The 72089-nt window shown below is 48.2% G+C and overlaps 3 protein-coding genes across 3 annotated transcripts; 2 read left to right on the top strand and 1 right to left on the bottom strand.

Annotated features, from left to right (window-relative positions):
- Nucleotides 1-23571: 23571 nt before the first annotated feature.
- Nucleotides 23572-29020, bottom strand: polr1g (RNA polymerase I subunit G). Its single transcript, XM_072459896.1, has 3 exons — nucleotides 28802-29020; nucleotides 26091-26226; nucleotides 23572-24807 (listed from the first exon to the last, which is right to left on the bottom strand). The coding sequence occupies exons 1-3, from the start codon at nucleotides 28881-28883 to the stop codon at nucleotides 24312-24314; spliced, it is 714 nt and encodes a 237-aa protein (XP_072315997.1). The 5' UTR covers nucleotides 28884-29020; the 3' UTR covers nucleotides 23572-24311.
- Nucleotides 29021-29124: 104 nt separating this feature from the next.
- On the top strand, nucleotides 29125-38912 carry LOC140373362 (interferon regulatory factor 2-binding protein 1-like). The gene is made up of 3 exons (XM_072459895.1): nucleotides 29125-30377; nucleotides 32025-32306; nucleotides 35548-38912. The coding sequence occupies exons 1-2, from the start codon at nucleotides 29380-29382 to the stop codon at nucleotides 32299-32301; spliced, it is 1275 nt and encodes a 424-aa protein (XP_072315996.1). The 5' UTR covers nucleotides 29125-29379; the 3' UTR covers nucleotides 32302-32306; nucleotides 35548-38912.
- Nucleotides 38913-61648: 22736 nt separating this feature from the next.
- Nucleotides 61649-64416, top strand: foxa3 (forkhead box A3). The gene is made up of 2 exons (XM_072459894.1): nucleotides 61649-61757; nucleotides 62808-64416. Exons 1-2 carry the CDS (start codon nucleotides 61686-61688, stop codon nucleotides 64020-64022), a joined length of 1287 nt encoding a protein of 428 aa, XP_072315995.1. The 5' UTR covers nucleotides 61649-61685; the 3' UTR covers nucleotides 64023-64416.
- Nucleotides 64417-72089: the final 7673 nt, after the last annotated feature.

Below are 72089 nucleotides of genomic sequence, written 5' to 3'. Positions count from 1 at the left end.
ATAGGAGGCGCCACTGTTCTGTGTTGCAGCTTGTCCTGCTTGTGTGAATAAAGAGTAATACATGAGTTATTACATCATCATGTCATGAATATGTCGTGAATATGTCATGAATATGTCGTGAATATGTCGTGAATATGTCATGAATATGTCATGAATATGTCATGAATATGTCATGAATATGTCGTGAATATGTCATGAATATGTCATGAATATGTCGTGAATATGTCATGAATATGTCATGAATATGTCATGAATATGTCATGAATATGTCATGAATATGTCGTGAATATGTCATGAATATGTCATGAATATGTCGTGAATATGTCATGAATATGTCATGAATATGTCATGAATATGTCATGAATATGTCATGAATATGTCGTGAATATGTCATGAATATGTCATGAATATGTCGTGAATATGTCATGAATATGTCATGAATATGTCATGAATATGTCATGAATATGTCATGAATAAGTCGATTCCAGTTTGGTCCAGTCCTGGACTCCAGGGGCATTTTCCCTCATCCATTTCTAATGCTTCCTCCAGCAGCCACATGGGGTAAAGTCCCACATGGTACACATGGTACACGTGGTACACATGGTACACATGGTAATGGTACACATGGTACACATGGTACACATGGTACATGTGGTACACATGGTACACGTGCTACACATGGTACTCATGGTGATGGTACACGTGGTACACATGGTACACATGGCACACATGGTAATGGTACACATGATACACATGGTACACATGGTAATGGTACACATGATACACATGGTACACGCGGTACACATGGTACACATGGTACACATGGTAATGGTGCACATGGTACACATGCTACACATGCTACACATGCTACACATGCTAATGGTACACATGGTACACATGGTAATGGTACACGTGGCACACATGGTAATGGTACACGTGGCACACATGGTACACATGGTAGTGGTACACATGGTACACATGGTACACGTGGTACACATGGTACACATGGTAATGGTACACATGGTACACATGGTAATGGTACACATGCTACACATGGTAATGGTACACATGCTACACATGGTACACATGGTACACATGCTAATGGTACACATGGTACACATGCTAATGGTACACATGGTAATGGTACACATGGTGCACATGGTAATGGTACACATGGTACACACATGGTACACATGGTACACATGGTAATGGTACACATGGTACACACATGGTAATGTTGCACATAGTACACACATGGCACACATGGTACACATGGTAATGGTACACATGGTAATGGTACACGTGGCACACATGGTAATGGTACACGTGGCACAGATGGTACACATGGTACACACATGGTAGTCATGGTAATGGTACACATGGTACACACATGGTAATGGTACACATAGTACACACATGGCACACATGGTATACATGGTAATGGTACACATGGTGCACATGGTAATGGTACACATGGTACACTCATGGTACACGTGGTAATGGTACACATGGTACACACATGGTACACACATGGTACACATGGTAATGGTATACATGGTACACACATGGTACACACATGGTACACACATGGTACACATGGTAATGGTATACATGGTACACACATGGTACACATGGTAATGGTACACATGGTAATGGTACACCTGGTACACATGGCAATGGTACACATGGTAATGGTACACATAGTACACACATGGCAAACATGGTACACATGGTAATGGTACACATGGTACATTTGGTAATGGTACACACATGGTACACATTGTACACACATGGTACACATGGTACCCATGGTAATGGTACACATGGTAATGGTACACCTGGTACACATGGTAATGGTACACACGGTACACATGGTAATGGTACACATGGTACACATGGTAATGGTACACATGGTAATGGTACACATGGTACACACATAGTAATGGTACACATAGTACACACATGGTACACATGGTAATGGTACACATGGTACACATGGTAATGGTACACACACGGTACACATGGTACACATGGTACACATGGTAATGGTACACATGGTACACACATGGTACCCATGGTAATGGTACACATGGTAATGGTACACCTGGTACACATGGTAATGGTACACATGGTACACATGGTAATGGTACACATGGTAATGGTACACCTGGTACACATGGTAATGGTACACATGGTACACATGGTAATGGTACACATGGTAATGGTACACCTGGTACACATGGCAATGGTACACATGGCAATGGTACACATGGTAATGGTACACATGGTAATGGTACACATAGTACACACATGGCAAACATGGTACACATGGTAATGGTATACATGGTACATATGGTAATGGTACACACATGGTACACATGGTACACATGGTAATGGTATACATGGTACACACATGGTACACATGGTAATGGTACACATGGTACACATGGCAATGGTACACATGGTAATGGTACACATGGCAATGGTATACATGGTAATGGTACACATAGTACACACATGGCAAACATGGTACACATGGTAATGGTACACATGGTACATTTGGTAATGGTACACACATGGTACACATTGTACACACATGGTACACATGGTACCCATGGTAATGGTACACATGGTAATGGTACACATGGTAATGGTACACCTGGTACATATGGTAATGGTACACATGCTACACATGGTAATGGTACACATGCTACACATGGTACACATGCTACACATGGTAATGGTATACATGGTACACACATGGTACACATGGTAATGGTACACATGGTAATGGTACACCTGGTACACATGGCAATGGTACACATGGTAATGGTACACATGGTAATGGTACACATGGTAATGGTACACCTGGTACACATGGCAATGGTACACATGGTAATGGTACACATAGTACACACATGGCAAACATGGTACACATGGTAATGGTACACATGGTACATTTGGTAATGGTACACACATGGTACACATTGTACACACATGGTACACATGGTAATGGTACACATGGTAATGGTACACATGGTAATGGTACACCTGGTACATATGGTAATGGTACACATGCTACACATGGTAATGGTACACATGCTACACATGCTAATGGTACACATGGTACACATGGTAATGGTACACATGGTAATGGTACACATGGTGCACATGGTAATGGTACACATGGTACACACATGGTACACATGGTACACATGGTAATGGTACACATGGTACACACATGGTAATGTTGCACATAGTACACACATGGCACACATGGTACACATGGTAATGGTACACATGGTAATGGTACACGTGGCACACATGGTAATGGTACACGTGGCACAGATGGTACACATGGTACACACATGGTAATGGTACACATAGTACACACATGGCACACATGGTATACATGGTAATGGTACACATGGTGCACATGGTAATGGTACACATGGTACACACATGGTACACGTGGTAATGGTACACATGGTACACACATGGTACACACATGGTACACATGGTAATGGTATACATGGTACACACATGGTACACATGGTAATGGTATACATGGTACACACATGGTACACATGGTAATGGTACACATGGTAATGGTACACCTGGTACACATGGCAATGGTATACATGGTACACACATGGTACACACATGGTACACACATGGTACACATGGTAATGGTATACATGGTACACACATGGTACACATGGTAATGGTACACATGGTAATGGTACACCTGGTACACATGGCAATGGAACACATGGTAATGGTACACATGGTAATGGTACACATGGTAATGGTACACCTGGTACACATGGCAATGGTACACATGGTAATGGTACACATGGTAATGGTACACATGGTAATGGTACACATAGTACACACATGGCAAACATGGTACACATGGTAATGGTTAACATGGTACATATGGTAATGGTACACACATGGTACACATTGTACACACATGGTACACATGGTACCCATGGTAATGGTACACATGGTAATGGTACACATGGTAATGGTAAACCTGGTACACATGGTAATGGTACACATGGTACACATGGTAATGGTACACATGGTACACATGGCAATGGTACACATGGTAATGGTACACATGGTAATGGTACACATGGTACACATGGTAATGGTACACACACGGTACACATGGTACACATGGTACACATGGTAATGGTACACATGGTACACACATGGTACCCATGGTAATGGTACACATGGTAATGGTACACCTGGTACACATGGTAATGGTACACATGGTACACATGGTAATGGTACACATGGTAATGGTACACATGGTAATGGTACACATGGTAATGGTACACCTGGTACACATGGCAATGGTACACATGGCAATGGTACACATGGTAATGGTACACATGGTAATGGTACACATAGTACACACATGGCAAACATGGTACACATGGTAATGGTACACATGGTACATATGGTAATGGTACACACATGGTACACATGGTACACATGGTAATGGTATACATGGTACACACATGGTACACATGGTAATGGTAAACATGGTAATGGTACACCTGGTACTTATGGCAATGGTATACATGGTACACACATGGTACACACATGGTACACACATGGTACACATGGTAATGGTATACATGGTACACACATGGTACACATGGTAATGGTACACATGGTAATGGTACACATGGTAATGGTACACCTGGTACACATGGTAATGGTACACCTGGTACACATGGCAATGGTATACATGGTACACACATGGTACACACATGGTACACACATGGTACACATGGTAATGGTATACATGGTACACACATGGTACACATGGTAATGGTACACATGGTAATGGTACACCTGGTACACATGGCAATGGTACACATGGTAATGGTACACATGGTAATGGTACACATGGTAATGGTACACCTGGTACACATGGTAATGGTACACATAGTACACACATGGTAAACATGGTACACATGGTAATGGTACACATGGTACATTTGGTAATGGTACACACATGGTACACATTGTACACACATGGTACACATGGTACACATGGTAATGGTACACATGGTAATGGTAAACATGGTAACGGTACACCTGGTACACATGGTAATGGTACACATGGTACACATGGTAATGGTACACATGGTACACATGGTAATGGTACACATGGTAATGGTACACATGGTACACACATAGTAATGGTACACATAGTACACACATGGTACACATGGTAATGGTACACATGGTACACATGGTAATGGTACACATGGTACACACATGGTACCCATGGTAATGGTACACATGGTAATGGTACACCTGGTACACATGGTAATGGTACAAATGGTACACATGGTAATGGTACAAATGGTAATGGTACACATGGTAATGGTACACATGGTACACATGGTAATGGTACACATGGTAATGGTACACCTGGTACACATGGCAATGGTACACATGGCAATGGTACACATGGTAATGGTACACATGGTAATGGTACACATAGTACACACATGGCAAACATGGTACACATGGTAATGGTACACATGGTACATATGGTAATGGTACACACATGGTACACATGGTACACATGGTAATGGTATACATGGTACACACATGGTACACATGGTAATGGTACACATGGTAATTGTACACCTGGTACACATGGCAATGGTACACATGGTAATGATACACATGGTAATGGTACACATGGTAATGGTACACCTGGTACACATGGCAATGGTACACATGGTAATGGTACACATAGTACACACATGGCAAACATGGTACACATGGTAATGGTACACATGGTACATATGGTAATGGTACACACATGGTACACATTGTACACACATGGTACACATGGTACCCATGGTAATGGTACACATGGTAATGGTACACATGGTAATGGTAAACCTGGTACACATGGTAATGGTACACATGGTACACATGGTAATGGTACACATGGTACACATGGTAATGGTACACATAGTACACACATGGTAGACATGGTAATGGTACACATGGTACACATGGTAATGGTACACACACGGTACAAATGGTACACATGGTACACACATGGTACACATGGTAATGGTACACATGGTGCACACATGGTACACATGGTAATGGTACACATGTAATGGTACACCTGGTACACATGGTAATGGTACACATGGTACACATGGTAATGGTACACATGGTAATGGTACACATGGTACTCATGGCAATGGTACACATGGTAATGGTACACATGGTAATGGTACACATGATAATGGTACACATAGTACACACATGGCAAACATGGTACGCATGGTAATGGTACACATGGTACATATGGTAATGGTACACACATGGTACACATGGTACACACATGGTACACATGGTAATGGTATACATGGTACACACATGGTACACATGGTAATGGTACACATGGTAATGGTACACCTGGTACACATGGCAATGGTACACATGGTAATGGTACACATGGTAATGGTACACATGGTACACATGGTAATGGTACACATGGTAATGGTACACAGGGTAATGGTACACAGGGTACACATGGTAATGGTACACATGGTAATGGTACACATGGTAATGGTACACAGGGTACACATGGTAATGGTGCACATGTCTTACTAAACTTTTCAGCCGGTTATAAAGGTTATTATTGGCCTAATTTCTTGATTATAATAACTTTATAAATACCAATAAAAGTCCAGTTTCTCCAAGTCAAACGATTCCTTCAACATATCAAAGATTTTCATTTAATTTTCTTTTACAATTTGGTCAAATACTTTTCTTATCCTTGTCTTTGGTGCTGCATTTGGTGTTAAGTTTTAATCATAAGCCAAGTGTGATCATCTTTGATTAGTTTGTATATTTTGATCAGCAGGAAATCTCCCCAAGGATTCTCATGATCTCACATATGATCCACTGGTTCGTCCTCTGCAGTACACGACCTCATGATCTCACTTATGATCCACTGGTTCGTCCTCTGCAGTACACGACCTCGTGATCTCACTTATGATCCACTGGCTCGTCCTCTGCAGTACACGACCTCGTGATCTCACATATGATCCACTGGTTCGTCCTCTGCAGTACACGACCTCGTGATCTCACATATGATCCACTGGCTCGTCCTCTGCAGTACACGACCTCGTGATCTCACATATGATCCACTGGCTCGTCCTCTGCAGTACACGACCTCGTGATCTCACATATGATCCACTGGCTCGTCCTCTGCAGTACACGACCTCGTGATCTCACATATGATCCACTGGTTCGTCCTCTGCAGTACACGACCTCGTGATCTCACATATGATCCACTGGCTCGTCCTCTGCAGTACACGACCTCGTGATCTCACATATGATCCACTGGTTCGTCCTCTGCAGTACACGACCTCGTGATCTCACATATGATCCACTGGCTCGTCCTCTGCAGTACACGACCTCGTGATCTCACATATGATCCACTGGCTCGTCCTCTGCAGTACACGACCTCGTGATCTCACATATGATCCACTGGTTCGTCCTCTGCAGTACACGACCTCGTGATCTCACATATGATCCACTGGCTCGTCCTCTGCAGTACACGACCTCGTGATCCCACATATGATCCACTGGCTCGTCCTCTGCAGTACACGACCTCGTGATCTCACATATGATCCACTGGCTCGTCCTCTGCAGTACACGACCTCGTGATCTCACATATGATCCACTGGCTCGTCCTCTGCAGTACACGACCTCGTGATCTCACATATGATCCACTGGCTCGTCCTCTATAGTACACGACCTCGTGATCTCACATATGATCCACTGGCTCGTCCTCTGCAGTACACGACCTCGTGATCTCACATATGATCCACTGGTTCGTCCTCTGCAGTACACGACCTCGTGATCTCACATATGATCCACTGGCTCGTCCTCTGCAGTACACGACCTCGTGATCTCACATATGATCCACTGGTTCGTCCTCTGCAGTACACGACCTCGTGATCTCACATATGATCCACTGGCTCGTCGTCTGCAGTACACGACCTCGTGATCTCACATTTGATCCACTGGCTCGTCCTCTGCAGTACACGACCTCGTGATCCCACATATGATCCACTGGCTCGTCCTCTGCAGTACACGACCTCATGATCTCACATATGATCCACTGGCTCGTCCTCTGCAGTACACGACCTCATGATCTCACATATGATCCACTGGTTCGTCCTCTGCAGTACACGACCTCATGATCTCACATATGATCCACTGGCTCGTCCTCTGCAGTACACGACCTCATGATCTCACATATGATCCACTGGTTCGTCCTCTGCAGTACACGACCTCATGATCTCACATATGATCCACTGGCTCGTCCTCTGCAGTACACGACCTCATGATCTCACATATGATCCACTGGCTCTTCCTCTGCAGTACACGACCTCATGATCTCACATATGATCCACTGGCTCGTCCTCTGCAGTACACGACCTCATGATCTCACATATGATCCACTGGCTCGTCCTCTGCAGTACACGACCTCATGATCTCACATATGATCCACTGGTTCGTCCTCTGCAGTACACGACCTCGTGATCTCACATATGATCCACTGGCTCGTCCTCTGCAGTTCACGACCTCGTGATCTCACATATGATCCACTGGTTCGTCCTCTGCAGTACACGACCTCGTGATCTCACATATGATCCACTGGTTCGTCCTCTGCAGTACACGACCTCATGATCTCACATATGATCCACTGGCTCGTCCTCTGCAGTACACGACCTCATGATCTCACATATGATCCACTGGTTCGTCCTCTGCAGTACACGACCTCATGATCTCACATATGATCCACTGGCTCGTCCTCTGCAGTACACGACCTCATGATCTCACATATGATCCACTGGCTCTTCCTCTGCAGTACACGACCTCATGATCTCACATATGATCCACTGGCTCGTCCTCTGCAGTACACGACCTCATGATCTCACATATGATCCACTGGCTCGTCCTCTGCAGTACACGACCTCGTGATCTCACATATGATCCACTGGTTCGTCCTCTGCAGTACACGACCTCGTGATCTCACATATGATCCACTGGCTCGTCCTCTGCAGTTCACGACCTCGTGATCTCACATATGATCCACTGGTTCGTCCTCTGCAGTACACGACCTCGTGATCTCACATATGATCCACTGGTTCGTCCTCTGCAGTACACGACCTCGTGATCTCACATATGATCCACTGGCTCGTCCTCTGCAGTACACGACCTCGTGATCTCACATATGATCCACTGGCTCGTCCTCTGCAGTACACGACCTCGTGATCTCACATATGATCCACTGGTTCGTCCTATGCAGTACACGACCTCGTGATCTCACATATGATCCACTGGCTCGTCCTCTGCAGTACACGACCTCGTGATCTCACATATGATCCACTGGTTCGTCCTCTGCAGTACACGACCTCATGATCTCACATATGATCCACTGGCTCGTCCTCTGCAGTACACGACCTCATGATCTCACATATGATCCACTGGTTCGTCCTCTGCAGTACACGACCTCATGATCTCACATATGATCCACTGGCTCGTCCTCTGCAGTACACGACCTCATGATCTCACATATGATCCACTGGCTCGTCCTCTGCAGTACACGACCTCATGATCTCACATATGATCCACTGGCTCGTCCTCTGCAGTACACGACCTCGTGATCTCACATATGATCCTCTGGCTCGTCCTCTGCAGTACACGACCTCATGATCTCACATATGATCCTCTGGCTCGTCCTCTGCAGTACACGACCTCATGATCTCACATATGATCCACTGGCTCGTCCTCTGCAGTTCACGACCTCGTGATCTCACATATGATCCACTGGCTCGTCCTCTGCAGTTCACGACCTCGTGATCTCACATATGATCCACTGGTTCGTCCTCTGCAGTACACGACCTCGTGATCTCACATATGATCCACTGGTTCGTCCTCTGCAGTACACGACCTCGTGATCTCACATATGATCCACTGGTTCGTCCTCTGCAGTACACGACCTCGTGATCTCACATATGATCCACTGGCTCGTCGTCTGCAGTACACGACCTCGTGATCTCACATTTGATCCACTGGCTCGTCCTCTGCAGTACACGACCTCGTGATCTCACATATGATCCACTGGTTTGTCCTCTGCAGTACACGACCTCGTGATCTCACATATGATCCACTGGCTCGTCCTCTGCAGTACACGACCTCGTGATCTCACATATGATCCACTGGCTCGTCGTCTGCAGTACACGACCTCGTGATCTCACATTTGATCCACTGGCTCGTCCTCTGCAGTACACGACCTCGTGATCTCACATATGATCCACTGGTTCGTCCTCTGCAGTACACGACCTCGTGATCTCACATATGATCCACTGGCTCGTCCTCTGCAGTACACGACCTCGTGATCTCACATATGATCCACTGGCTCGTCCTCTGCAGTTCACGACCTCGTGATCTCACATATGATCCACTGGCTCGTCCTCTGCAGTACACGACCTCGTGATCTCACATATGATCCACTGGTTCGTCCTCTGCAGTACACGACCTCGTGATCTCACATATGATCCACTGGCTCGTCCTCTGCAGTACACGACCTCGTGATCTCACATATGATCCACTGGCTCGTCCTCTGCAGTACACGACCTCGTGATCTCACATATGATCCACTGGTTCGTCCTCTGCAGTACACGACCTCGTGATCTCACATATGATCCACTGGCTCGTCCTCTGCAGTACACGACCTCGTGATCTCACATATGATCCACTGGCTCGTCCTCTGCAGTACACGACCTCATGATCTCACATATGATCCACTGGCTCGTCCTCTGCAGTACACGCCCTCATGATCTCACATATGATCCACTGGCTCGTCCTCTGCAGTACACGACCTCATGATCTCACATATGATCCACTGGCTCGTCCTCTGCAGTACACGACCTCATGATCTCACATATGATCCACTGGCTCGTCCTCTATAGTACACGACCTCATGATCTCACATATGATCCACTGGCTCGTCCTCTGCAGTACACGACCTCGTGATCTCACATATGATCCACTGACTCGTCCTCTGCAGGTCACGACCTCGTGATCTCACATATGATCCACTGGTTCGTCCTCTGCAGTACACGACCTCGTGATCTCACATATGATCCACTGGCTCGTCCTCTGCAGTACACGACCTCGTGATCTCACATATGATCCACTGGCTCGTCGTCTGCAGTACACGACCTCGTGATCTCACATTTGATCCACTGGCTCGTCCTCTGCAGTACACGACCTCGTGATCCCACATATGATCCACTGGCTCGTCCTCTGCAGTACACGACCTCATGATCTCACATATGATCCACTGGCTCGTCCTCTGCAGTACACGACCTCATGATCTCACATATGATCCACTGGCTCGTCCTCTGCAGTACACGACCTCATGATCTCACATATGATCCACTGGCTCGTCCTCTGCAGTACACGACCTCATGATCTCACATATGATCCACTGGCTCGTCCTCTGCAGTACACGACCTCATGATCTCACATATGATCCACTGGCTCGTCCTCTGCAGTACACGACCTCATGATCTCACATATGATCCACTGGTTCGTCCTCTGCAGTACACGACCTCATGATCTCACATATGATCCACTGGCTCGTCCTCTGCAGTACACGACCTCATGATCTCACATATGATCCACTGGTTCGTCCTCTGCAGTACACGACCTCATGATCTCACATATGATCCACTGGTTCGTCCTCTGCAGTACACGACCTCATGATCTCACATATGATCCACTGGCTCGTCCTCTGCAGTACACGACCTCATGATCTCACATATGATCCACTGGCTCGTCCTCTGCAGTACACGACCTCATGATCTCACATATGATCCACTGGCTCGTCCTCTGCAGTACACGACCTCATGATCTCACATATGATCCACTGGCTCGTCCTCTGCAGTACACGACCTCATGATCTCACATATGATCCACTGGCTCGTCCTCTGCAGTACACGACCTCATGATCTCACATATGATCCACTGGTTCGTCCTCTGCAGTACACGACCTCATGATCTCACATATGATCCACTGGCTCGTCCTCTGCAGTACACGACCTCATGATCTCACATATGATCCACTGGCTCGTCCTCTGCAGTACACGACCTCATGATCTCACATATGATCCACTGGCTCGTTCTCTGCAGTACACGACCTCATGATCTCACATATGATCCACTGGTTCGTCCTCTGCAGTACACGACCTCATGATCTCACTTATGATCCACTGGTTCGTCCTCTGCAGTACACGACCTCATGATCTCACTTATGATCCACTGGTTCGTCCTCTGCAGTACACGACCTCGTGATCTCACTTATGATCCACTGGCTCGTCCTCTGCAGTACACGACCTCGTGATCTCACATATGATCCACTGGCTCGTCCTCTGCAGTACACGACCTCGTGATCTCACATATGATCCACTGGTTCGTCCTCTGCAGTACACGACCTCATGATCTCACATATGATCCACTGGCTCGTCCTCTGCAGTACACGACCTCGTGATCTCACATATGATCCACTGGTTCGTCCTCTGCAGTACACGACCTCGTGATCTCACATATGATCCACTGGCTCGTCCTCTGCAGTACACGACCTCGTGATCTCACATATGATCCACTGGTTCGTCCTCTGCAGTACACGACCTCATGATCTCACATATGATCCACTGGTTCGTCCTCTGCAGTACACGACCTCATGATCTCACATATGATCCACTGGCTCGTCCTCTGCAGTACACGACCTCATGATCTCACATATGATCCACTGGCTCGTCCTCTGCAGTACACGACCTCATGATCTCACATATGATCCACTGGCTCGTCCTCTGCAGTACACGACCTCATGATCTCACTTATGATCCACTGGTTCGTCCTCTGCAGTACACGACCTCATGATCTCACATATGATCCACTGGTTCGTCCTCTGCAGTACACGACCTCATGATCTCACATGTGATCCACTGGTTCGTCCTCTGCAGTACACGACCTCATGATCTCACATGTGATCCACTGGCTTGTCCTCTGCAGTACACGACCTCATGATCCCACATATGATCCACTGGCTTGTCCTCTGCAGTACACGACCTCATGATCTCACTTATGATCCACTGGTTCGTCCTCTGCAGTACACGACCTCATGATCTCACTTATGATCCACTGGCTTGTCCTCTGCAGTACACGACCTCATGATCTCACTTATGATCCACTGGCTTGTCCTCTGCAGTACACGACCTGATGATCTCACTTATGATCCACTGGTTCGTCCTCTGCAGTACACGACCTCATGATCTCACTTATGATCCACTGGCTCGTCCTCTGCAGTACACAACCTCGTGATCTCACATATGATCCACTGGCTCGTCCTCTGCAGTACACGACCTCGTGATCTCACATATGATCCACTGGCTCGTCCTCTGCAGTACACGACCTCATGATCTCACATATGATCCACTGGCTCGTCCTCTGCAGTACACGACCTCATGATCTCACATATGATCCACTGGCTCGTCCTCTGCAGTACACGACCTCATGATCTCACATATGATCCACTGGCTCGTCCTCTGCAGTACACGACCTCATGATCTCACATATGATCCACTGGCTCGTCCTCTATAGTACACGACCTCATGATCTCACATATGATCCACTGGCTCGTCCTCTGCAGTACACGACCTCGTGATCTCACATATGATCCACTGACTCGTCCTCTGCAGGTCACGACCTCGTGATCTCACATATGATCCACTGGTTCGTCCTCTGCAGTACACGACCTCGTGATCTCACATATGATCCACTGGCTCGTCCTCTGCAGTACACGACCTCGTGATCTCACATATGATCCGCTGGCTCGTCGTCTGCAGTACACGACCTCGTGATCTCACATTTGATCCACTGGCTCGTCCTCTGCAGTACACGACCTCGTGATCCCACATATGATCCACTGGCTCGTCCTCTGCAGTACACGACCTCATGATCTCACATATGATCCACTGGCTCGTCCTCTGCAGTACACGACCTCATGATCTCACATATGATCCACTGGCTCGTCCTCTGCAGTACACGACCTCATGATCTCACATATGATCCACTGGCTCGTCCTCTGCAGTACACGACCTCATGATCTCACATATGATCCACTGGCTCGTCCTCTGCAGTACACGACCTCATGATCTCACATATGATCCACTGGCTCGTCCTCTGCAGTACACGACCTCATGATCTCACATATGATCCACTGGTTCGTCCTCTGCAGTACACGACCTCATGATCTCACATATGATCCACTGGCTCGTCCTCTGCAGTACACGACCTCATGATCTCACATATGATCCACTGGTTCGTCCTCTGCAGTACACGACCTCATGATCTCACATATGATCCACTGGTTCGTCCTCTGCAGTACACGACCTCATGATCTCACATATGATCCACTGGCTCGTCCTCTGCAGTACACGACCTCATGATCTCACATATGATCCACTGGCTCGTCCTCTGCAGTACACGACCTCGTGATCTCACATATGATCCACTGGCTCGTCCTCTGCAGTACACGACCTCATGATCTCACATATGATCCACTGGCCCGTCCTCTGCAGTACACGACCTCATGATCTCACATATGATCCACTGGCTCGTCCTCTGCAGTACACGACCTCATGATCTCACATATGATCCACTGGTTCGTCCTCTGCAGTACACGACCTCATGATCTCACATATGATCCACTGGCTCGTCCTCTGCAGTACACGACCTCATGATCTCACATATGATCCACTGGCTCGTCCTCTGCAGTACACGACCACATGATCTCACATATGATCCACTGGCTCGTCCTCTGCAGTACACGACCTCATGATCTCACATATGATCCACTGGCTCGTTCTCTGCAGTACACGACCTCATGATCTCACATATGATCCACTGGTTCGTCCTCTGCAGTACACGACCTCATGATCTCACTTATGATCCACTGGTTCGTCCTCTGCAGTACACGACCTCATGATCTCACTTATGATCCACTGGTTCGTCCTCTGCAGTACACGACCTCATGATCTCACTTATGATCCACTGGCTCGTCCTCTGCAGTACACGACCTCGTGATCTCACATATGATCCACTGGTTCGTCCTCTGCAGTACACGACCTCGTGATCTCACATATGATCCACTGGTTCGTCCTCTGCAGTACACGACCTCGTGATCTCACATATGATCCACTGGCTCGTCCTCTGCAGTACACGACCTCGTGATCTCACATATGATCCACTGGTTCGTCCTCTGCAGTACACGACCTCATGATCTCACATATGATCCACTGGCTCGTCCTCTGCAGTACACGACCTCATGATCTCACATATGATCCACTGGCTCGTCCTCTGCAGTACACGACCTCATGATCTCACATATGATCCACTGGCTCGTCCTCTGCAGTACACGACCTCATGATCTCACATATGATCCACTGGCTCGTCCTCTGCAGTACACGACCTCATGATCTCACTTATGATCCACTGGTTCGTCCTCTGCAGTACACGACCTCATGATCTCACATATGATCCACTGGCTCGTCCTCTGCAGTACACGACCTCATGATCTCACATATGATCCACTGGTTCGTCCTCTGCAGTACACGACCTCATGATCTCACATGTGATCCACTGGTTCGTCCTCTGCAGTACACGACCTCATGATCTCACATGTGATCCACTGGCTTGTCCTCTGCAGTACACGACCTCATGATCCCACATATGATCCACTGGCTTGTCCTCTGCAGTACACGACCTCATGATCTCACTTATGATCCACTGGTTCGTCCTCTGCAGTACACGACCTCATGATCTCACTTATGATCCACTGGCTTGTCCTCTGCAGTACACGACCTCATGATCTCACTTATGATCCACTGGCTCGTCCTCTGCAGTACACGACCTGATGATCTCACTTATGATCCACTGGTTCGTCCTCTGCAGTACACGACCTCATGATCTCACTTATGATCCACTGGCTCGTCCTCTGCAGTACACAACCTCATGATCTCACATATGATCCACTGGCTCGTCCTCTGCAGTACACGACCTCATGATCTCACATATGATCCACTGGCTCGTCCTCTGCAGTACACGACCTCATGATCTCACATATGATCCACTGGCTCGTTCTCTGCAGTACACAACCTCATGATCTCACATATGATCCACTGGCTCGTTCTCTGCAGTACACGACCTCATGATCTCACTTATGATCCACTGGTTCGTCCTCTGCAGTACACGACCTCATGATCTCACTTATGATCCACTGGTTCGTCCTCTGCAGTACACGACCTCATGATCTCACATATGATCCACTGGCTCGTCCTCTGCAGTACACGACCTCATGATCTCACTTATGATCCACTGGTTCGTCCTCTGCAGTACACGACCTCGTGATCTCACATATGATCCACTGGTTCGTCCTCTGCAGTACACGACCTGCACAGGATCCTCCAGCATCACGACCGTCACACTCTGGACCAGCTCAGCCACGCTCTGATCTGAGCTGAAGTAAACACCTTTTCCTTTGACAGTTGCAGAGTTTGGAATTGGAAACAGGGTTATTTGTCTTGCCACATAAATATAGATCTTGTTTTATCCCACTACAGCCGCTCGGGATGGATCGTAGACAGATGGGAGGAGTCTGGAATAGGGCTGAGCGATATGGAAAAAAACATTGACATTGTGGCCATAGGCTGTGAACTCTATGGCCGGCTGCATGTGTGCTGTGGCTTTAACCACTCGGCCACTGGGCAGCACTCATTAATGATTTCATGAATATAAACTCTACAGACAAATGAAGTCAGACCTCTGCTCAAAAGCACATGTTCTTACTGACAGACTGTGGACAACTTGATTCAAAAACCTCTCCCAAAGACATGATGATTTGACTCGATCTCAATCTGTGGATCTTTTCTTCCATTGCTCAGCCCTCGTCTGGATACAGAACATCATCTTTCTCCAGTAATGTTGACAAATCTATATCGAGAACTGTCCTGGGAACGCCGCAGGATCCCCCGAGGAGAGGGGGGATCCCGCGACCCCGCGACCCCGCGACCCTGCAACCCCGCCCGGAGAAGCGAAGATTCAGTTTGCCATTTAACTGGTCAGTTCTTTCTTTTTCTATATTTCATTTTTTATCGAGACATAAGACCAATATTAAGGAGGAAATACATGACATTGGGCACTTAAGTTTTCGATTAAAGAATAAAAATGATTGATTTCACCTCTTTTCTTCTCTTGGACTTCCTGTAGGACTTGAAGCTTGTTCCTGGCACGTTCCGCCTCCAACACTTTGAGTTTTTCCTGCAGATCATTAAGTATTTTCTTTGTTTTTACCTGTCAAAACTGAATTAAGTTTGAATGTCATTTCTTCTATTTGCCTGATGTCTGTCCCTGTCAGTCCAGTCCTTGATCATAGGTGAGGTTTGTGTCATCCACTTCTTTGGCCTTTTTTCCTGCCGCCTAAAGTAGGTTCTAAAGGTATCTGTTTATTGTGTCCATGGCAGGGGTTTTGAGGCCCAGAGACATTCAGAAACAGTCATTATTATCTTCTCTTTTCCATTTGTTTGGGATGTGTTTTGCAAAGTAGAGGTTCAGTTTAGGCTTAAAAGTTCTGATTTAGAAACCTTGATCCAAATTTCAGTCAGAGGGTCATTACTTTGTTTAATTTCTTGATTATAATAACTATTTGTAAAAACTTATAAATGTCCTGTTTCTCTGAGCCAAATTCTTTCATCATATCAAAGCTTTTCATGTCATTTTATTTTACGAGGTAAAGGTGAGTTAACCCCAACCTCCTTTCTATTCTTTCTTTTTAAATACAATTGTTGAGTTTTGAAATTAAGATGTTATCTCAAGTTCTGGAGCAGGACCACGCCCCTGTCACGCCCCTGTCATGCCCCTTCCTGCAGCTACACCGCTTAAGCATCCAGGTCCCACACATCAGTGTCCAGTCAGGTAGCTCACTCTCCGGGCAGGTAGCTCACTCTCCGGTCAGGTAGCTCACTCTCCGGTCAGGTAGCTCACTCTCCGGGCAGGAAGCTCACTCTCCGGTCAGGTAGCTCACTCTCCGGGCAGGTAGCTCACTCTCTGGTCAGGTAGCTCACTCTCCGGTCAGGTAGCTCACTCTCCGGGCAGGTAGCTCACTCTCTGGTCAGGTAGCTCACTCTCCGGGCAGGTAACTCACTCTCCGGGCAGGTAGCTCACTCTCCGGTCAGGTAGCTCACTCTCCGGGCAGGTAGCTCACTCTATGGTCAGGTAGCTCACTCTCCGGGCAGGTAGCTCACTCTCCGGGCAGGTAGCTCACTCTCCAGGCAGGTAGCTCACTCTCCGGGCAGGTAGCTCACTCTCCAGGCAGGTAGCTCACTCTCCAGGCAGGTAGCTCACTCTCCAGGCAGGTAGCTCACTCTCCAGGCAGGTAGCTCACTCTCCAGGCAGGTAGCTCACTCTCCGGGCAGGTAGCTCACTCTCCGGGCAGGTAGCTCACTCTCTGGTCAGGTAGCTCACTCTCCAGGCAGGTAGCTCACTCTATGGTCAGGTAGCTCACTCTCCAGGCAGGTAGCTCACTCTCCAGGCAGGTAGCTCACTCTCCAGGCAGGTAGCTCACTCTCCAGGCAGGTAGCTCACTCTCCAGGCAGGTAGCTCACTCTCCAGGCAGGTAGCTCACTCTCCAGGCAGTATTCTATTGGTGTCAGGATCAAAACAGAAAGTCCTGCTGCTACAGTGTAAATGGATTCACTAAGATCTGATTGTAGGTGGAACGCTCTGTGTGGCACTGAACTTAGAGATGCAACACTGGCACGCACCAGGACTTGAGCAGGTGTAGGCCTGTCCTCAAGCAATGGAAAACATCCCTCAAACCAAATGACTGACAATAGCAGCAACGCACAGCAGCAGAAGTGTGCTTGTTCTAGCACAAAAAGGGCTTATTAACTGGGTTTTTCAAAATGTGGTGTGAGGACAAGACTCTTAAGTCACTAGATACAGAGAACACGCCGAGCTCTGCGATTGTGGAGAAGAGATGAGATCGCCAAAGACATGATGACCAAACCTAAACTAACGTGTTACTCTGAGCGTTAGCCCCAACTCAGCCCGTCCTGCAGAGAAACTCAAGCAGAAACTCTCCACAAACAGAAAAATCCTGTCGAATAATGGCTCCAAAGTCAAATGTAACGTGATCTATTCAGGTCTTTTGATTGAAATAGCTTTCGATTTCAGTAAATATGACCTGCTAATGCTTTTAACTGAACAAATGACCATTTTAAGATCTTTACAACAATAACATGGTTGTGCATAATCATTTGGAGTTTATTAGCATTCTAGCATTAGCATTATTTAGCAGTGTATTTTATGTTTTTATCTTAGAAAAAATACTGTTGTCATTGGGAAGTTTGAATTTGAATTGTTTAATCTAAAGGTTGATGAATTGTGCTCTACAAATAAACCTGGCTTGGCTGTTGTCATGACGAGCATGAAGACACCAGGATGACACATTTACACGAGCTTGCTCAGACTTCAGTGATAAATACACAGCCAAAGAGGGGCCCATCAGCAGAGGCCCTGTATGTCCTCTCTTTAATATGGTGACAGCGCCATCTACTGGTCACTTACCAGTATTATCTTGACATAATGGATGTGTTGTGAGCGTTTTCAAGGTTAACCCAGGTAGAGTAATGAACAAAGCGGTGCTACAAGTTTTCAGCATTTCGAGCAAAACGAGCGGCGCAACCAAGGCAAAGGTCAAAGTGTCAACAATGTGAACGCTAGGCAAGGTGTTTAGCACGGTGGAAACTCAGAGCGATCAATGTGAACAAAGCGTTCGACATGCGACTGGCAGTTCAAGTCTGAGTCCATTATCACCCCCAGAGCGAGACTCTGGAGGTGACCGCGAACACTTTCTCTTTGTTTCTGTGGCCAAAGACAGAGTGAATCCACTGGTCCAGATTCACCTGCGACAGTGAAACATAGATCTGACTCGTCTGCATCATTGTGACACATTTTCACTGCGTATCAGCTGACCTAACGGCAGTATGTAGAGGTTGAACAGAAGGGGACCCAGGACTGACCCTTGGGGCACCCCACAGGTCAGAAGAATATAAATGCTGTTGCTCAAACCATCTCTATCAGATTGAAAATAACATGCAAATGGAACATCTAATTCAATTCATTTCTGGTAACGGCCAAAATTACAACTGCAGTTGTCTCGAAGGGCGACAGTGAAAAACAATTAGCAAATGGATAATGTCCCAGAATCCCATGTCCTTTTTGGCCAGGAAACCCCCTTTGGGAAAAAGTAGAAACCTCTGGGAGAACTACAGTGATGGAGAGTTCCTACTTCCACAGACAGACAGGCAGCAGACGGTCCAGGAGAGAGGCTGGTTCATCTTGAGCAGACCTGGGCAAACTACGGCCCACGGGCCACATACGGCCCGTTTGTCTTTAGAATCCGGCCCGCCAAACATGTCAAGTTAAAAAAAAAAAAAAAAAAAAATCATTATTTAAAAAAAATATTGGCTCTAGGGGCAAGATGTGGCCCTCGCCATGTTTTAATCTGGACGCCAGAGAGATCTTAGTTTATATTTTTTAACTCTCTGCAACATCTGCACTTGTATCCTTAATAAAGATGACATGAAATGAATTAAATAATAGATTCAATAGCCTATATTTGACAGAAAAGTGATATTTTATTTTATATTTAATATATATATATATATATATATATATATATATATATATATATATATATATATATATATATGTATATATGAAATTTTCACACCATTGATGGCCCTCCGCTACTTGCCTGGATTCGAATATGGCCCTTGGAGGAAAATAATTGCCCAGTAACACAGTATATATAATACATTAAGTAACATAGTTTCTTAATGTATTTATACTCACTCAGTGTGAACCCTGGGCCTGTTTAGATGAATACAAAGCTGATATTCTGGCAGTAATGGAAGAAATTGTTGTTTAACAGTGCTTTTGTTGTATAAAACCCAAATCCGTAGTTTTACAGTGCTTACCTGTGGTGGACTCCAGACGCCTCATGCTGTACAAGGCTGAGCAGAGGGAGAAAGTCATGTTGGAATTTAACATCATAAATTCAGCCCACGTGAACACAATTGTCGGGGAGCGATGGAGGAGGCTCTCGCCGGAGGAACAAGCCCCCTACTTTGAACGGTCGTGGGCTGCCAAGAGGGAGCATAACGCCAAGTTACTTGGGTTGTGTACGTGACATAACGTTGGAAAATGAAAGAAAACCACCAACTAACCAACTAACTCTTAACAATCAATCCACCGACCAATCAGGCAGCACATTGTCCAACTGAGACATTTTGACTTCATCCAGAAGAACAAATTGGAGCAGCTTCAGGTCGAAACTCCTTCCATGGAACAAGACTAATCAAGCTCAGGGCAGTGTAAATACTAGAGATTCAGATCAGCACCTTCAGTTTTAATATGTTATTTTATATTTTTTACTATTGATCACTTAAATAAATTAAATGATCTTGATTCATCATTGTCAGAGTGTTGTTCATTGTGAGGAAATAAACAATATCTATTACTGCTGATTAGGGCTGACTTAAATGGCAAAAGGATTTATACAAAAATAAATTGATTTGATTTGATTTGATGCTGGGAAATTGGCTAAAGCGCTAGATTTTTTTTACACCAACTACGGCCCGCGGGTATTGGTCTGCACTTGTATCCTTAATAAATATTATGTGAAATAAATTAAATCATATATTCAATAGCCTATATTTGACCGAAAAGTGTTTTTTAAAAACAATTTTCACACCATTGATGGCCCTCCGCTACTTGCCTGGATTCGAATATGGCCCTCAGAGGAAAATAATTGCCCACCCCTGATCTAGAGACAGTTCATCCAGAGCTACAGTGTATGAAACTCCTCAGGACACGTGAGGTATTACATTGACTTAATAAACATTTATAGTTAAATGCTCATACAGGAGAACTGCTGCATGGTTTGGTGCACAGCAGGTGGAGTAGAGTGAAGCTGCGCCCCCTGGTGGTCAGTCCTGATGCAGGTGAGGTCTGATGCTTCGTACATAGTGGGAAAAATGTATCTAGACCTATTAAATAAAGACCTCAACAGTTTTCCTACTCAATGTATTTATTTTTATTTTTTGAAACACCCAAAATCACACATTTCTACATTTGTGAGATCTGGAGGCCAGAACAAGGAAGAAGACTGAAAACGATACATAACGAGTCATTTGTTCAGTGGAGCTGGAAACAAACTCACAGGTCTCACTACTGCAGGGGGCGCCACTCTGCTGCCCCCTGCAGGTCTCACTGTGAAAGAGCTACTGCAGGGGGCGCCACTCTGCTGCCCCCTGCAGGTCTCACTGTGAAAGAGCTACTGCAGGGGGCGCCACTCTGCTGCCCCCTGCAGGTCTCACTGTGAAAGAGCTACTGCAGGGGGCGCCACTCTGCTGCCCCCTGCAGGTCTCACTGTGAAAGAGCTACTGCAGGGGGCGCCACTCTGCTGCCCCCTGCAGGTCTCACTGTGAAAGAGCTACTGCAGGGGGCGCCACTCTGCTGCCCCCTGCAGGTCTCACTGTGAAAGAGCTACTGCAGGGGGCGCCACTCTGCTGCCCCCTGCAGGTCTCACTGTGAAAGAGCTACTGCAGGGGGCGCCACTCTGCTGCCCCCTGCAGGTCTCACTGTGAAAGAGCTACTGCAGGGGGCGCCACTCTGCTGCCCCCTGCAGGTCTCACTGTGAAAGAGCTACTGCAGGGGGCGCCACTCTGCTGCCCCCTGCAGGTCTCACTGTGAAAGAGCTACTGCAGGGGGCGCCACTCTGCTGCCCCCTGCAGGTCTCACTGTGAAAGAGCTACTGCAGGGGGCGCCACTCTGCTGCCCCCTGCAGGTCTCACTGTGAAAGAGCTACTGCAGGGGGCGCCACTCTGCTGCCCCCTGCAGGTCTCACTGTGACAGAGCTACTGCAGGGGGCGCCACTCTGCTGCCCCCTGCAGGTCTCACTGTGAAAGAGCTACTGCAGGGGGCGCCACTCTGCTGCCCCCTGCAGGTCTCACTGTGAAAGAGCTACTGCAGGGGGCGCCACTCTGCTGCCCCCTGCAGGTCTCACTGTGAAAGAGCTACTGCAGGGGGCGCCACTCTGCTGCCCCCTGCAGGTCTCACTGTGAAAGAGCTACTGCAGGGGGCGCCACTCTGCTGCCCCCTGCAGGTCTCACTGTGAAAGAGCTACTGCAGGGGGCGCCACTCTGCTGCCCCCTGCAGGTCTCACTGTGACAGAACTACTTGATTCATTCACTAGATTTTCTGGGACGTTAAATAAAATAGTTCCCATAAGAGTTCAAGACACATCCCAGTTGTTTCCAATCCAAAGTGATTGATGATTTCATATTATAATTTAATAAATGATGAGACTGTAGTACATGTAATTTTTTTTAATTGAAAATGGGTCAGACGACAAAATAAACAGCTAAAATATATATATATAAAGACACGTATTAAGAAACGTATGCATTTCATTTTACTGTGGGGGTCACACGTCACATGGTTATTTTGTTGCCTGACAGTCCCAACACTTTTGACCGACTACTTTCATGATGTTGGAGGTACTGGCTGGTTTTGGGGGCCCCTGCCTGAAAATCATCTGATCTGACATGGTGGAGACAACATGGAGAACTGATCACTTTGCCTGGAAAGTTCCTCATTATAAATGTTACATTTGGCACACGGAGGCTTCACGTGACATCAAGTGGATCCAATCGCCTCGTCAACCACAGGTCACGAGCGGCGGCGGCATGTTCACGCTGGGACCCCCTGCTCTCTAAGTGAAAAGTCCTTTACATCAGCCTGACTGACCACACTGGGAAAATGACCTCAGATTGAAAGATTTCATTTAAGAACAGAACTGTGTGTGGTCCCAAAGCTGCAGTGTTGTTTATGTGCTTTTCTGCTCAGGGGCCCACGTGGGGCCCACATGGTCCTGCAAAACCTGGGAAATAATGGCCCTTTTCCCCAGACGTGGTTAACACAAAGAAAATGAGAAAACGGCCAAATATACTGTATATTTTGTCCTTGAAAATAACTTCATCACAGTAATAAAGAACATCCCCTCCCCCACAAACCCTCTTCCTCCGTCGACCTTAAGGCGCTTAATCGTCACTTTTGGACTTCTTCTTCTTCTTCCTCCTCTGCTCCTCAGCTTTGACTTCAGTCTCAGTTTTGATCTTTATGCAGCTCCTCAATTCGTCCGGCTCACACGCCTCCTCCGCCTCCTCCGGCTCCATTTTGATCTTCTTCTCCCTCCTCCTCTTCCTCCGTTCTTCTCCCTGTGCCGGCGATGGTGCGGCGCTCTTGAAGGCCGTGTGCTGAAACCTCTGTCTGAGTCCGGGCATCAGGGAGGGTGGTGGGACAGCAGGGACCACGTGGAGAGCCGGGTGTGTGCCGTGGTCACTGTAGCTCTGGCTTAAGCTCATGAGTCCGGCGAAGGGCGAGGCGAGCGAGGCGGCGTTCTTGGGGGAAGTGAGGAGGCGGAACTCTGGGCTGCGGTGGGAGGAGCCCAGGACGCTGTAGGTGTGCTCCTCCCCCTCTCCGGACGGGACCCTCAGCGTCTGCAGGCCACTGAGAGGCAGCTGGACCCCGCTGAAACTAAAACCAGCACAGTGTAAACGACCACTATCTTAGTAATCAGTCAAACAATGTTATAAACCAGACTTTTTAACCAAATAAAAGTTGAATTATGCCAACTGATGGTTTCTAGATTGAAAATGAATAAGTGTATTATTGAATTGTGTCTTCTTTTTGACATTTTGATTGAATGTGTGGGTGTCACATTCGGGTGCAACGCGGCTGTGTCAGTTCTTTATTAAATGCAGAGTTACACTGACACGCTACACGTCCTCCGCCCGCTACACGTCCTTCGCCCGCTACACGTCCTCCGCCCGCTACACGTCCTTCGCCCGCTACACGTCCTTCGCCCGCTACACGTCCTCCGCCCGCTACACGTCCTCCGCCAGCTACACGTCCTTCGCCCGCTACACGTCCTCCGCCAGCTACACGTCCTTCGCCCGCTACACGTCCTCCGCCCGCTACACGTCCTCCGCCCGCTACACGTCCTTCGCTCCGTCTCCGCCCGCTACACGTCCTCCGCCCGCTACACGTCCTCCGCCCGCTACACGTCCTCCGCCCGCTACACGTCCTTCGCTCCGTCTCCGCCCGCTACACGTCCTCCGCCCGCTACACGTCCTCCGCCCGCTACACGTCCTTCGCTCCGTCTCCGCCCGCTACACGTCCTCCGCCCGCTACACGTCCTTCGCCCGCTACACGTCCTCCGCCAGCTACACGTCCTTCGCCCGCTACACGTCCTCCGCCAGCTACACGTCCTCCGCCAGCTACACGTCCTCCGCCAGCTACACGTCCTCCGCCAGCTACACGTCCTCCGCCAGCTACACGTCCTCCGCCAGCTACACGTCCTCCGCCCGCTACACGTCCTTCGCCCGCTACACGTCCTCCGCCAGCTACACGTCCTTCGCCCCGTCTCCACAACAAAAGGACTGTACTTCTGGGATACACTTGCTGCAGTTTTTTTTGGTGTTTTTAAGTTGAAAACTAGAATTGGAAAATGGTCCTTGGCGCATTTGGTTCAAACCTTGATGCAAAATGAGTCAGAGACATTTAATTTACAGACTAAAAATGAGTTTTCCCAATTACAGTTGGTCAAATTTGGGGCAATGTTTACTGACCCCTTCGAGGAAACTGCAGCTGGAAATTTGGGTGTAACAAAATAAATTGAATTTTCAGACATGGACAAAGACAACGTTCATAATGATTACCATTTACCCAAAGGTAAAACTAATCCTTAAGTCTTTGCCTCAGAAGAATGACCGCTCATGACAACACGGAAATGAAGAAGCAGATAAACCTAGACTGACCTTTGAGGGTCGAAGCTGGCAGGAGCCTTGATGAGCCACAGCTCTGAGCTGCTGCTGGTCTTCATGGTGGAGCTGCAGGCTTTGTAGGAGAAGGACACGAAGTCTTCAGGGCACTGGAACCTGGTCCTTCTGGACACTGCAGCACAGAGAGCATCAAAAGCACTGATCACATGTCACAAACATGTCACAAACACGCCACAAACACGTCACAAACACGCCACAAACACGCCACAAACACGTCACAAACACGCCACAAACACGCCACAAACACGCCACAAACACGTCACAAACACGCCACAAACACGTCACAAACACGTCACAAACACGTCACAAACACGTCACAAACACGCCACAAACACGCCACAAACACGCCACAAACACGCCACAAACACGTCACAAACACGCCACAAACACGCCACAAACACGCCACAGACACGTCACAGACACGTCACAAACACGTCACAAACACGCCACAAACACGCCACAAACACGTCACAAACACGCCACAAACACGTCACAAACACGCCACAAACACGCCACAAACACGCCACAAACACGCCACAAACACGCCACAAACACGCCACAAACACGTCACAAACACGTCACAAACACGCCACAAACACGCCACAAACACGCCACAAACACGTCACAAACACGTCACAAACACGTCACAAACACGTCACAAACACGCCACAAACACGTCACAAACACGCCACAAACACGTCACAAACACGTCACAAACACGCCACAAACACGTCACAAACACGTCACAAACACGTCACAAACATGCCACAAACACGCCACAAACACGTCACAAACACGCCACAAACACGCCACAAACACGCCACAAACACGTCACAAACACGCCACAAACACGCCACAAACACGCCACAAACACGCCACAAACACGCCACAAACACGCCACAGTTCCCTCAAGACATGTGATGCTGCTCACATGTGCTTGTGGGGCAGTGTGGATGGGACAGCCCCGCCCTGTGGACAGAGGACATACTGCAGACACGTCACAACCCTTGTCACTGACTCCATGAGCTTCACGTACGTGACGTTTGCAGGCGGCGAGAAGACGGAGCGCACAGTTACAACAGGTGGCCTCACCTCCTGAAGCTTCTGTCTCCTGGGCCAGGCTGGGGCTCCTGACTTTTCATTGGTTAAACAGCGTCATGTGATCTCTTGCTGACCAAAACAGAGAGGTGCAGCGCGAGGCTAGCTGTGATGCTAACTCACTCAGGAGGCTCTGAAAGTGGTTTATTTATCAGAGGAAAACCTGTGTCCAACAGAGGAGGAGGTGAGACAGATGAGGAGGTCAGACAGAGGAGTTCAGACAGAGGAGGTCAGACAGATGAGGAGGTCAGACAGAGGAGGAGGTCAGACAGAGGAGGAGGTCAGACAGAGGAGGTCAGACAGAGGAGGAGGTCAGACAGAGGAGGAGGTCAGACAGAGGAGGTCAGACAGATGAGGAGGTCAGACAGATGAGGAGGTCAGACAGATGAGGAGGTCAGACAGATGAGGAGGTCAGACAGAGGAGGAGGTCAGACAGAGGAGGAGGTCAGACAGAGGAGGAGGTCAGACAGAGGAGGAGGTCAGACAGATGAGGAGGTCAGACAGAGGAGGAGGTCAGACAGATGAGAAGGTCAGACAGAGGAGGAGGTCAGACAGATGAGGAGGTCAGACAGATGAGGAGGTCAGACAGATGAGGAGGTCAGACAGATGAGGAGGTCAGACAGATGAGGAGGTCAGACAGAGGAGGAGGTCAGACAGAGGAGGAGGTCAGACAGAGGAGGAGGTCAGACAGAGGAGGAGGTGGAGGAGGGAGGAGAAGGAGGGAGGAAGAGGACGAAAGGAGGAGGGAGGAAGAGCAGGAGGAGGAGGAGGAGGGAGGAAGAGAGGAGGGAGGAAGAGAGGAGGACGAGAGGAGGAGAGGGAAGAGAAGGAGGAGGAGGAGGAGGGCTGACACTCTGAGGGCATCACTTATGTGTCATGAGCTTTATGCCTCATACATTTGTGTCGAGGCAGAAATGACTCGGTGGTTCACTGTTTGTCCATCTCTCGTCTTCTCGTCTTCTCAAAAGATGCGACAGAAGGTTTTAGCTCAGAGGCTGCGTCCAGTGCGTCTTCTGTTCATTTTCATTGGCCGCAGGGCTTGAGAATGTGTCAGTGGACAGTCTGCTGCACTGGTCATTTCCTCTGGGCACACTGAGGGTCAGCAGTGGTGGTCCAGAAGAGAGGACCGGGCACACTGACAATCAGAGGAAAATCAAGTTCAAAATGTGTCCTGGGTTCTGAACGGGGGAAATAGAAGACAACGTGATGTGAGTCTGAACAACAGAGTCTGACCCTGTGCTCTGGTCAGACACTTTTCTCCTGTAGTTCACTTACACTTCACTATATGTTGTATTCCATATTATTTGAAGTTCATCTTTGCCTTCAAACAGTCAAACGTCCACTACGTCACAACTCCGGTCGTTCCGTTTCCAGAATTCCCATTTCTCTGACCAGTGCAGACGACTGCGTGCGGTGTTCATGCGCAACTTCCGGTCAGAAACTCGTATTTACGCCACACGCCACGTGAAAGCACAAATACAATCTCACAAAAGCATGTTCGTTTCCTGCTCCAAAAACACGACCCAGTATTTGACCCTGCGCTGCTCCCGTGAGGCGCGGAGCACTTACTGTGGGGTCAAAGTTCATACCTGTCGGCTCCAGGTCCGCGTGCGTCTCAGGACCGGGCTCCTCATCTTCACCGGAGGAGGAAGATGATATGTCCCGGGGCATTTTATCACGAACGTCTTACACTCGCGTGCGGAGCTTAAGCGCGTGGCTGTGGGCGCACGTTTCTGCTGATGACCTCTGACCCTGGGCGACTGACTTCCGCTTGACTGTGCTGTAGTTTGTCTGTGAGCCATGAGGCCCGTGGGCAGCACGAGCCACCGCGGCTCCAGGACTCAAACTCCCACAATGCACTCCCGCGGTGTTACGTAACGTTCCTTCGCCTGACGGGAAAACAGTTGACAGCAGCAGAGACACGGCTCAAGTGGTAAACAAACAACAACACGAGCCGCCGCGCCGCGCACACCGTGTCCACTCTGTCCGTGATGTGCGCGCGAGGCCGCGGAGCTACGGGACTCTGAGGCTTCCGTACAGCACGGGTGAAAACAGCACGGGAGTGTAGCCTGCTAACGTGTAGCCTCCGTTAGCAGGCTAGCAGCGGGCTCGTGTGTGTGTGTGTGTGTGTGTGTTTGTTGGCGCTAGCATTAGCATTAGCAGCGCCATGTCGTCCCCGTCCTCGTCGCGGCGCCAGTGGTGTTACCTGTGCGACCTGCCCAAGATGCCCTGGACCGTGGTGTGGGACTTCACGGAGGTCGTGTGCCGCGGCTGCGTCAACTACGAAGGCGCCAATCAGATCGAGTTCCTGATCGCGAACGCCCGCCAGCTCAAACGGACTCATGGCATGCAGGACGGTACCGTGCGGTCCCCGGGGCCCTCCCCAAACAAACACAGCACCTCAGGGAGAGACGCGCCGGCGGACACGGCCAGGACGCACAGTGACCGCTTTGAGCGCACAGGCAGAGGGGACAGTGTGGCCTCTTCTGCCAGGGTGCCCCCCAACGGCCTACACAGAGAGGGACACCCTCACCCACAGGAACTGAACCGCCAGAGCCCCAGCGGCAGCAGGAGGCCGATGCTCGGTGCCGCCATCCCTCCCAGTCTGGTGTCCCAGAGTATCGCAGGAATCCCCCCTGGTCTTCTGCCTGCGGGCTTAGCTGCCAGACCGACCCCCATAAATAACCCCATGATCTTCCCTGCACCCGTGCTGGCCGAGATGAGCCGCAGACAGCTGGGGATCGGCATGGGCATAGGGCCTTTCATCTCCCAGGAGCTGGAGCGAGAGCTGAGCGCATCACAAGGCCAGTCCAAGTCCCAGACCCCGGTCCACTCGTCTGTGGCCAGCGGCGGTGGCGGTAAAACTACAGGTCTCCCACTGACGGCCTCTGCCATGGCCGGCGTGAACCAGACCAGCCCCAAGCCTGCGTCTTCTCCCGCTCGACAGCCTCGTCCTCTGGCCACTCGGCCCGGAGAACTCCTGAGCTCCAGCACGTCTGTGGAGGCGGCCAACACGGCTCCAGCCCTGCCCCACGGAGGAGCCTCCGAGCTGGGCTCGGCATCAGGCAGCAGCCACTCTGCTGGAAACACGCTGTCCTGCACACTGTGCCACGAGCGACTGGAGGACACACACTTTGTGCAGTGTCCTTCAGTGCAAGGACACAGGTTGGTCTTTTGCTTTATCTCAAAAGCTCATTTGTCCTTTTTATAATCAGAAAGTCTCACTTTGGTCACCTAAGTATAATAAACATACCTCATGCACCATGTGTCTGAAGCCTCTGGCGTGCACCATGTGTCTGAAGCCTCTGGCGTGCACCATGTGTCTGAAGCCTCTGGTGTGCACCATGTGTCTGTGCACCATGTGTCTGAAGCCTCTGGTGTGCACCATGTGTCTGTGCACCATGTGTCTGAAGCCTCTGGTGTTCACCATGTGTCTGTGCACCATTTGTCTGAAGCCTCTGGTGTGCACCATGTGTCTGAAGCCTCTGGCGTGCACCATGTGTCTGAAGCCTCTGGCGTGCACCATGTGTCTGAAGCCTCTGGCGTGCACCATGTGTCTGAAGCCTCTGGTGTGCACCATGTGTCTGAAGCCTCTGGTGTGCACCATGTGTCTGAAGCCTCTGGCGTGCACCATGTGTCTGTGCACCATGTGTCTGAAGCCTCTGGCGTGCACCATGTGTCTGAAGCCTCTGGCGTGCACCATGTGTCTGAAGCCTCTGGTGTGCACCATTTGTCTGAAGCCTCTGGTGTGCACCATGTGTCTGAAGCCTCTGGTGTGCACCATGTGTCTGAAGCCTCTGGCGTGCACCATGTGTCTGTGCACCATGTGTCTGAAGCCTCTGGCGTGCACCATGTGTCTGAAGCCTCTGGCGTGCACCATGTGTCTGAAGCCTCTGGTGTGCACCATTTGTCTGAAGCCTCTGGTGTGCACCATGTGTCTGAAGCCTCTGGCGTGCACCATGTGTCTGAAGCCTCTGGCGTGCACCATGTGTCTGAAGCCTCTGGCGTGCACCATGTGTCTGAAGCCTCTGGCGTGCACCATGTGTCTGTGCACCATGTGTCTGAAGCCTCTCGTGTTCACCATGTGTCTGTGCACCATGTGTCTGAAGCCTCTGGTGTGCACCATGTGTCTGTGCACCATGTGTCTGAAGCCTCTGGTGTGCACCATGTGTCTATGCACCATGTGTCTGAAGCCTCTGGTGTGCACCATGTGTCTGTGCACCATGTGTCTGAAGCCTCTGGTGTGCACCATGTGTCTGTGCACCATGTGTCTGAAGCCTCTGGTGTGCACCATGTGTCTGTGCACCATGTGTCTGAAGCCTCTGGTGTGCACCATGTGTCTATGCACCATGTGTCTGAAGCCTCTGGTGTGCACCATGTGTCTGTGCACCATGTGTCTGAAGCCTCTGCTGTGCACCATGTGTCTGTGCACCATGTGTCTGAAGCCTCTGGTGTGCACCATGTGTCTGAAGCCTCTGGTGTGCACCATGTGTCTGTGCACCATGTGTCTGAAGCCTCTGGTGTGCACCATGTGTCTGTGCACCATGTGTCTGAAGCCTCTGGTGTGCACCATGTGTCTGAAGCCTCTGGTGTGCACCATGTGTCTGTGCACCATGTGTCTGAAGCCTCTGGTGTGCACCATGTGTCTGTGCACCATGTGTCTGAAGCCTCTGGTGTGCACCATGTGTCTGTGCACCATGTGTCTGAAGCCTCTGGTGTGCACCATGTGTCTGTGCACCATGTGTCTGAAGCCTCTGGTGTGCACCATGTGTCTGTGCACCATGTGTCTGAAGCCTCTGGTGTGCACCACAGGTTCTGCTTCCCCTGCACTCGCGTGTACATCCAGAGCCGCCGGGCAGACGGGGAGGTGTACTGCCCCAGTGGAGAGCGCTGCCCTCTGGATAACACTCCCAACAGCCCCCCCTGGGCGTTCATGCAGGGAGAGGTCACCACCATCCTGGGCTCGGCCGGTGCGGGAGCTGCATCCGCCCCTGCTGCTGCCCCGCCCCAGGGCCCCAGTCCCGCTCCCGAAGCAGGGCCCGGGGCCGGCACTGGAGATGTCACTGTTAAAAAGGAGCGAGAGACGTGAGACAGGTGTGTAAACCCTCAGCCTTCATCAGAAACCTGAACTCTTTCTCATCTGGCCTGGTGGTTTGGTTGCTAAATGTGAAATGAAATATATCAGTTCAAAACTGAAATGTATTTCATATTTGAGCCCCTTCATAGCACAACAAAATGCTCTGGTTCATGAGGGTTCAGGGTCCGGCTCCACATGGGGGGCAGAGCTGACGACACCTAAACATTAACGGTGTTTTCTGAAAAAAGTCTAATCTAAATTGTACCTGAAAACTCAACATTTCACAAAAATACGTTTAGTAATTCCACGTTATGCCTTGTCCACACCGCCGCGGCGCGATTTCTTCGTTTTTGCGTTTTTTTGGTGCGTTTTTTTTACGCTCTCGCCGCTTTGGGCGCGTATGAGGCGACAAAAGCGGCTTACGCGACGTGTTCAGATATGTTGAGGTCTCTGGCAGCTGAAGCGTAGCAGCAGCCGCCGCAGCCAATCAGAGCTGACGCTCCAGTGACGTACGTACGTATTGCCCCTCGCATTTCCGGTATTCCCCATGGAATTCCACAAGAAGAGCCACTTTTTCCTTGCTCGTCAACATTGGCAGATGAAAGACTGATTGTGGCCGTGTGTGGGAGAAAGGAGCTGTACCATGTATTCACGGTGCAACAGAGACAGAAACAAGCCCGGCGCCTCCGTGTGAGGGTTTTGAAAACCAAAAACGCTCTCGATATCCGCCATTTTACACAATGCCAACTCCACTGCTCATGCGACAACACCTGTACTGCGCATGTGCGCAGACAGCTCGAGCGCCGCACTGTGTACAGTGGCCGGGGCGTCGATAGCGCGCGTCCACTGCGTAAACCTTTCAAATGTACACGTGCTCAAATTTTGCGTCGGGCGCGATTAGGCCGCGGCGGTCTGTACGTAGCTTTAGTGTGTCTGAGACTTGGCTGGAGCTACAGTAAACAGGAAATGACTTTCTCAGTTTTTCTGCATTTATTCCACTTCTCTGCACTTCTCCGCTTTAAGTAGCTTCATTTAGATGGATTATGCACTGGAAATATAGGTTTAAGTCTTGGCGCAAGTGCTGTTTGTCGATAATCTGGAAACGACTGATGCTAACATGTGCTAGCTAGCTCTGTTTTGCTAAGCATAAGATAAGAAAATATATTCCTTTATTGTCCCACATGGAGAAATTTCATTGTTGCCACGCAGGTAGATACAGAGGTAGATACAGAAGAACAGAACACATCACTTATAGGAAGTCTGAAAAACACTTTCAGTAGAAGATCTCCTATAAACAAAAACTCCAATTTCCCAACAAGGGATGGAGGGGAAAATAATAAAGATAAATTACATAAATACCATTGCATGTGATCACGACAGTAATTGCACATGAATATGTGTCACGACGGCACATGGATTGCATGTGGGGTAAACATGGAATTATGTCAGTTTATCACAAGATCAGAATCAGAAAAGATTTATTGCCATTGAAAATGAACAGAATTCACAAACTGAGGAACTTTCTTTGGTGATTCAGTGAAACATAAAACAATGAACAATGATAAAACAACATTTATCAGTCAAAAAGAAAAACAGTTTAAATCTGCTATAGGATAAAAAATCTAAATAGTCTAAGATCAAAACTAGAAATAGGCTTACTAAGTACACTAATTTACAGTGGATCAAGTCTGCGTTGGTGAGAAATGATTATTTTGTCTTGATGTCTGACTTTGGCTGTCTGTGTTCTCTGATCCAATCATCTCGCTCAAACGCTCTGTTGATTGTCTGTTGTATGGAGTTCAGAAATAGACCTCACAGTCTGCTTTGGATCTCTGAGACCAGCCACTGTCACTTAAGACAAGGGCCTCATTTTGAAACTTCTACAGGGCAGAGGGCCACAAACAACGTGACAATGTCGAATTTGTTGAATGACAAAGTGAATCATTCGAAATTTTGCATTTGACGTAATTGCGATGAGCCTCCACACCTTTTAATTAGACCTAATTAAAGGTGTAATTAAAGGTGTGGTATAACATCAATATGCCTTAGTTTTCTCAACTTAGTAAAAAGTACTACTTTTTGTTTGGGCAAATTTTCACTTGTAAACTGTAATGGCGGACTATTGTCAAATGCTTCCCGGCCCAATTTAATGATAATATTCCCTTTTTTTCTTAGATTTATTAATAAAATGGCCGTCCCTGCACTCGAAAATGCCCATCCACATTTTAAAATACCCCGTCGGAAATACGGGAAGACGGGTCTGTATCTAAAAGCCTGGATCAGTCACTCCTGCCATTCATAGTCAAAAACCATCTGCGTTACATTGACGGTAACTATTACAGCCTTATGGCAGAGGGAAGAGTAATAAGTCACTGCTTAACAGGCTTTTAGATAGGATTATAAAGCACCCCGTCCAAATACATTTGTCCGCAAAATATACTTAAAAAATTCTGACCGAATACACTATTTTAACTAAGTAAAGTGGCGCTTTTAGCGCTGTCTAACGTTATGCCGTGCGTGCAGTGAAAGGGATTCCTTGGGTCCTTCTTTCGTTTCATTCCGTCAACTTGAGTTGAAGTGTGTCAATTGACAGATTAAAATAACCTTCCCAAATCCAGCGCGCTTTACCTTGATCTTCGTCAATTTAATGCGCTGCCGATGAAATTCTGTCAAAGTGCGCGAAAAAAACGTGGAGCTTCGGGAAACGCGGAGCTTCAGAAATCTCCGGAATAGGGCTCGACAGCCAATCAAAGCCAAGCACACAAATGTCGTCGACCAATCACCGCGCAGCATGCAAATTTTCACTTGTAAACAGTAAACTGTCATGGCGCGGACCATCGCCAAACGCTTCCCGGCCCGATTGAATGATAATCCCTTTTTTTCTAAGATTTATTAATATAAAATGACCCCGTCCTTGCACTCGAAAATGCCCGTCCACATTTCAAAATACGGGATGACGGGCCCCTGGCTAAAAGCCTGCTGCTTAAGACAGTGGAGACACCGCTCCAAAGTGAACCAGTGGAAATGTGGCTGTAAGCGCTCGGCCTGAGGTTTGGCGGTTGGTGCCTCCCTCTTGTTGGTGCCTCCCTCTTGTTGGTGCCTCCCTCTTGTTGGTGCCTCCCTCTTGTTGGTGCCTCCCTCTTGTTGGTGCCTCCCTCTTGTTGGTGCCTCCCTCTTGTTGGTGCCTCCCTCAGCTTGTTGGACCTGGGAGTGTCTGTATGCTAACACAGTGCTTATGTGTATGTGTCTTCCTCACAGCGGCGCAGGAGCGGTCAGAAGAACCCGAACAGGACATAGCCACTCTGCGCCACGGCCTGCGCCTCGGCCTGCGCCTCGGCCTGCGCCTCGGCCTGCGCCTCGGCCTGCGCCTCGGCCTGCTCCTCTTCTCCAGAACATCACACCTACACATGTCCGACCTCTTTACAGTTCTTACACAAGAGCAAAACGTGTGCCATCCTCAGCCTTGTAGAACGCACAACACTACTGCTTAGAGAGAAGCGCAGGGCCACATCACAGAGGGTTTCTATGGAGCCACATTCTGCTCCTCCTGAGGCTCTAATCCAGGGCCACGCCTCCTTTGTGGGGGAAATGAACCAATAACTGTGATTTGGAAAATGTTATTGTAGTGTTTTGGAAATTAAAGAGTCAGGAATGACTGACTTTGATCTTGGGTTTTTGTATGGATTCCCTCTGTGATGCTCCAATACATTTACCAAGGACTTATGAAATGTACTTAACGTTTTTGTAAATTAAATTGAAACCTGAATCAAAACTACAACAGAAACAGGGCAGATCTTAGAGCTTCTCGTTTTGCTTTTGTGTCATGGTTACACATACACAGATATTTTTGGAATTGTTCCTTGTTAGGTGTTTGGGGATTTTTGTCACAAATACTTTTTCTTTCTTGTCATATTTTTGTGATAATTGGGTCTTTCCTTCCTTTGCTGCTCTGCGTCTGAACTGGTCTGCAGCACTAGCTTTGTATCTGCATTGAGGACCAACACTGCAGACTCTTCAGGAGACGGACTTTCTGTCTCGACATGGTCTCACTGATGGAGAAATGTATCTTTGAAATATCTGTGTTCATGTAACCAAGCCCGGCTCTAATTGACTATTGAAGTGAATGTCACACACCAAACCTACACTTGACCCGAATGTACCAACCAGATTCCTCTATAGGCCAAGTACAATGTTATCTACAGAATGTAAATAACTGTATATGTGCAATCCCTTGCCCAATATGCAAACATTAATAATTTTTTCCACGAATGCATTACAGGTCTTGTAATAAACAACCTTAGAATCATGACATGCATTTTCACCACACTTCTGGTCATATTTTGTGAGATGTGTGTTATTGGAGTTCAGGGAGCACAAACTAGTCTCGGCAAGACAAAATTGACACGTTGCAACCAAACACAATGTTTTCCATGTCATTGTTCAAACAGAAGTGTAGCCCACAGATCCCACTGTGGATTCATGTCTACCACAGTCGATACTCGAGGGCTTTAGATCCCCTCTGCCGAGCCCTGGGGGGATATTGTTCCCCTCAACTTACCCCTGAGGGATGCCAGAGTTCCCCTGTTAGCGACCTCTGAGGGGGGCACTAGAGTTCCCCTGTTAGCGACCTCTGAGGGAGGCACTAGAGTTCCCCTGTTAGCGACCTCTGAGGGGGGCACTAGAGTTCCCCTGTTAGCGACCTCTGAGGGGGGCACTAGAGTTCCCCTCTGAGGGAGGCACTAGAGTTCCCCTGTTAGCGACCTCTGAGGGGGGCACTAGAGTTCCCCTGTTAGCGACCTCTGAGGGGGGCACTAGAGTTCCCCTCTGAGGGAGGCACTAGAGTTCCCCTGTTAGCGACCTCTGAGGGGGGCACTAGAGTTCCCCTGTTGGCGACCTCTGAGGGGGGCACTAGAGTTCCCCTGTTGGCGACCTCTGAGGGGGGCACTAGAGTTCCCCTGTTAGCGACCTCTGAGGGGGGCACTAGAGTTCCCCTGTTAGCGACCTCTGAGGGGGGCACTAGAGTTCCCCTGTTAGCGACCTCTGAGGGGGGGCTATAGTTCCCCTGTAAAGACCTCTGAAGGGGGGCTATAGTTCCTCCTGAGGGGGGGCTATAGTTCCCCTGTACAGACCCCTGAGGAGGGGCTATAGTTCCCCTGTACAGACCCGTGAGGAGGGGCTATAGTTCCCCTGTACAGACCCGTGAGGAGGGGCTATAGTTCCCCTGCATAGACCCCTGAGGGGGGGCTATAGTTCCCCTGCACAGACCCCTGAGGAGGGGCTATAGTTCCCCTGCACAGACCCCTGAGGAGGGGCTATAGTTCCCCTGCACAGACCCCTGAGGAGGGGCTATAGTTCCCCTGTACAGACCCCTGAGGAGGGGCTATAGTTCCCCTGCACAGACCCCTGAGGGGGGGCTATAGTTCCCCTGCACAGACCCCTGAGGAGGGGCTATAGTTCCCCTGCACAGACCCCTGAGGGGGGGCTATAGTTCCCCTGTACAGACCCCTGAGGAGGGGCTATAGTTCCCCTGCACAGACCCCTGAGGGGGGGCTATAGTTCCCCTGTACAGACCCCTGAGGAGGGGCTATAGTTCCCCTGCACAGACCCCTGAGGAGGGGCTATAGTTCCCCTGCACAGACCCCTGAGGAGGGGCTATAGTTCCCCTGCACAGACCCCTGAGGGGGGGCTATAGTTCCCCTGTACAGACCCCTGAGGAGGGGCTATAGTTCCCCTGTACAGACCCCTGAGGAGGGGCTATAGTTCCCCTGCACAGACCCCTGAGGAGGGGCTATAGTTCCCCTGCACAGACCCCTGAGGAGGGGCTATAGTTCCCCTGTACAGACCCCTGAGGAGGGGCTATAGTTCCCCTGTACAGACCCCTGAGGAGGGGCTATAGTTCCCCTGCACAGACCCCTGAGGAGGGGCTATAGTTCCCCTGCACAGACCCCTGAGGAGGGGCTATAGTTCCCCTGCACAGACCCCTGAGGGGGGGCTATAGTTCCCCTGTACAGACCCCTGAGGGGGGGCTATAGTTCCCCTGCACAGACTTCCCCTGAACAATTCCCTTCTCTGATAAAATGGCATTAGTTTCATTTCAAACTTGGCGTTGCAGGAAAAGAGTCGGAACAATCTTGTTGAGTCCGTTCTCGTCCTTGTCACAGAAGCACAGGTCAACCAAAGGTCAAAGCCCAAACTAAAGTATCGAAAACAATCTGTTTCCTCAAGGGCCTTGTCTAAAACAGGCACTGATATGAATTTAATACAATTATGTGTTCTTAATTTTTTAAGTGTAATCAAATAAAGATGGATCTTCTATTGAAAGTATATTTTTCAAATATATGTGTCTTACATGGTCTAATACTTCCTGCTCATGTGTGCAAAGTGCCTTTAAATGTCAGTTCTAGGTCTTTAGCTCACCTTGTGGACTCCAGAGACCTAAGTGGGATGGTCTGGACTCTGCAGCCCTCGGCCTGACCATGTGGGGTCCCAGGGGACTCCAGAGGGGCCGTAGTTAGGAGCGCGATCAAATGGTTTGACTGCTCTGCTCAGTCTGTTTACTTGGTGTCTTTTTGGCAGCTTCATGTAAAAAATGTGAATCAGGAATAAATATGATTCAATCCTGACCAGCCTGGCTTTGCTCCTCATCCTTATGCATAACTTTCTAAAACTGGAGGTGTGAGTGTGTGGAAGGATGCTGAGCTGACAGAACCTCACGGGAGTCGGGGATCCTGAAGTCAACTGCTGGCCCTTAAAGCTCATGAGCAGGGCGTGGTCAATCAGGAGGACAGTTTGGTTTGGGAAAGTGTGTCCAGTGTAAACACAATCCCAGCTTTAAACTACTTTTCTGCTGTTATACAAGCGTGTCCTCGAGCAAGACACTTCAGACACGTGTGAGTGTTGGGTTTGAAATGCCATACATTTATACGACTAGAATATTGTGCATAAATGCCTCATATGTAATCCAATATATGAAACATTCGCTGCGACCCATTATTAGGAACAGACTTAATCAGATTTTGAGTTCAGTGCATGTTTTTGGCATGAACATTTTTGTTTTTCATTTTATTTTCTCGTTTGTTTTGTGGCTGAGTGGAGGAGGCGGGGCTTGTAGCCATATCAGTGTTATACTAAACCCCGCCCACTCTGCAGAGGATTTGTGTGAAGATGACATTGAAACTTTGGGTGATGGTTATATTAAATAGATTCCTGACTATTAAGTTAAACAGTTTGATTTCACCACAATCGTCCATTAAAGTCCGGTCCGAGGTCATTGTTGGATTCAAATGTTAAAAAAGGAAGGCCCCCACCACCAGTCCGAGCCTACAACACAGACTCATTCATGACACTCACATTTGTGTAACATTTGCCAAACACAACTCACGCATTGTGTGACATACCATGATCAGATCACGCGCAAGCACGTCATGACCACGCCCACCGCCCCCACCCACCGGAAAAGTCCCAACTCAAGTGCTGAGGAACAGAGCCAATAGAGTTCTACAGACACAGCAGTGCACTGGTCAGTGTACTGGTCAGTGCACTGATGATGATGACGACAACACTTTTGAGTCAGGCTCTGCCGACTCCCTAGCGTGTGACATCGGAGGAAGATGGGGGGATGAGCAGAGGGAGGGTTAGGCCCCCCATATTCTATGAGGGGCCCTGAAGGTGTAACACTACATGTATGTATGGTATCACAAACCAGAACCGTCTATACATTATGGTGCCTACAGACAACAAAGTTGCAGTAGTAACGGTGCAATTTAATGCCAACGATGGATGAGGATTACGCAGACACTGATACGACAGCGATACTTCACCCAACCTACCCACTGCAAGGCTACTAGGGCTGTGTTCAAAATATCGATACAGCGATAGATCGTCACAGGCTCCGTATCGATACTTTTCAATAACGTTAATTTATTAAAAATTGACCAGGCGGCCGTTTAGAAGCTCCCTCCTGTAGAGGGCGGTAAACAGCGCGGAACAACTGAGACAGACACACAGCGTGCAGCAGCTGTGCACAGGCCTGAAGAAGAGCTTTTGGCTCCAAACGTCGCTACTGTTACACGCCTCCCTTTTCCATTCTATTTGATTTCCTTTTTCATTGATTTCATTCCTTTCACCCCTTTATTTTATACAAATTCAACGCAGCCCCGGAGCTAACTTAGCCCCGAGACCGCCATTTTAGCCCCGGAGCTAACACAGCCCCGAGGCCACAACAGCCGAACCGGAGGCAAAAAACCAGACACAAACCTGACACCAACATCACACACATCTCCCCTACTCTACACTACATAAACCCAACGGTTCAACAATACAACTATCCAACAGGGCCCCGCTGAGCGCCTGTTAGCTTAGCGTTAGCTGCGGCCACTTCCGCGCTAGCGCTACTTAGCTTAGTGCCCAACCCGAAGAAACGGGATTTTAAGACCAAAACAACAACAAAAAGACACAAACAGAGGGTCAACCGACTCCCACACATCACACACATTACACACCAGATAAACCACGTCCATTTACTCCTCATGGACCCACGAAGGACCCGCCCGCCCCCCGTGACAGGGGAGTGACCCGCCCGCCCCCGTGACAGGGGAGTGACCCGCCCGCCCCCGTGACAGGGGAGTGACCCGCCCGCCCCCGTGACAGGGGAGTAGGGCAAGGCCACCCAGACCCCACAGGTGAACTACTTCCAGGAGTATCCCAGTCCAGCTGAGGCCAGCGCATTGCCGGTCCCCACAAGGGGATGGGCCCCTACTTTTTCACTATTAGAAGGCTAATTAAGATAGCCATGTTTACATTCATTCAAATTACTGCTATTATTTATTTTGTTCAGACTTTGCCAATTGTTTGGCAACTTTACTTGAATGTGTTCTTTGCATAAGCTTTGTGGATAAACATGAAAATTCATGCATTTTCTTATCCGGAATAAAACAAATGCCCATTTGGTAAACTTTAAGACCCTTTTTTCAAAAAAGTATCGGGATACGTATCGTAATGAGGGAATTGTATCGGGACATACAAGTAGGGATACGTATCGTATCGCGAGGGTCTTGGCAATACCCAGCCCTAAAGGCTGCCACTCCGGCATGCAGTCTACACCTAAAAAAACATTAAAAAACATTAGCTGAGAGCCAAATACTTTTACTTCAAGACTGCCAGCATTACTGACTGCAGCTCCACCAGTCACCTGGGCGTAGTAAGGTGCCCTGAAGGTGCCAACTTCTAAACCAGGGCTTTCCACATTAAACCCTGTGACTAGGAAGGCTGGACCCGCTGGGAACTCGCCACACCTGACAGTACGACCCCGGCGTCCAACGTGCCTATGAGCCTCCCCTTGACCTTTTTTTGTTTTCAAATGTTTGAATCGGTGCGCCTGACTTTGAAGCGACCGCAGTGTGCTGATGCTTCTAAAGGCCATGGCCTGGCTCCGCCTCCACTTCCTAGCGTGTGACGTTGGGGTGAAAGGTCAGGAGGGGCTGGGCAGAGGCTACAAACCTCCCAAATGTCCGCACTACTACAGTTTCATTTTTCTGTAGTAAAATCAATCCAATGGCATTGGAAGAGTTATGAGTAACATCCTTTAACATTAGCGGCATATTGAACCCAAAGAACAATTTTATAAATAACAATAAAAAAATAACAAAATTGAGAAAGGAGAAAATAGATATTATATATTAACATGAAACACTATAGCTATATAAAACCTAAAAACTCGGCCTGATCAAAATTCTGAATGTAAAGATAAAGATGGCTGATATGTACTAGTTCAAGGAACTATTTTTGAAAAGGGTTTTACTTTATGGAATGTGTATGTGTAGCCAGCTTGTCCGTGCTGACCAACTGGAACCTCTCTTTTTGAAGTACACTTGCATCATCTCTCGCTACTCACAGTGTTTTTGTCCAAACCATCTCCTCTGAAGAGCTGAGGCTCTCTCCCATCTGACCGCAAGACAAACTTTGCACCTGACAAGTTCAAATAGGTGGGTTCACTGGACGACTGCCCTACACCGCCCTGGACGGGCGTGTCGTTTAAATTGTACTTACTTGTTGAGCAATGTGGGCGGGGCTGACGGATCAGGCAAGCAAAACCCCTTGTTGACTCTTGATGTGAGTAACTCTTGGCGACAGCTCCAGGAACCACGAGGAACCAGTCTGAGCGATGTGGATCCGGGTCACGGCACCACTGTAGCCGGCCTTTCCGTACTGACCGACTGGAACCTCTCTGCGTTGTGTTATGTTGTGTAGTTGGAATGAGCCACACACACAAGGGTTTGCCGTTCAGGGGATTTACTCTGTGTGACTCCACGTCTCACATTCACACAGATGTGACGGAGCACCGTAAAAGCCGTTACAAGTCGGCCCCCGACCAAACTGAGAAAAACAGGGTTTTACCTTTTTTCCCCCAAATTTGTGAGTTTTTTTTTTTTTGCATTATGTGAAAGTTGAAGTTATGAAGCAGCCATTCCATGTATCAGATAACAGTATTTGCAGCATTAAAAGCATAAATAAAGCAGTTAAAGTGCAGTAGGGGTGTGGCCTCATTTCCCTATGAACAGCTGCGTTGTTGTAGTCGGCCAATGGGCGGCCAGCCACATGGCTACTTAACAAGCAGCATCACGCCCTGTGTAGCATTGTTTGTATCATGGATCAAGCTGCTATTGTGAACGAGCTTAACCGCGGCTGTTACAGCGCCACGTTTTTGGATTATTTCTGAGACAAGTCCGCTTTTCCAGATGACTATCTAACTTCTGAATCTGAAGATGAGGTCACAGATGACGAACGCCATTTCATCCAACTGGAAAACATCCCTAGTCTACGGCTGACCTTAGACAAGGACGAAGATGAGGAAGAAGCGCCCGGTCACGCCGAAGAGCTGGAGTGTGAAATGACAGACGCTATTGCCACGGTTACATTTGCAGAGGAAAAAGGAGAGATGGAAAAAATCCGTAACTTTGACTGCAAATGTTACTCAAGAAGAAAAGAACATTCTCTGCTCTCAAGAGAATCGTGTAGTAACAAACTAACTCCAGAAGTCATGTACAAGCTGCGGAGCGATTCTCTAGCAGCAGAAAGAGAGTGGCAAGATATGAGGATCATTGGACATATGGAAGCAAACAGACGTTCTGTCGCCACTTCTGAGCTGACGACGTCAACCAAAAAGCCCTATTCATAGGAGCAAAGAAGTCTGCAGAAATACATTCCTGTTCCTCATGGCGTAAGTATTGATTATGTCTTGTGCTCGTTCATCACAAACATGCTTGTGTTCGTGTTTTTACGGTTACCTGTGAGCCATGTTATCACAAGCTAGCTAGCTATCCCCGCTAGCCAAGGGCCGATGCTCCATCATTTCTCCACGTTTTAATCTTAAATACAACGTAAACGTTACAATGTGAATAATTGGCATCACAAACACGCTTGAAAGTGCCTGTTTTGGTGTGCTGTTCTGCTCGTGTGTTTGTGCGCCGCCAATATGAACTGTTATCTGTGAAGCGTGTTATTAGGCCCGAGCGCCACAAGCTGGCGAGAGGCCTATTAATCTCGTAAGGCCGTGCGAAGCACGGCTGCGAAAGTGCGCACATAGTGCGCACGAAATCGAGCGCGAAGCGCTCGCCCACTTCCAAACACTCACTAACGCACTCCTTCACTCATGCACGCCCCGTGCATACTAATTAGTAGTAGGAAAATGGAACATTACCGTTGTAAACGGGCGAAGCCCGTGCAAAAGTGCGCACTAAACGAGCACTTTACATTGAGATCCCCATATAAAGCACTCATTTGCGCTAAGTAGCTCACGAATACGTTCCCCATCTCTTGCATGTTCCGTGCATATAGGCGTGTAATGCAAAAATTGAACATTATTACTGTATAGAGGGCCAAAAACACAAAGTGGGCGGAGCCCACTCAAAATTAACGAAAGTACCCGTCAGTGACCAGGGACCCACACCATGAGGTAGGAAAGCGCGAGCGCTTTCCGAAAATGTATAGTTTATGATATTTGGAAAATGGGAAACATTGTTTTCGCATCGGAATATTATTCTTTCTTTCTTTCTTTCTTCTTCTCGGGACCAACCCCCCTATTTTTCACCCAGTGAACATTGACGAAAAGTCACAAAAATTTGAACACCTCTAAAAATCGTGCCTCTCTACATTCTGGCTATTTCCCTTTTCTAAAATAAAAAAATTGGCGCGTCAGCGCCCCCAAATGTACCAAAAATGCATTGAGAGATGGGAAATGACCCAAAAAAAATCTGATCGTAGAATCATGAAATTTGGCGCAGAGGTAGATGGTGACAAGAGAAGTAAAAAATATTATTACGGCAACGCCGTCCGCCCAACCAAATGTCGGCCATATTGCTTCAAAAATGGCTAAACATGACTTCGGAGTTTTTCCAAACGTCGTACTTTTACGAACTCCTCCCAGGGCGTTGGCCCTAAAAAGCTGAAATTTGGTGAAAATGCTACTGAGGAGTGGGACATCAAAAGTTATCCAAATTACATTGATACTTGTCACGGTCTCTGTGCGGCGAAGCCGCAAACTGTAGCAAGAATTTCAGAAATCTCCCAAATTTAACATTTCTGCCGTTTGCGCAGATAAAGTCCGAATTGCGTCAAATTAGAATCAGTTGTTAAACTCTTTGCCCTAAACCTACTTGAAGTGAAATAAATTAATTTGGAGCCACAGCGCCCCCTACAGATTTTATATGGAGGTTAAATATTTAGTTTTGCGAAATTATATGAAATTTGACACACAACTCAATTTTGGCATCCCCATCAAAAAAGTCAACGAGACCCATGTCATAATTGTTATGGCTTTGCCGTAACGATGACCGAAACCTTCCATGTTATTCCAATGGGGAAATCGCCAGAACATGTTTACACTTTAGACTTTCACAAACTCCTCTTAGGGCGTTAGACATATTAACCTGAAATTTGGTGAGACTCATCTTCAGGACCATCAAAAGTTATCCACATTTTTATTCAAAGAGTCACGGTGTCTGTGCGGCAAAGCCGCACATTTTGCCAAGAATTCAAAATAAAATTGCTTTTTGATGGTAAAACAAAGGGGAGAAGATGTGACAGCGTCACAGATTCAGCAGTAGGCGTAATAAAAGGACAATTGGGGCGCGTTAGCGCCCCCTCCTCTTGCGGCGTGGCGGCGGCGTAGCGAGGGCCGATCATTGCCGCTTGCGGCTATATTTCCCATATTACTGTTCACCATAATCCTTATTTTTCCCCCTTTTCAGAATTGGCAAAGACACCCTGACTGACATGATCAAACACTATGAGGAAAATGGAGCGAGACCACAGCCACAGCCACATACAGCCAGGTTCATCAGCCATGAAGTCATCCACACTGTTGTAGAGTTTATCTAAAACTTTGCAGAAGTCCATTCCATAATGCTGCCGGGTCGACATCCTGGCCATAAGGACTGGCATGTGAAGCTGCTCCCAACCCATGTGACTAAGGCCTCAGTTTGGCTTCTCTACGTGAAGTCTGCTAAGGAGCGTGGTAATTAGGCCCGAGCCCCAGCAGGGCGGAGGGCCTATTGCTCCCGCAACGCTGCCGAAGGCAGCGTTGCAACTGTCGTACCCCGTCGCCCCTGGCAAGTACAGTGAACTAGCCCATGCCGAAGGCATGGATCATGCATACTTACATTGTTGACAACAGCAGCGCGAAGCGCTGCATTCCTCCAAAAACCCTCCTGGCATCGTCCCGTACGCGAGAATCCATGCCGCAGGCATGGGCCATGCTTGTATCTGCTCAAATCAATGGAAGTCTATGGGGAGTGGGCGGGGCATCCCGACGGAATGGGGAGTGACGAGCGCGTAAGCGCTCGTAATGATGATTCCACCCCATGGCGGCATCGGGAAGGCTTAGAGCTTTCAAACGATGTATAATTTGTTGTTATAGTGGAAACGGCTATATTGTTTTTGCTAAAAATATTATTATTATTATTAGGCCCGAGCCCCAGCAGGGGGAGGGCCTATTGCTCCCGCAACGCTGCCGAAGGCAGCGTTGCAACTGTCTGACCAAACATGCGGGCGCAGCCCGCATGTTTGGTACCCCGTCGCCCCTGGCAAGTACAGTGAACTAGCCCATGCCGAAGGCATGGATCATGCATACTTACTCCTGCTATGACAGAAATAGTCAACAATTAGTGAATGGGCGTAGCCCATTCACTAATTGTTGACAACAGCAGCGCGAAGCGCTGCATTCCTCCAAAAACCCTCCTGGCATCGTCCCGTATGCGAGAATCCATGCCGCAGGCATGGGCCATGCTTGTATCTGCTCAAATCAATGGAAGTCTATGGGGAGTGGGCGGGGCATCCCGACGGAATAGGGAGTGACGAGCGCGTAAGCGCTCGTAATGATAATTCCACCCCATGGCGGCATCGGGAAGGCTTAGAGCTTTCAAACGATGTATCATTTGTTGTTATAGTAAAAACGGCTATATTGTTTTTGCTAAAAATATTATTATTATTTTTCTTGTTCTTCTTCAGCGCTTTGATCTCTAATTTGACCCCCTGAACATGCTCAAAAACTCACCAAACTTTGCCCAAAATTCAGAATCGGTGAAAAATTTTATTTTTTCTGGGCCATTTTTTTTTTCGTTAAAAAATGGCGCGACAGCGCCACCGACAAAAGTCAAAATACATTGCGCCTATGGGAGACGCCCCGAGGTCAACTTTGGCGTAAAGCTACGAAATTCGGGACACGCATTCCTCTCGTGAGGATAAACAAAAAAAAACATTGTGGCCACGCCCCCAAACTTACCCTATGGCCGCCATCTTCCTTTGAAAATGAAAACAAGCTGAGTTAGCCATTTTGTTTACGTCAAACTTTGACGAACTCCTCCTAGGGCGTTTTGCCCACCGACTTCAAAATCGGCGTACGTCCTCTGGACAAGTGGGGCATCTAAAGTTATTCAATTTTTTGAGATACCTTTTACGGTCTGTGTGCGGCGCAGCCGCAAAGTTGGACAACTTATTTTGGAATATTGCAGGTCTAAAAATTGCTCCCATTTGATCAAAACCAGTCCGATTAGGACCAAATTTGAATCAGTTGTTAAACTTTCTAGTTTGGACCAGTTTAGGCTGACAAAATTGAAATGGCAGTGATAGCGCCCCCTACAGAGTGACCTTTAAATTAACATTGAAGGTCAAAAATTAGTTTTACCAAAATTGTCTAAACTTTACCCAAAATTCTATTTTGCCGTCCCGATCACAAAAGCCAATCACAAAAATGCCTAAATTTTTACGCCGTAGTCGTAGCGATGACAGAAACCTCCCATGTTATCCCTATGGGAAAACCACAAAATCTCTCAAATTACCACATTTTTATGTTTTACACTTTAACGAAGTCCTCCTAGTGCGTTTTGCCCACCAACCTCAAAATCGGTGTACGTCCTCTAGACAAGTGGTGCATCTAAAGTTATCCAAATTTTAAGGATAACTTTTACGGTCTTTGTGCGACGGAGCCGCAAACGTTTCCCAGAATTCTGACTATTTGGCCTTCAGAGTGGCCTATAAACAATAGAGTTTTTCCAAATGACATGATATTTTGAACAAAATTCTAATTTGCCATCCTGATCATAAAAGTATGAGAGCCAAAGTCATATTTTGTACGGCGTAACCGTAGCGTTGACAGAAACATCCCATGTTATCCTTATGGGAAAATCGTAGAATCGCTCAAATCACCACATTTTTACGCTTCACACTTTAATGAACTCCTCCTAGGGCGATTGTCCGATCAAGTTCATATTTGGAGAATATCATCTACACAAGCGGGGCATCAAAACTTACCCATATTTTGATTCTAAGTGCTACGGTCTCTGTGTGGCGGACCCGCAAATATATGTCAGAAATGGGAAAACAGCGAAATCTCTAAAATCACCACATTTTTATGTTTCACACTTTAACGAACTCCTCCTAGGGCGATTGCCCGATCAAGCTCATATTTGGGGAAAATCATCTACACAAACGGGGCATCAAAAGTTATCCATATTTTGATTTTAAGTGGTACGGTCTCTGTGCCGTGGAGCTGCAAATATACTGTCACAAATGGGAAAAACGCCAAATCCTTGAAATGTTCACATTTACGCTTCACACTTTAACAAACTCCTCCGTGGGCAATAGCTCGATCAAGCTTTACTTTGGGAAAAATCATCTACACAAGCGCGGCATCAAAAGTTATCCATATTTTTATTCCAAGTGCTACGGTCTCTGTGCGGCGGCGCAGCAAATTTGACTGACACTTGTGTTCATTTGCACTGGATTGGCCATGTCCAATGTGTCGCCGTCTGTCAAGTTCTTTTTTTATTCAAGACACAATAAGGGCGCCATCTTTATCAAGTCAAAAGCGCAGAGTCGGAAGGCCGGCGGCCCGCGAGGGCCGTTGGATGCCGCTTGCGGCTTTAATTTTTCTTGTTCTTCTTCAGCGCTTTGAACTCTAATTTGCCCCCCTGAACATGCTCAAAAACTCACCAAACTTTACCCAAAATTCAAAATCGGCGAAAAATTTTGTTTTTTCTGGGCCATTTTTTTTTTCGTTAAAAAATGGTGCGACAGCGCCACCGACAAAAGTCAAAATACATTGCGCCTATGGGAGACGCCCCGAGGTCAACTTTGTCGTAGAGCTACGAAATTCGGAACACGCATTTCTCTCGTGAGGACAAAAAACAAATATTACTGTGGCCACGCCCCCAGAATTACCCTATGGCCGCCATCTTCCTTTGAAAATGAAAACACGCTGTGTTAGCCATTTTGTTCCCGTCAAACTTTGACGAACTCCTCCTAGGGCGTTTTGCCCACCGACTTCAAAATCGGCGGACGTCCTCTGGACAAGTGGGGCATCTAAAGTTATCCAATTTTTTGAGATACCTTTTACGGTCTGTGTGCGGCGCAGCCGCAAATTTGGACAACTTATTTTGGGATATTGCAGATCTAAAAATTGTTCCCATTTGATCAAAACCAGTCCGATTAGGACCAAATTTGAATCAGTTGTTCAACTTTCTAGTTTGGACCAGTTTATGATGACAAAATTGAAATGGGCGCGATAGCGCCCCCTACAGAGTGACCTTTAAATTAACATTGAAGGTCAAAAATTAGTTTTACCAAAATTTTCTAAACTTTACCCAAAATTCTATTTTGGCGTCGCGATCAAAAAAGCCAATCTGACAAATGCCTTAATTTTTACGGCGTAGTCGTAGCGATGACATAAACCTCCCATGTTATCCCTATGGGAAAACCGCTAAATCTCTCGAATATCCACATTTTTATGTTTTACACTTTAACGAACTCCTCCTAGTGCGTTTTGCCCACCGACCTCAAAATCGGTGTACGTCCTCTAGACAAGTGGGGCATCTAAAGTTATCCAAATTTTAAGGATAACTTTTACGGTCTCTGTGCGACGGAGCCGCAAACGTTTCCCAGAATTCTGACTATTTGGCCTACAGAGTGGCCTATAAACAATAGAGTTTTTCCAAATGACATGATATTTTGAACAAAATTCTAATTTGCCATCCTGATCATAAAAGTATGAGAGCCAAAGTCATATTTTGTACGGCGTAACCGTAGCGATGACAGAAACATCCCATGTTATCCTTATGGGAAAATCATAGAATTGCTCAAATCACCACATTTTTACGCTTCACACTTTAAGGAACTCCTCCTAGGGCGATTGTCCGATCAAGCTCATATTTGGGGAGAATCATCTACACAAGCGCGGCATCAAAAGTCAGTCATATTTTGATTTTAAGTGCTACGGTCTCTGTGCCGTGGAGCTGCAAATATACTGTCACAAATGGGAAAACGCCAAATCTTTGAAATGTTCACATTTACGCTTCACACTTTAACAAACTCCTCCGTGGGCAATAGCCCGATCAAGCTTTACTTTGGGAAATATCATCTACACAAGCGCGGCATCAAAAGTTATCCATATTTATATTCTAAGTGCTACGGTCTCTGTGTGGCGGAGCAGCAAATTTGACTGACACTTGTGTTGATTTGCACTGGATTGGCCATGTCCAAAGTGTCGCCGTCTGTCAAGTTATTTTTTAATTCAACACACAATAAGGGCGCCATCTTTATCAAGTCGAAAGCGCAGAGTCGGAAGACCGGCGGCCCGCGAGGGCCGTTGGATGCCGCTTGCGGGTTTAATTGTGATTGAAATTGATTTTCATGTTTTAATGATTAGATTATAATTAACCATAAGCAACATCTGTTTTTTAGGTGAGGCAGAAGGGAGACATATTATGTTCTGCATTCTTCCAAGCACTGATGGAGCCTGAGGGAACCCGATCTGTGGTGGGGATTGTAATCTTCATGTCCAACCTGCATTACACATATCAAACTCAAGGGGAACTGGAGGAGCAATAAACAACACATTCTATTTTCAATGAAGACAGATCAAAAATAGACTTAAATGACCACGCCCCTATCCCCATAACTGTAGACTCCGGAGGTTCGATGTCAGTCTGCTTAATGACCCTTTGTCATCAAACAACACTGAGACTTATGTGGAGGAAAATTACAACAGTGAAACTTGCCCATCCTCTTGCTGCTAAAGCACTTTGGAGAGGAAAATTGTAGCCATTACCTTGGGAAAGGAAAGCCAAATGAGCTGCAAACAAACTAAAACTGCCGGAGGTAAATTATGCCGAGAAAAGGAATCCATAAATGCTACAAGAAATTAAAAAGACAAAAGAGAAGTAATTAATTTTCTGACCTCACAGTGAATAGTTGATAAAATGATTTCTACCAAACAAAGATATTATTAGAGTGGATCAAATTTGTATGAATTATTGGCCTGGAAATTTGAAACTTGAAAACAACAAGCTGAAACACAAAATGCAATCATCATTTGAATCGTTCTCATGACTGAAGGGCCAAATAAAAAATAGGATCTGAAATACAAAGTCCCCGCAGAGTGTTCCCGATCATCTCCTTTAATTCTCTTGCGTTCCAACTCTTGCCAGTTGAAAGAAGACATTGTATCTCCAACTTGATTGTGCCTCATATCGACCCATTTCTATTGTGAATGTGTCAATTATGTCCAAAAGAATGGGACAAATACAGATTTATCAACAAACACAATCTTTACACATAATGAACCATATACAAAACAGCAAAACAAAGCTGGAATAAATAGTTTGGCCTCTGAGAAATCTTTTGATTCTTTGAGCTGGGCTTATTTATTTAAAATGCTGATCACATTTCAAAGAGACGACTTCATCATAAAAATGTCAAATTCAATTGAAAATTAAAATACCCACTGAGTGACCCACAGTATGGTCACCTACACACCCACTGACTCTGTAAAGAGGGCTGTGCCTGGAACCATTGGCCCCGTATATTAGACAATCAAAAACAGTTCATTGTGTCATCGCTGCAGATGATCTTCTATTATATTTGACCAAACATTGGTCCAATGTCTGGATACAAATTAAATGTACATAAAACTGAAATGACTTTGGGTGGTTAAGGCACAGCACATATGCCAAGCTCTAAGTGCAACCGGCCGCAGGGTTGTGAGTTTGAAACTCTGATAGTTCACTGCATGTCCTCCCTCTCTCTCATCCCCATTTCTCCCTCATCTGTCCGAGATGAAATGACCTCATTCTGACCTTTAGGATTTAAAGGGTTCTAATTAGTGACACGTCACTCATACTCATACTCATACACGACACGTGTCACTCATGCGTGTCACTCATGCGCGTTGTCGTTTTTAGGCCTAAATGAAGCCTGCGTAAATTCACCTGGAAGACCTAACCTAAATCTGCGTCAAGGCCTCCATGGAAGGACCCCTCTCCCCAGCGCCATCATCGCACTCAAGCGGGCGTGGCCTGTCCGTCTGTGAGAGTCAGATCCCTCACTTCACCATGGACTCTCCCAGGTTTCTGCGCTTATCCCAAAGAGGTTATGCAGTTTTTCCTGGCCAAAGAAGGAGGGTGAAAGGACAGGGGGCGTCTGTACCATGGCCCCTACACCTGCTCCCCATCAGCACCAGGCGGTCGCATTTAAGCCTCAGGCAGATGGCTCGGCCGCTCAAACCGTACTGCGACCCACCACCTCCCCTGCTCCTCCTCTACATTCCCCTCATACCTTTTAACATCTACCACCACCAGTCTCCAGGCTCCGGGGGGAGACATCTAAAACAAATAGATCATGGAGTGCCCATGATTGCAACGTCTTCCGCCGGGGTCTGAGCGCCAAATAACTCACGAATAAAGCTGCTAAACAGTCCATTCTCGTGGTCTCTTTGTCTCTCCAGGGTGAAATAAAAACACTAAACGTATTCCTCTCATCTTTATGTGTGTGTGTTTTACATCATTCTCTCTCTCTATACATTGATTAAAAAACACATTCTAAAGTGTGCAATTGCCACAAACTGCCGTAGAGATTTATTTTACTTGAGATTTCAGTTCTTTGCTGTTTGTTTGATTATTTGTGTCTTTTTACAAAGTGCGTTCAACTCATCTGTCTGATCTTTTGTTACGTCAGAATCTTTTTGGTCGATGTATTTAGTACTTACTTTACACTTGTGTAACTGTGCAGTGTCCAGCAGAGGGCGCACTCCCACCACCCGCCACACCGCCTGGAACGGGTCCAAGCGCGTCTTTAGTGCCATTGTTGATCCGGGCTGGACAAACCCGGCCCCGCGGGGACAGATGACGCGCGTTCACATGGCAACAGCACCTTATAGAATCCGTTTGACACTCGGACACCCACAATATCCCCGTGACCGGCGGGACCCCCACGTGACCGGCCGGGGACCCCCACGTGACTGGCCCGGGACCCCCACGTGACCGGCCCGGGACCCCCACTGCTGATTCTCTCTGTGATTGTTTCAAGCTGCAAAACATTTAAAATCTGGTTGAATTGAGTTCATTTCATTGGCTTATCAAGTATTTTGATTTAAAAAACAAACTTCAATACAGTTTTTAATTAAAACTACTGAGGGTTAAAATCAACATATAAAGTCATGCCCCCCCCCCACACACACACTCTGGGACCCACTGGACTGAACCACACTGACCCCTCATTTAGAGTTTCTGATGAATAAAGTCATCTACAGGTTTCAGTCTTCTAGGGGTTTAAAGAGGACATGTTCTGCTCATGAGTGCGACGTCTTTCATATGATTATCTCATTTATAAACTACCTGGACTATACGGTGACTCTTTTCCAAAGTCAAATCATGTTATATATATATATATATATTATTACAAACGTTGAACAATCCTTTGTGGTTTCTCAGACTCAGAAAGGCGTTTGTAACAGAATTCACAAACTAGAAACGTAACACTTTGGCGTTAATGTGCAACATACAACACTGAATAATAACAGCATCTAAATATATCAAATAATGCAAATAGAATAGACTCTGAAAGTATGCACCATCAGAATCGTGGTAATGAACGTTCACTCTCACAAACACTCATGTTCAGTTGAAAATGATAGGAAGTAGAGCAGAGTTTTTAAACATCTATTGCTGACATCACACGTGATGATGTCATACGTCCAGACATTGTATTTTATCATGTCATAGTCACAGGTAAATTCACAAATTTTTAATCTGCTGGTTTCTATTAGTGACTCGACACATTAGCTTGTTGTATTGCAACTAAAATCAGCTTTTTAACAGAATTCATTTGAGTTGCTTGTCTGTATTGAATCTTATTGGTCTAGAATGTTATGATGTCATCTGTAATCAAGCAATATCACGTGACACAACATTCATTCTCTCTTTCAGTTTCTTTATGGTTCATGGTTCACATGAAACGACACTGCACAAAGTTCTTCTCTGTCGACACAAAGAAGAGTGAAATATGTTTAAGAACTTAAAGCCATAAGATTAATATCAAATGTTTGTGGAGCCAAATCCCAAACAAATCATGCGACGCTCATGGTCCATCTCAGTGTTAAATTATTATTAGGCCCGAGCGCCACAAGCGGGCGAGAGGCCTATTAGTCTCGTAAGGCCTAAAGGCTGCGAAAGTGCGCACGTAGTGCGCACGAAATCAAGCGCGAAGCACTCACTAACGCACTCCTCCACTCATGCACGCCCCGTGCATACTAATTAGTTGTAGGAAAATGGAACATTACCGTTGTAAACGGGCGAAGCCCGTGCAAAAGTTCGCACTAAACGAGCACTTTGCATTGGGAAGCGGTCGTCATCACCATATAAAGCACTCATTTGCGCTAAGTAGCTCACGAATACGTTCCCCATCTCTTGCATGTTCCGTTCATATAAGCATGTAATGCAAAAATTGAACATTATTACTGTATAGAGGGCCAAAAACACAAAGTGGGCGGAGCCCACTCAAAATTATCGAAAGTACCCGTCAGTGACCAGGGACCCACACCATGAAAATGTATAGTTTATGATATTTGAAAAATGGGAAACATTGTTTTCGCATCGGAATATTCTTCTTCTTCTTCTTCTTCTTATTCTCGGGACCAACCCCCCTATTTTTCACCCAGTGAACATTGACGAAAAGTCACAAAAATTTGCACACCTCTAAAAATCGTGCCTCTCTACATTCTGGCTATTTCCCTTCTCTAAAATAAAAAAAATTGGCGCGTCAGCGCCCCCAAATGTACCAAAAATGCATTGAGAGATGGGAAATGACCCAAAAAAAATCTGATCGTAGAATCATGAAATTTGGCGCAGAGGTAGATGGTGACAAGAGAAGTAAAAAATATTATTACGGCAACGCCGTCCGCCCAACCAAATGTCGGCCATATTGCTTCAAAAATGGCTAAACATGACTTCGGAGTTTTTCCAAACGTCGTACTTTTACGAACTCCTCCCAGGGCGTTGGCCCTAAAAAGCTGAAATTTGGTGAAAATGCTACTGAGGAGTGGGACATAAAAAGTTATCCAAATTACATTGATACCTGTCACGGTCTCTGTGCGGCGAAGCCGCAAACTGTAGCAAGAATTTCAGAAATCTCCCATATTTAAAATTTCTGCCGTTTGCGCAAATAAAGTCCGAATTGCGTCAAATTAGAATCAGTTGTTAAACTCTTTGCCCTAAACCTACTTGAAGTGAAATAGATTAATTTGGCGCCACAGCGCCCCCTACAGATTTTATATGGAGGTTAAATGTTTAGTTTTGCGAAATTATATGAAATTTGACACACAACTCAATTTTAGCATCCCCATCAAAAAAGTCAATGAGACCCATGTCATAATTGTTATGGCGTTGCCGTAACGATGACCGAAACCTTTCATGTTATTCCAATGGGGAATTCGCCAGAACATGTTTACACTTTAGACTTTCACAAACTCCTCTTAGGGCGTCAGCCCTATTAACCTGAAATTTGGTGAGACTCATCTTCAGGACCATCAAAAGTTATCCACATTTTCATTCAAAGAGTCACGGTGTCTGTGCGGCAAAGCCGCACATTTTGCCAAGAATTTAAAATAAAATTGCTTTTTGATGGTAAAACAAAGGGGAGAAGATGTGACAGCGTCACAGATTCAGCAGTAGGCGTAATAAAAGGACAATTGGGGCGCGTTAGCGCCCCCTCCTCTTGCGGCGTGGCGGCGGCGTAGCGAGGGCCGCTCATTGCCGCTTGCGGCTATATTTATTATTATTATCATTACCACATGCCACTGATTCCATCAACGGCACAATTTACCAGTATTTTAATCATTCATTTAAAGATATATATATATATCTTATGTATTTTATCAACTCATTTCTATGGCAACGCCTGCTATAGATAACAGTTAATGGACTCTCTCCCCTGTGTGATCAAATTATAACTCTAAAAACATGCTATCCTGGAATAAAATGTGTAACATTTTAGCAAAATCATAAATAGCCTTAAGTGTTTCCTCATCATTCTTTCAGCCGTTCTTGTGTTGGAGTTAATCCTGTAACTGAAAAGTCCTGTTTTCACCTGCCCCTGATCCCCGCCCACATCCTGTACCTGAAAACTAAGACTCACGTGGCCTTTTCAAAAATAAAAACATGTCAATAACAATCCACAGCTTGTCACTATGAAGAGGCGGGGCTTATCTGGTGTGAACATGTGACTGAAGATCTACTGTTTGTTCTGCATTTGTCTTCTTTAAATCAGAAGTGTTCCTCAAGCCACTTTCAAGGAGTAAGAAGAGGAGGACGAGGAGGAGGAAGAGGAGGAGCAAGAGGAGGAAGGGGAGGAGGAGGAAGAGGCCTGGAGCAGTCATAAGGTGTGAGTGTGCAGTGCTGAGGGCACAACTGCAGTCCGGACCCCCACACATGTTTGTTGTATGTACAGGACGATGGCACCGCAAACAGTGACAAACGAGACCAAACCAGGGTCAACGATGGACCAATGGGACGGACCAATGGGACGGACCAATGTGTCCTACTCATGGGTTTCAGAGTGATGAGACGATGAAACCCATGAATAAACTAGGACTTCTAAACCAGGACTAGAACCAGGTCCAAACGACAGAGAAACCAAACCGGATCTAAACCGGATCTAAACCGGATCTAAACCGGATCTAAACCGGATCTAAACCGGATCTAAACCGGATCCAAATGACAAACAGCGGACGAAGCATCAGCTCGGGTCTAAAGCAGATCATCTCAAACTGTAAAAGTGGGACATGTTGAGCTATTTGGAGGGACATGGTGGGACGGTGTGGGACGGTGTGGGACGGTGTGGGACGGTGTGGGACGGCGTGGAACGGTGTGGGACGTGTGGGACGGTGTGGTGTGGGACGGCATGGGACGGTGTGGGACGTGTGGGACGGCGTGGAACGGTGTGGGACGTGTGGGACGTGTGGGACGGTGTGGGACGGTGTGGGACGGTGCGGGACGGCGTGGGACGTGTGGGACGTGTGGGACGGTGTGGGACGGCGTGCTGGGAGGAAACAAGGGAATTGATGAATCGCAACTAATTAGTTGTTGAAATGACTATCGTTATTATCCATCTTTAAACATCTGGACATGAAACGTGGCACGTGCTGAGGAGGCGTCATGACGACACAAACACATAAATACAGTAAGTATTTAGTCAGTAGATATATTCTATCAGGACCTTCTCAAATAACATGACTTTAGCCTCATCTGGTTTAAAGTTTGTTAACGTTGATGAGTCCTTCACCATCCAAACAACTAATCAATCAATGAACCAAAATAAAAATTGTTTGATAAATGAATGAGTAAAATAATCATTCATTGCAGCCCAAGGACAAACATGAGTTAGGACCATAAATGAAGAATAAAACTGCCTGAGTTTGATGTCCATCCGTTAAAACACCATCAGAGAGTTTAGAATATATGAATATGTCATGTAGACTCTGCGTGCATGTTTGTACTTTCACCAGGAGTATTTCTATTATTTATTTTGATATATATATTACAACCAAGAAAGGACTTGAGGCCCAAGAGGTCTCACCATAACTGAACCTGCCATAAGTCCAACTCAAAGTCCATAAGGAATGACCTAAACTGTCCGCCTCCCATTGCGCCTGCGCGCGCTCCATAATAATGTTCCTTCCTGTTATTTATCCACGTGCCCGTTCTCACAGTCTGGCCCTGGGACCCCCGCGTGTGCGTCAGTTACAGGCCCATTCAGGGGCCATTAGGCTGGCCTTTCACATTCAGAGGCCCCCGTCTGCAGCAGGCCGCGAGTGTGTATTCCAGGGGCCCAAGACGACACCGAGCCACACGCACATCACGCACTCCCACAGCGGCATCACGCACTCCCACAGCGGCATCACGCACTCCCACAGCGGCATCACGCACTCCCACAGCGGCATCACGCACTCCCACAGCGGCATCACGCACTCCCACAGCGGCATCACGCACTCCCACAGCGGCATCACGCACTCCCACAGCGGCATCACGCACTCCCACAGCGGCATCACGCACTCCCACAGCGGCATCACGCACTCCCACAGCGGCATCACGCACTCCCACAGCGGCATCACGCACTCCCACAGCGGCATCACGCACTCCCACAGCGGCATCACGCACTCCCACAGCGGCATCACGCACTCCCACAGCGGCATCACGCACTCCCACAGCGGCATCACGCACTCCTTTGGACCGCATGCCATTCAAAATCATGTCGTGTTCTGAGTGATTCTGTCGCACAGAGACAGATTGGACCCGCGGGCCTGTTCCAGAGGGCCGTGTCCTCAGGACGGTCCCGGGGCCTCACAGCCTCACACTACAATAGCCTGTTAAAATGAGCAACTATTTCGAACTTCCGGAGAAGATTGTTCCTAAAGGACAAAACAAGCGGATGAAGTGGGACACTTTTTTGTTATTATTATTTTTAAAAAGCCAATGCGCTTTTATTTACCCAAAACGCCCAGATTTCCCATGTTTTCAGATTAAACACAGTTTCTTCATTAAAATCACATTATGTCCACCTCCATGTCGGAAGTGAAAGGTTCTGTCATTTCAAACCACACCATCTTGATGTGATGCCTTAACTTCAGCACCAAATAAACTTCCTTCTTTTAAACCATAAACTCCTTCTTTTGTTTTCCTCATTTGCCTTTAATCAGCGGCTCTAATTGTGTCGCCTGTTTGTTTATCAGAGCCTCGATCTGCGCGCTCCAATTAGAGCCCCAGTGACAGCCGGAGGAATGAACGACTTTCACGCCCTCAGCGCGCTCCTGGGAGAGCAGGGGCCCCAGGGAGAGCAGGGGCCACAAGTAGAGCAGGGGCTCAAGGGAGAGCAGGGGCCCCAGGGAGAGCAGGGGCCACAAGTAGAGCAGGGGCTCAAGGGAGAGCAGGGGCTCCAGGGAGAGCAGGGGCCACAAGTAGAGCAGGGGCCCCAGGGAGAGCAGGGGCCCCGGCCACTTCACGTGCCCCTGAGGGACCAACGGTCGCACCCCCCCCCCCCCCCCCCCCCCAGTGACGAGCCAGAACTACACCATTAAATCAATCAATGAATATATATTAAAATATATATATATATATAAAATGCTCTCGTAGGCTCACCTTCGTAGAGCTCACCCTTGTAGGCTCACCCTCGTGGGTCTCACCCTCGTAGGCTCACCCTCGTGGGTCTCACCTTCGTAGGGCTCACCCTGGTAGGCTCACCCTCGTAGGCTCACCCTCGTAGGCTCACCCTCGTAGGCTCACCCTCGTGGGTCTCACCTTCGTAGGGCTCACCCTCGTAGGCTCACCCTCGTAGGCTCACCCTCGTAGGCTCACCCTCGTGGGTCTCACCTTCGTAGGGCTCACCCTTGTAGGCTCACCCTTGTAGGCTCACCCTCGTGGGTCTCACCTTCGTAGGGCTCACCTTCGTAGGGCTCACCTTCGTAGGGCTCACCCTTGTAGGGCTCACCCTTGTAGGCTCACCCTCGTGGGTCTCACCTTCGTAGGGCTCACCCTTGTAGACTCACCCTTGTAAGCTCACCCTCGTAGGCTCACCCTCGTAGGCTCACCCTCGTGGGTCTCACCTTCGTAGGGCTCACCCTTGTAGGCTCACCCTCGTAGGCTCACCCTCGTGGGTCTCACCTTCGTAGGGCTCACCCTCGTAGGCTCACCCTCGTGGGTCTCACCTTCGTAGGGCTCACCCTGGTAGGCTCACCCTCGTAGGCTCACCCTCGTAGGCTCACCCTCGTGGGTCTCACCTTCGTAGGGCTCACCCTTGTAGGCTCACCCTTGTAGGCTCACCCTCGTGGGTCTCACCTTCGTAGGGCTCACCTTCGTAGGGCTCACCCTTGTAGGGCTCACCCTCGTGGGTCTCACCTTCGTAGGGCTCAACCTCGTAGGGCTCACCCTCGTGGGTCTCACCTTCGTAGGGCTCACCCTTGTAGGCTCACCTTCGTAGGGCTCACCTTCGTAGGGCTCACCTTCGTAGGGCTCACCCTTGTAGGCTCACCTTCGTAGGGCTCACCCTCGTAGGCTCACCTTCGTAGGGCTCACCTTCGTAGGGCTCACCCTCGTAGGCTCACCTTCGTAGGGCTCACCCTCGTAGGCTCACCTTCGTAGGGCTCACCTTCGTAGGGCTCACCTTCGTAGGGCTCACCCTCGTAGGCTCACCTTCGTAGGGCTCACCTTCGTAGGGCTCACCCTTGTAGGCTCACCTTCGTAGGGCTCACCTTCGTAGGGCTCACCCTCGTAGGCCTCACCCTCACAATATGTCTGGTTAAGTGTGATGAGGCCGTGCTCTCAGATGGTGACACTGTGTTGACATGATAATGTCAGTATATTACATACAGTGACATACAACATCACATCATTACTGTTCAATCATTTTGTAAGAGTTATTTTTATTCCAAGTCTAACTTTGTGGCACATTTGACCTATTATCATGAGAAGTGAGCCGCTTGTGGTGGTCAAATGAAACAGTTTATGTTATAGAGTTATAAAGAGAGCATAATAAGTGTTAAACATCAGCCAAACCCTTTCATATATGTGCAGTGTTTCTGTTTTTTTTCTTTAATGACCAAAGAAAGAAACTATAAATAACTTACTAAATCTGGTGCTTGATCAAATAACCAGAAAACGTGTTTGTATTTCAAGCAATAGGCAATAAATTGAAACATTTGCAGTGTCGATGTGTCATGTTTGAAGAGTTTTCCATGAGCCTTTAAATGAGGCCTCTTCACTTCCTCACAACAGACAATTATATTCTCCTCTTCTAGAGTCATATTTCTGATGCCATTACAAACATTTGACATGTTTCTGTTCCAGCTCTGCCATAGTGACCATGACCAGACCAATCAAACAGCTGCATTAGACCGTGTGATATTGTGACATGTTTTAGAATAACCTCCTGTACCAGAGCTGGGCCCTTTTGGGGGGCCCATTTTACCTGATGGACCAATGGACTTGACTTGTTATAGTTATAAGCATGAGGTTTAAAACACAAAGGATCACACTTGACTGTCCCACTTTACCCACTTTGCCCACTTTACCCACTTTACCCACACTGACCCTTCACTCCCGCCTGTGCTCCAGGGCAGTTAGCAGCCGTAGTCTCCTTATGAAGGGCCCGCGCACAGCTCTGGGCCCTCTGCAGCTGCCGGCCAATATACAGCTCACCAGGGGGCCGACGGTGCCTTTTCCACGGGCCTTTCCTGTGTCTCAGCGGGGGCGGGGCGTACGTGCCAAGGCCCTTATAAGCGGCGCGCAGCAGGTTCACGTGTCCACAGCCACAGGTCCGATCTCTGCGTGACACGGACAGCCTTTCACCCCGCGAGCAAGCCACACAGACACCGAGACACCGAGAGACACCGAGAGACACCGAGAGACACCGAGAGACACCGAGAGACACCGAGAGACACCGAGAGACACCGAGAGACACCGAGAGACACCGAGAGACACCGAGAGACACGGGCCATGGACGCGCTGTGAACCGGGACTGTCTCTGAGCCGCGTGAGAGGACTTTACGCACTGCCTGAAGTTTAGACTCTGCCTCGGGGATGTTGAGCTCTGTGAAGATGGAGGGCCACGATCTGCCAGAGTGGAATAGTTTCTACAGCGAAGCCAGCGAGGTAAGAACCGCTGCTCCAGGAGCCCCTGACGCGGCTCCTAAGGGCCTCTGCGCTCTGGTGCTGTGGTGTGAACGGTATAAAGTCGAGACTACTTTACTTCAAACTTACTTTTAGAGCCAAACACAACGTAGATCTTATTTTGTAAAGTGATACAAATAATAAATAAATACATTATAGGCTCTATTCGGCTTTTAAAACTATGCTGTACAATTATAATTTTGCCTATTAGTATATTAGGTATAATAGTAGTAATAATAATAATGTTATATACAACAATTATTATATAATTAAAATAGTATTCATAATTATTGTAGTAAAGTAAAGTAAGTAAATTGTATAAATAATTATTAATACGATTTTAATTATATAATAGTCGCTCATATTACAATAAAAAAACATTCTTATTAATCATATTAATACTAATAATAATACTAATAATAATAATAATAACAATCATAATAAAGTAATAAAAGCAGTAAATCTAAAGCCGAATGTTTGGCTCAGGTTGCGCGAGCGCGCGTGTCTCGGGTCCGGCCCGTCCCGTCCCGTCCCGTCCCGTCCCGTCCCGTGCCGCGTTAACCTGATCAGTGTCATTAGAGATAATCTCATCAGCGCGTCTCACCTGCTCTGATCTAATTAACCCGGCGCGCACGCGCGGCACGAGCCTGAGCTTTTTACAGATCAAACCACGAAAATATATTGAAAACCATTCATCTCAAAATGAAAATATGTTTGTATTTTGACCCATAAAGTGGGCTGTTTCTATGGCGATGCGCCTCATTTTCGTGCCTCATTCAGGTCCTCAGAGGCCGTCTGTGTTTGCAACTGACGCGCTCTCTCCGCATGTTCAGGTTAACACGGCGGTGCGAAGCCGCGCACTGAGGCCTCATTGTGCCTCAGAACAGAGCTGCTCTCAGAGCCTCTCTTTCCTCTGAGTCTGAACTCCAGAGAGCAGCCCAAGTGCAGTGAGGGATCAGGGACCAACTAAACTATCTCCATATTTGTGATGTGAATATGAGCGCGCTGACGTCAGACGTGTGTGTGTTTCAGATGTACCCAGCCCCCTCCTCCATGACCGCTCTGAGCTCCATGGGCTCCATGGGCCCCATCAACAGCTACATCAACCTGAACACGGCGCCCAGCCTCAACATGGCATATTCCAGCCCGGCCCTAAGCAGCTCCCCGTTGGGCTCCATGAGCCAGGGCCCCGCGCACATGTCCCTGTCTCCGGTCAGCTCGGCCCCGCTCACTCAGCTGGGCTCCTCGACTGCTGCCCTGGGGTCCATGTCCCATTATCAGAACGTGGGTCAGTCCATGAGTCAGCTGAGCTATGCGTCCTCTGCCAACATGAACCGCAGCCCCAAAGAGGCCCCTCCGAAGCCGTACCGGCGCTCGCTGACCCACGCCAAGCCCCCGTACTCCTACATCTCCCTCATCACCATGGCCATCCAGCAGAGCAACAGCAAGATGCTCACGCTCAATGAGATCTACCAGTGGATCATGGACCTGTTCCCGTATTACCGCGACAACCAGCAGCGCTGGCAGAACTCCATCCGCCACTCGCTGTCCTTCAATGACTGTTTTGTCAAAGTGGCCCGTTCCCCGGACAAGCCTGGTAAGGGCTCCTACTGGACCTTGCACCCGCAGTCCGGGAACATGTTTGAGAACGGCTGTTACCTGCGGCGCCAGAAACGCTTCAAGATTGAGGAGAGGGCTGCTAAGAAGGGCTCCAAGAACCAGGAGGGCTCCTCCAAAAGCTCCCGAGCGGAGCCTGAGGAGCACAGTCCCACGCGGGCTTCAGATGGGCCGGACTCCGCCCACTCAGACAGCTCTCACCCGGGTTCTGCGTCCGAGGAGCCGGCCCTGCACCGCGCCTCTCTGGGATCTATGGACTGTGCCCCTATGTCCGGTTCTCACCTGCATGTGGCTGGCTCGGCGTCGCCCCCTATGGGCTTGTCCTCCTCTCTGCTGCACCAGGGGCCCCTGCTGCCCGGCTCCATGCAGCAGCACTTGGATCTGCAGAGTGACCTCAAGTCCCTGGACCCTCACTACAACTTCAACCATCCCTTCTCCATCACCAACCTCATGTCCAGTGAGCAGAAGATGGAGCTCAAAACCTACCAGGACCAGGTCATGGGCTATGGCTACGGAGGGGCCTCTCCAGTGGGACCCAAACCGGTGTATGACAGCCCCGGGGCCACGGCCATGGACCCTGGAGCCTACTACCAGACGCTGTACAGCCGCTCAGTGCTCAACGCCTCCTAAAGCCCGAGGTGTGACTGACTGTATAAATGTACATATGAGGGAAGAGGATGTGTTTATTTATGAAGGGATAGATTTAATATATGTGCGGCCCCTGCTCAGGGCCCTGTGGAGCCTGGTTACTGTGGTGTTACTGCTGTTGTTACGTCTGCAGCCTGGTGTTACGCTTGCACAGGCCTCTTGTTACTCGGAGAAATATGTCAAAGTGCCTTCCACATTTCAACGTCACTTTTATATTCCTTTTTTATGTATTTATATCCACCAAACGTCTTGATTCAGACTTAAAGCCCTTTGTCCTGTTCAGCTTTGAATGCTTAACCACTTTTGTAATTTTATACATTTCATGTGAAAAATGTTTATTTTCTGAATACAAAAAGAATAAAGTTATTTAATTGTCCCTGATTGTACCTGCACCTGTCCCTGATTGTACCTGCACCTGTCCCTGATTGTACCTGCACCTGTCCCTGATTGTACCTGCACCTGTCCCTGATTGTACCTGCACCTGTCCCTGATTGTACCTGCACCTGTCCCTGATTGTACCTGCACCTGTCCCTGTCATGATCTGAGTCAGTCAAAACCGTCAGTGAGAAGGGAACATTTACATACAGAGGGGCCCGTCCAGGGGCCCCGTGTCACTGTAGGGGAGCTGATAGTGGAGCGTGGGGGACGAGGTCTTTACACAGCAGCAGTGTTTCCCAAACAGGGGAACTGCATGATTTCAGATTTTAGGAGAAGGGGAAATTCAACAATTATTGAAATCTAAATGTTTGTTGTCGTAAATGTCGTAAATGTAGTAAATGTAATAAATGTAGTAAATGTAGTACATATAGTAAATATAGTAAATGTAGTAAATATAGTAAATTTAATAAATGTAGTAAATATAGTAAATGTAGTAAATGTAGTAAATATAGTAAATATAGTAAATGTAATAAATGTAGTAAATGTAGTAAATGTAATAAATGTAGTAAATGTAGTAAATGTAGTAAATATAGTAAATTTAATAAATGTAGTAAATATAGTAAATGTAGTAAATGTAGTAAATATAGTAAATGTAGTAAATATAGTAAATTTAATAAATGTAGTAAATATAGTAAATGTAATAAATGTAGTAAATGTAGTACATATAGTAAATATAGTAAATATAGTAAATGTAGTAAATATAGTAAATTTAATAAATGTAGTAAATATAGTAAATGTAATAAATGTAGTAAATGTAGTAAATGTAATAAATGTAGTAAATGTAGTAAATGTTACATGCTTTAGAATGTTTGGGAGGATTTTCTAAAGGTGTAATAATATTTTTTAAAATTGCAATATAAATATTTGACAATATACAAGAATAAGCACATTAGTACATGGGGTAAGGCAAGATGCTGCAGGTTAAAACAATTTAAATTTAGAGATATCAATTTATTTATTTTTAAATTTATTACAGAAAATACATTAAATGCATTACACATTTGATGTGTAAAAATTACCAAAATTGCACATATTTGGGATATATATAAATCTGAAAACTGTCAAATGCCAGTTTTTAATATCTTTTGTTATTATGTAGTAATACTAATAAGTAATAGAAGTCTTAAAGGGGCGGTACCACATATATCCCTCACTTACTTAATGACCGAGTTGATTCACCTTCAGCGACTTCATCCTTCCTCTGGCTGTGTTAGTGACCACAAGGCTGATGTCCAGGGACTGGACTGGACATGAACATGCTCGACCGGAGGTGCCGTAACAACAGAAGTGCTGATCCGTGAAAGAATGAGGCAAAAGTGGGCAAGGCAGAATAAGGTCAATCCCTTTCACGAGCCTCTGAGCGACTTTTCCCGTAAAGCTAACATTAGCATGCTAACACTTTATCAATAGATACAAAGTCTCATGTTCACATGATACAAACATCAGGTCAATTAACGTCCCAAAACTGTAAAAATCTACGTAAAAAGTTCAAATTGCAGACTTTACAGTTCGACATAAACAAATCCTTCTTTTCGATTTGTCCAAATGTAAAGTTTGTCACTGTGGAAGAGAACGACATCTGAAGTTACAATGTTGTATCAGTATAATAATGATAATAATAATAATAGTGATAATAATGATAATAATAATAATACTGATAATAATAATAATGATAATAATTATAAAATAATAATGTTAATAATAATGATAACAATAATAATGATATAATAATAATGATAATAATAATGATAATAATTATATGATAATAATGATAATAATAATAATAATGATGATGATAATGATAATAATAATAATGATGATAATAATAATGATATAATAATAATGATAATAATTATATGATAATAATGATAATAATAATAATAATGATGATGATAATGATAATAATAATAATGATGATAATAATAATAATGATGATAATAATAATAATAATCATGATAATAATAATAATCATGATAATAATATTAATAATTGGTTTCTCGTATACTGAGAAACCAAACTGACCAAAAAAACTAAAAGATGAAGAAATAAAAATGGGCGTGTTGATGTTTAGCTCCGCCTCTGGCACTGTCGTCTGGAGGATCGACGAGAGCACCGGAGGCGGAGCCAAAAGTCTGCTGTAACGACCAAAACAATTCAAAGTGGTTGAAATGGCGTTTCCTACGCAGTCATCGATGACAGAGAACTCGACACAATACTCAACCGTCCACTTCGTGAAGATAATCATGAGGTCAAAGGTCAGGTATTTAGGAAGGAGGAAAAACTCAAGTGTAAAAAACAGAGGGAGTTTCAGACGCTTGAGCCTGAAAAAGGATCAAACCATTTTCTAGTCAATAATGAAATAAATAAATCCACTTTTTACACTTTAGATCAGGGGTGGGCAAACTACGGCCCGCGGGCCACATCCGGCCCTCTGGGCCTTTCAATCCGGCCCGCCAACATTGTCCAAGTAATATTAAAAAGTTAAAAAAAAAATCTCCTTTGTTGCCCTCAGGCTTCTGTCTGCACTTGTGTCCTTCATAAATATGACGTGTAATGAATTAAATAATAGATTAAATAGTCTATATTTGACAGAAAAGTGATATTTTATTTGATATTAAATTTTTGGGATTATTTTTTTTTCACACCAATGATGATGATGCCGGCCCTCGGATTCAAATGTCTTTAAAGTGTTTTAAATGAACCGTATCAGCCCATTTTATCACCGCGATGAAACTAAAGCAGATTTAAACAGCTTCTCTTTTTGACTTATATAAGTTGTTTTATCATTGTTCATTGTTTTATGTTGCACTGAATCACCAAAGAAAGTTCTATGTTTGTGAATTCTGTTCATTGACAATGACATTAAACCTCAATAATTCTCTTATAGTTGAACCGGGGTGGGGGCCCAGGGCCACAATGAGAGCTGCGCTGACGGGGGCCCAGGGCCACAATGAGAGCTGCGCTGACGGGGGCCCAGCCGACTCTCAGGTCTCACTGGCCCCTGAGCTGGCCCGGACATGATAAGGGGCTGATATGGTGCTCAGGTGGAGGCTACGTCTGCGCTGTGATTGGCCGCTGCAGTCCCATGACACAGATAGGCCGAGTCTGGGCCTTTGTCAGAGTGAAGCGTGTGATAGTGAGTGACCCGCGACTGACCCACATCTGTGCCGTGGATGAACTGGCCTGCTCACACACACGGCCCACTCGCACAGGTCACACACACGGCCCACTCACACAGGTCACACACGGCCCACTCACACAGGTCACACACACGGCCCACTCACACAGGTCACACACACGGCCCACTCACACAGGTCACACACACGGCCCACTCACACAGGTCACACACGGCCCACTCACACAGGTCACACACACGGCCCACTCACACAGGTCACACACACGGCCCACTCGCACAGGTCACACACACGGCCCACTCGCACAGGTCACACACACGGCCCACTCACACAGGTCACACACGGCCCACTCACACAGGTCACACACACGGCCCACTCACACAGGTCACACACACGGCCCACTCACACAGGTCACACACACGGCCCACTCGCACAGGTCACACACACGGCCCACTCACACAGGTCACACACGGCCCACTCACACAGGTCACACACACGGCCCACTCACACAGGTCACACACACGGCCCACTCGCACAGGTCACACACACGGCCCACTCACACAGGTCACACACGGCCCACTCACACAGGTCACACACACGGCCCACTCACACAGGTCACACACACGGCCCACTCGCACAGGTCACACACGGCCCACTCACACAGGTCACACACGGCCCACTCACACAGGTCACACACACGGCCCACTCACACAGGTCACACACACGGCCCACTCACAGAGGTCACACACACGGCCCACACACACAGGTCACACACGGCCCACACACACAGGTCACACACGGCCCACTCACACAGGTCACACACACGGCCCACTCACACAGGTCACACACACGGCCCACTCGCACAGGTCACACACACGGCCCACTCACACAGGTCACACACTGCCCACTCACACAGGTCACACACACGGCCCACTCACACAGGTCACACACACGGCCCACTCGCACAGGTCACACACACGGCCCACTCACACAGGTCACACACACGGCCCACTCGCACAGGTCACACACACGGCCCACTCAAACAGGTCACACACGGCCCACTCACACAGGTCACACACACGGCCCACTCACACAGGTCACACACGGCCCACTCACACAGGTCACACACACGGCCCACTCACACAGGTCACACACACGGCCCACTCACACAGGTCACACACACGGCCCACTCACACAGGTCACACACACGGCCCACTCGCACAGGTCACACACACGGCCCACTCACACAGGTCACACACGGCCCACTCACACAGGTCACACACACGGCCCACTCACACAGGTCACACACACGGCCCACTCACACAGGTCACACACACGGCCCACTCACACAGGTCACACACGGCCCACTCACACAGGTCACACACACGGCCCACTCACACAGGTCACACACACGGCCCACTCGCACAGGTCACACACACGGCCCACTCGCACAGGTCACACACACGGCCCACTCACACAGGTCACACACGGCCCACTCACACAGGTCACACACACGGCCCACTCGCACAGGTCACACACACGGCCCACTCACACAGGTCACACACACGGCCCACTCGCACAGGTCACACACACGGCCCACTCACACAGGTCACACACGGCCCACTCACACAGGTCACACACACGGCCCACTCACACAGGTCACACACACGGCCCACTCACACAGGTCACACACACGGCCCACTCGCACAGGTCACACACACGGCCCACTCACACAGGTCACACACGGCCCACTCACACAGGTCACACACACGGCCCACTCACACAGGTCACACACACGGCCCACTCGCACAGGTCACACACGGCCCACTCACACAGGTCACACACGGCCCACTCACACAGGTCACACACACGGCCCACTCACACAGGTCACACACGGCCCACTCACACAGGTCACACACACGGCCCACTCACACAGGTCACACACGGCCCACTCACACAGGTCACACACACGGCCCACTCACACAGGTCACACACGGCCCACTCACACAGGTCACACACACGGCCCACTCACACCGGTCACACACACGGCCCACTCGCACAGGTCACACACACGGCCCATTCACACAGGTCACACACGGCCCACTCACACAGGTCACACACACGGCCCACTCACACAGGTCACACACACGGCCCACTCGCACAGGTCACACACACGGCCCACTCGCACAGGTCACACACACGGCCCACTCACACAGGTCACACACGGCCCACTCACACAGGTCACACACACGGCCCACTCACACAGGTCACACACACGGCCCACTCACACAGGTCACACACACGGCCCACTCGCACAGGTCACACACACGGCCCACTCACACAGGTCACACACGGCCCACTCACACAGGTCACACACACGGCCCACTCACACAGGTCACACACACGGCCCACTCGCACAGGTCACACACACGGCCCACTCACACAGGTCACACACGGCCCACTCACACAGGTCACACACACGGCCCACTCACACAGGTCACACACACGGCCCACTCGCACAGGTCACACACGGCCCACTCACACAGGTCACACACGGCCCACTCACACAGGTCACACACACGGCCCACTCACACAGGTCACACACACGGCCCACTCACAGAGGTCACACACACGGCCCACACACACAGGTCACACACGGCCCACACACACAGGTCACACACGGCCCACTCACACAGGTCACACACACGGCCCACTCACACAGGTCACACACACGGCCCACTCGCACAGGTCACACACACGGCCCACTCACACAGGTCACACACTGCCCACTCACACAGGTCACACACACGGCCCACTCACACAGGTCACACACACGGCCCACTCGCACAGGTCACACACACGGCCCACTCACACAGGTCACACACACGGCCCACTCGCACAGGTCACACACACGGCCCACTCACACAGGTCACACACGGCCCACTCACACAGGTCACACACACGGCCCACTCACACAGGTCACACACGGCCCACTCACACAGGTCACACACACGGCCCACTCACACAGGTCACACACACGGCCCACTCACACAGGTCACACACACGGCCCACTCACACAGGTCACACACACGGCCCACTCGCACAGGTCACACACACGGCCCACTCACACAGGTCACACACGGCCCACTCACACAGGTCACACACACGGCCCACTCACACAGGTCACACACACGGCCCACTCACACAGGTCACACACACGGCCCACTCACACAGGTCACACACGGCCCACTCACACAGGTCACACACACGGCCCACTCACACAGGTCACACACACGGCCCACTCGCACAGGTCACACACACGGCCCACTCGCACAGGTCACACACACGGCCCACTCACACAGGTCACACACGGCCCACTCACACAGGTCACACACACGGCCCACTCGCACAGGTCACACACACGGCCCACTCACACAGGTCACACACACGGCCCACTCGCACAGGTCACACACACGGCCCACTCACACAGGTCACACACGGCCCACTCACACAGGTCACACACACGGCCCACTCACACAGGTCACACACACGGCCCACTCACACAGGTCACACACACGGCCCACTCGCACAGGTCACACACACGGCCCACTCACACAGGTCACACACGGCCCACTCACACAGGTCACACACACGGCCCACTCACACAGGTCACACACACGGCCGACTCGCACAGGTCACACACGGCCCACTCACACAGGTCACACACGGCCCACTCACACAGGTCACACACACGGCCCACTCACACAGGTCACACACGGCCCACTCACACAGGTCACACACACGGCCCACTCACACAGGTCACACACACGGCCCACTCACACAGGTCACACACACGGCCCACTCACACAGGTCACACACACGGCCCACTCGCACAGGTCACACACACGGCCCACTCACACGGCCCACTCACACAGGTCACACACACGGCCCACTCACACAGGTCACACACGGCCCACTCACACAGGTCACACACACGGCCCACTCACACAGGTCACACACACGGCCCACTCACACAGGTCACACACACGGCCCACTCACACAGGTCACACACACGGCCCACTCACACAGGTCACACACACGGCCCACTCGCACAGGTCACACACACGGCCCACTCACACAGGTCACACACGGCCCACTCACACAGGTCACACACACGGCCCACTCACACAGGTCACACACACGGCCCACTCGCACAGGTCACACACGGCCCACTCACACAGGTCACACACGGCCCACTCACACAGGTCACACACACGGCCCACTCACACAGGTCACACACACGGCCCACTCACAGAGGTCACACACACGGCCCACACACACAGGTCACACACGGCCCACACACACAGGTCACACACGGCCCACTCACACAGGTCACACACACGGCCCACTCACACAGGTCACACACACGGCCCACTCACACAGGTCATACACACGGCCCACTCACAGAGGTCACACA

The sequence above is a fragment of the Eucyclogobius newberryi genome, unplaced genomic scaffold (genome assembly GCF_026437365.1).
Source record: "Eucyclogobius newberryi isolate DKJ021-1_F unplaced genomic scaffold, fEucNew1.0.hap1 SCAF_10, whole genome shotgun sequence".
Taxonomy (NCBI): domain Eukaryota; kingdom Metazoa; phylum Chordata; class Actinopteri; order Gobiiformes; family Gobiidae; genus Eucyclogobius; species Eucyclogobius newberryi.
The sequence above is the reverse complement of the archived record's forward strand: the minus strand, read 5'-3'. Positions and strand labels throughout refer to the sequence as shown.

Excerpts from the sequence above, each read along its gene's own strand:
- polr1g (XM_072459896.1), bottom strand. The coding sequence starts at position 28,883 with ATGCCCCGGGACATATCATCTTCCTCCTCCGGTGAAGATGAGGAGCCC. Across the intron at positions 26,227-28,801 it reads CGCGGACCTGGAGCCGACAG|TGTCCAGAAGGACCAGGTTC; the intron begins GTATGAACTTTG and ends TCTGTGCTGCAG. Across the intron at positions 24,808-26,090 it reads GCCAGCTTCGACCCTCAAAG|TTTCAGCGGGGTCCAGCTGC; the intron begins GTCAGTCTAGGT and ends TGCTGGTTTTAG.
- LOC140373362 (XM_072459895.1), top strand. The coding sequence starts at position 29,380 with ATGTCGTCCCCGTCCTCGTCGCGGCGCCAGTGGTGTTACCTGTGCGAC. Across the intron at positions 30,378-32,024 it reads CCTTCAGTGCAAGGACACAG|GTTCTGCTTCCCCTGCACTC; the intron begins GTTGGTCTTTTG and ends TGTGCACCACAG.
- foxa3 (XM_072459894.1), top strand. The coding sequence starts at position 61,686 with ATGTTGAGCTCTGTGAAGATGGAGGGCCACGATCTGCCAGAGTGGAAT. Across the intron at positions 61,758-62,807 it reads TCTACAGCGAAGCCAGCGAG|ATGTACCCAGCCCCCTCCTC; the intron begins GTAAGAACCGCT and ends TGTGTGTTTCAG.